Raw genomic sequence first — 72089 nt, forward strand, 5'->3', positions numbered from 1 at the left:
GACAAGGATTCCCTGTTCATATTAAAGATCTACCCCGACGGAGATGGGGAATCCCCATTAAAATCCCGCGAGATGGGGATGAAAATTGCTTTGTCCCCCTGCAAGCAGGGATAAGGATAGATACCCTCGTCTTCGATATGTTCTCACGGGGATCCTCGTGGATTCCGCAATTAACATTTATTTTTTATTATATAGTTACACTCTTATTTTTATTTGGACCGATTTCATGATTAATTACTTTTTCTGGTCTAAAATCATGTAACATGTTGGATTCGGACCGAATTGGTAAATTACCAAATATTCTGGCCCAAATATATAATTAATTACATTTATTAGCCCAAATTGTGTAATTAGAGTTATTAGGTAAGTGAATTTTATTTTTCCTTTCCACCATTCCACTCAAATGTAATCTTATTATTTATCGTTATACTATGTCAAATGCCAAGAAGATATAGAAAAAATAAAATAAATTTTTTATATATATTAAAAATACATAATGAAACAGGAAATGATGATTCCTGCGGGGACAAGGATTCCCGTAAGAAGGGATGGAGATAAAACTTTCCACGTTTAGGTTTCAGGGATGGGGAATTCCCGATAGCTCAGGGAGCGGAGATGGAGAATGTAATTCCCACCCTGTTTACATCCATATCTAGACTCCGATTTATATTATAAATCATAGAAAGTAAATCCTAAGTCAATTGCTAAATACCGCTCTTAAATTACCTATCACCGCCTCTTTTGGACTTTTTTACCCTTCTCATAATTTTGATCAAAAAATGAAAATTCTCTCTCCAAAATCATAACCCCGAACAACAATAATTAAAATTATGAAAATAATTGATGCGTGACAATCTGAACCCCGAAAATGGATGATTACGAATCGGAAACATTAAGATTTACATATTTTTTTCCATCAAAGAACTCATGAAAATAATATATATTTTTCATGACGATTTTGCATTTTTCGTCACAAAAAATAGGAGAATTTTTCATTTTTCGTCACGAAAAATTATACAATTTAGTATTTTTCGTCACTAAAATTTTTACGATTTTTTACATTTCAAAATTTGGCCTAAACGGATGCGGCATACCGCCCTCCGTTCCCGCCATGGGTCGGGCAGTATGCCGCATCCGTTTAGGCCAAATTTTGAATTTTCTTTCAAAATTTTTTTTCCCCAATTTTGAAATTTTTTTTATGCCAAGGGTAAAATTGTCCAATGGGAACGGTGATAAGTAATTTGGGGTTGGTAAAGAGCAAAACCCCTTTATAAACCATAATCCCTAAAATAATACTTTATTTAGTTTGATATCAAATTATTAATTCACATAATGGAAAATAATTTATAAAAAATGCATTTCTCTGTAAATTTTCCTAAGAAAATTTTGATTTAAAATTTTTGTAACTGGCGGGTTAGCCCATGAAAGGGCCTTATGATTTTCAGCCCACCATGACATGTGAGAATTGAAAAACGGCGTCGTTTTGATCGAGACATGCATTTAATTGCCAAGGCGGTGATTTCTCCGACTCTGGCGTACTGAACCCTTTATTCCACAACAAGGAAAATAGATTTCATCATTTCAACATAGCAACAAGGATAGATAGTTCAATATGCTCTTTCTGCATAGGGAATTACCCGGAAAGGTCAGTTTTCTGTTTCATTAACTGCACTTCGGTTGATATTCAGTTTGGTGTTTTAGGGTTTTAATAAGAGTGCTGCTGCATATTTATGTATCTGTGTGGATATTTTCTTTGAATTAGGGTTTTGGTTCAATTTTTTTTTTTTTTTAAATTTAGGGTTTTAAGAGCCTTCAATGGCACATCTATGCGGCGGTGCTGAGGCGCACGCCCGATCGAAGCAGTATGAGTACGGTGCCAACTCTAGTTTGGTCCTTACCACAGATTCTCGTCCACGTGACACCCATGAACCCACTGGTGAGCCTGAGTCTCTCTGGGGGAAGATTGATCCTAAAAGCTTTGGCGACCGTGCTTATAGAGGTAGACCTTCTGAGCTAGATGAGAAGATTAAGAAATCTAAGAAGAAGAAGGAGCGGGACCCTCATTCAGAGCCTGTCCTCAGTCGTCAAGCTAAGAGGCGCCGATTGCGGGATGGAAGTGTCCTTACTTCCACTGAAGAAGGCGTTTATCAGCCTAAAACCAAGGAAACTAGGGCTGCCTATGAGGCCATGCTCAGTGTTATTCAAGAACAGTTGGGTGGTCAACCTCTGAATATTGTTAGCGCTGCTGCAGATGAGATTTTGGCTGTCCTCAAGAAGGAGACTGTTAAGACACCTGACAAGAAGAAGGAGATTGAGAGGTTGTTAAATCCGATTCCTAGTAATGTGTTTGATCAACTTGTTCACATTGGCGTGCTCATTACTGATTACCAAGATGCAGGTGATGCTGCAGGTCCTGCTGGTGCTAATGGTGATGATGCCCTTGATGATGATGTGTGTGTGGCTGTTGAGTTTGATGAAGATAATGAGGATGAGGAAGATGACAGTGATCTTGATGCTGTCCCAGATGATGATGAAGAGGAGGAGGAGGATGTGGCAGAACCAAATCGTTCTGGGGCTATGCAGATGGGCAGTGGAATTGATGATGAAGATATGATGGAGGCTAACGAAGGCATGAGCCGTAATGTGCAGGACATTGATGCATATTGGCTACAGAGGAAGATCTCACAAGCCTATGAGCAACAAATTGATCCACAGCAGTGCCAAAAACTTGCAGAGGAGGGCTAAAAGTTCTTGCTGAGGATGACGTTAGGGATGTTGAAGGCAAGTTGCTGTATCATCTGGAATTTGAAAGGTTCAACCTCATCAAGTTTCTTTTGAGAAATAGGCTAAAGATTGTATGGTGTACCCGTTTGGCAAGGGCTAAAGACCAACAAGAGAGGAAAGAAAACGAGGAGGAAATGGTGAATTTGGGTCCAGATTTGGTGGCAATTTTAGAGCAGTTGCATGCTACAAGGGCTACTGCGAAAGAGAGACAAAAGAATTTGGAAAAGAGTATAAGAGAAGAGGCTTGCCGGCTCAAAGACGAGAGTGGTGGAGACAATCACAGGGATAGGAATGCACTTGTTGACAGAGATGCAGACAGTGGTTGGGTGACAGGCCAGCCCCAGTTGCTTGATCTAGAAAGCATTGCTTTTGATCAGGGTGGTCTTTTCATGGCAAATAAGAAGTGCGATCTTCCACTTGGTTCCTACAGGCATCAAAGCAAGGGTTATGAAGAAGTTCATGTGCCTGCCTTGAAGCCTAGACCGATTGCACCTGATGAGAAGCTTGTGAAGGTAGCTGACATGCCAGATTGGGCACACCCTGCTTTCAAAGGGATGCAACAGTTAAACAGAGTACAGAGTAGAGTCTATGAGACTGCCCTTTTTAAGGCAGATAATCTCCTTCTTTGTGCCCCCACTGGTGCAGGAAAAACTAATGTTGCCGTACTCACCATACTTCAGCAGATTGCACTGAACCGGAACTCAGATGGTTCATTCAATCATAACAACTATAAGATAGTCTATGTGGCACCTATGAAAGCTCTTGTGGCTGAAGTTGTTGGGAATTTGTCCAATCGTCTGCAAGAGTATGGTGTCAAGGTTAGAGAACTGAGTGGGGACCAGACATTGACTCGCCAACAAATTGAAGAAACTCAAATAATTGTGACTACTCCTGAGAAGTGGGATATTATTACCCGAAAGTCTGGGGATCGCACCTACACTCAGCTTGTCAAACTTCTTATCATAGATGAGATTCATCTTCTTCATGACAATAGAGGACCGGTCCTTGAGAGTATTGTGGCCAGAACTGTTAGGCAAATTGAAACTACAAAAGAACATATCCGTCTGGTGGGGTTATCTGCTACTCTTCCTAATTTTGAAGATGTGGCACTATTTCTAAGGGTTGATGTTGAGAAAGGTCTCTTCCATTTTGATAATAGTTACAGACCCGTTCCTCTATCTCAACAGTATATTGGAATCACTGTGAAGAAGCCACTGCAGAGGTTTCAGTTGATGAATGATATCTGCTATGAAAAGGTAATGGGAGTAGCAGGGAAGCATCAAATTCTTATTTTTGTCCACTCAAGAAAGGAAACAGCAAAGACTGCTCGAGCTATAAGGGATTCAGCACTTGCTAATTATACCCTCGGTAGATTCTTGAAAGAGGACAGTGCAAGTCGTGAGATTCTCCGGAGTCATACAGATATGGTCAAAAGCAATGACCTGAAAGATCTTCTGCCCTATGGGTTTGCTGTTCATCATGCTGGAATGACAAGGGTTGACCGTCAACTTGTCGAAGATCTGTTTGCCGATGGATATGTACAAGTGTTGGTTTCCACTGCAACTCTTGCCTGGGGTGTTAACTTACCTGCTCATACTGTGATTATAAAGGGGACTCAGATTTACAATCCAGAAAAAGGAGCATGGACTGAATTAAGTCCTTTGGATGTTATGCAAATGTTGGGTCGTGCAGGAAGACCTCAGTTTGATTCATATGGAGAAGGAATTATCATCACAGGCCACAGTGAACTTCAATACTATTTATCTTTAATGAATCAACAGCTTCCAATTGAAAGTCAGTTCATATCCAAACTGGCTGATCAATTGAATGCAGAAGTTGTTCTTGGAACTGTTCAAAATGCTAGAGAAGCCTGTAATTGGCTTGGCTATACTTACTTGTATGTTCGCATGCTGCGAAATCCAACACTTTATGGGTTAGCGCCGGATGTTCTCACCAGAGATATAACCTTGGAGGAGAGGAGGGCAGATTTGGTAAGCAGTGACCCTTGATAGCTCTATTTTTTTTTTTTTTTTTAATGTTCAATGGTTCTTTGATTCTTCTCATGACTTTTAAATCTTTTCTGTTGAATGCTATGTTTTCTTTATGAACTTCTGTTTGTTTATTCCTTTTCACATTTTCGGGGGATGGGAGTTAATTCATTATCTCAAACTCTTGAATCTTGGTTCTGCTGCATGAGACAAATCATTTTTCCATTTAAGAATGTTTTAAGGTGCCTAGTTTTTGCTTGGCCTTTACTGAATGTGCTCATGTTTTGTTTATGTCTCTTCAACTGGTTGATTGCCTGCATGCACATGATGCATTGTAGCACTTTCTAATCTCATAGTATTTTTTTGCACTTTGGGGAAATAAAGACAACAAATTCTTATTGTTTCTAAGTCCAATGATAAACTGGCATTCATCCGAATATAATGCTTCACCCTTGCTTGCTAGTTCTATGAGAATGTGAAAGTTAAATGCGTAGATCATGATGGTTATGTTATGCCACTGTACATTTCTTTGCTTGATCAAGTAGTTATGATCGAAGTTGAGTTGGTATGCCAAGTTTTTTATGCACCTTATTATTGCAATTTTTTCCCATCCATAGTCTATGTAACCAGAGTTTTTTAATTGATGAAGTTGGAATTTTTCCGTATTGGTTCGTTCACCTTCAGTGCCTTATCTTTCTCCTAAACCTAATGTTCTTGATAACTTATATAAGTATCTAATCTTAATCTTCTTGTGATTGCAGATTCATTCTGCAGCAACAATCTTGGATAAAAATAATCTGGTTAAGTATGACAGAAAAAGTGGATATTTCCAGGTCACTGACTTGGGTCGCATTGCTAGTTATTACTATATAACTCATGGAACAATATCCACATATAATGAGCATTTGAAGCCGACAATGGGTGATATAGAGCTGTGCCGTTTGTTTTCACTGAGTGAAGAATTTAAATACGTGACGGTGAGGCAAGATGAGAAGATGGAGCTAGCGAAGCTTTTGGACCGTGTTCCAATTCCAATCAAGGAAGGCCTAGAAGAGCCTAGTGCTAAGATTAATGTTTTACTTCAAGCCTATATTTCACAACTTAAGCTTGAGGGACTTTCCCTAACGTCAGATATGGTGTTCATAACTCAGGTTTGTTTCAATTAATTGTTCTTCTCTTTGTTTTTTCAGTTAATTGCTGCCAACTTTTTCTTTTTTGAACTTATTTTATAAATTTTCTTTTTTCAGAGTGCAGGCCGTCTTATGCGTGCTCTCTTTGAGATTGTGTTGAAAAGAGGGTGGGCACAGTTGGCTGAAAAGGCACTGAACTTGTGTAAGATGGTCAACAAGAGGATGTGGAGTGTCCAGACCCCTCTACGCCAGTTCAATGGGATCCCAAATGAAATTTTGGTGAAGTTGGAGAAGAAAGATTTGGCATGGGAAAGGTATTACGACCTTTCATCACAGGAGATTGGTGAACTCATTCGTTTTCCAAAGATGGGCAGAACGTTGCACAAGTTCATCCACCAGTTCCCGAAGCTAAACCTGGCTGCTCATGTGCAACCAATCACTCGTTCAGTGTTGAGGGTTGAACTTAATATAACACCAGACTTTCAATGGGAGGACAAGGTTCATGGATATGTGGAGCCATTTTGGGTGATCGTGGAGGACAATGATGGTGAATATATTCTCCATCATGAGTATTTTATGCTGAAGAAGCAGTACATTGATGAGGACCACACGTTGAATTTCACTGTACCAATCTATGAGCCCTTGCTGCCTCAGTATTTTATCCGTGTTGTTTCAGATAAATGGCTTGGGTCACAAACTGTTTTACCAGTCTCTTTTAGGCACCTCATCTTACCAGAGAAGTATCCTCCTCCAACGGAGTTGCTGGACTTGCAACCTTTGCCTGTGACTGCTCTGAGGAATCCGTCATACGAAGCTCTTTATCAAGATTTTAAGCATTTTAATCCTGTCCAAACACAAGTTTTTACTGTTCTGTATAATACTGATGACAATGTCTTGGTTGCTGCTCCAACCGGCAGTGGAAAAACCATATGTGCTGAGTTTGCTATATTGAGGAATCACCATAAGGGATCTGACAGTGTTGTGCGTGCTGTGTATATTGCACCTCTAGAAGCAATCGCCAAGGAGCGTTATCGTGATTGGGAGAGAAAATTTGGTCGAGGTTTAGGAATGCGGGTTGTTGAGTTAACTGGGGAAACAGCAACAGATTTAAAGTTGCTCGAGAAGGGTCACATAATTATCAGCACTCCTGAAAAATGGGATGCCTTGTCTCGCCGCTGGAAACAGCGGAAGTATGTGCAGCAGGTTAGTCTATTTATCGTCGATGAACTCCATTTGATTGGGGGTAAAGGTGGTCCTGTATTGGAAGTCATCGTTTCTAGGATGAGGTATATTGCCAGTCAGACTGAGAACAAGATTCGAATTGTGGCTTTATCTTCTTCCCTTGCTAATGCTAAAGATCTTGGAGAATGGATTGGAGCCTCTTCGCATGGCCTTTTTAATTTCCCTCCCGGTGTTCGTCCTGTCCCCTTGGAGATACACATTCAGGGAGTGGATATTGCTAATTTTGAAGCCAGAATGCAGGCCATGACAAAACCAACATACACTGCTATAGTCCAACACACCAAAAACGGGAAGCCTGCTATCGTTTTTGTTCCTACAAGAAAGCATGTGCGACTTACTGCTGTGGATTTGATGACATACTCAAGTATGGATGGCGGAGATAAACCCGTTTTCCTATTGCGGTCTCGAGAAGAACTGGAGCCTTTTGTTGCGAAAATTCAGGATGAAATGTTGAGAGCTACTTTAGTTGATGGTGTTGGTTACTTGCATGAGGGCTTGAGCAGTTTGGATCAAGAAGTTGTATCACAAGTTTTCGCGGCTGGGTGGATTCAGGTTTGTGTTATGAGCAGTTCAATGTGTTGGGGAGTACCGTTGTCAGCACATTTGGTGGTTGTGATGGGAACGCAATATTACGATGGGCGTGAAAACGCGCACACAGATTACCCTGTAACAGATCTCTTACAGATGATGGGTCATGCTAGTCGACCTCTTCTGGATAACTCTGGGAAGTGCGTCATCCTTTGCCATGCGCCTCACAAAGAATATTACAAGAAATTCTTATATGAAGCATTCCCCGTTGAAAGTCATTTGCACCATTTCCTGCATGACAATTTCAATGCAGAAATTGTTGCTGGTGTCATTGAGAACAAACAGGATGCGGTGGATTATCTTACATGGACTTTCATGTATAGGCGACTTACTCAAAACCCAAACTACTACAATCTCCAGGGAGTTAGTCATAGACATCTCTCCGATCACCTTTCGGAATTGGTGGAGAACACACTGAGTGAGCTAGAAGCAAGCAAATGTGTTTCTATCGAGGAAGACATGGACTTATCTCCGTTGAATCTTGGCATGATTGCGTCGTACTATTACATAAGTTATACTACAATTGAGCGTTTTAGTTCTTCTTTGACTCCCAAAACAAAGATGAAGGGTCTCTTGGAAATTCTGGCTTCAGCTTCAGAGTATGCACAGATACGGATAAGGCCGGGAGAGGAAGAGAAGCTTCGGCGGCTGATCAATCATCAGAGATTCTCATATGAAAGTCCGAGGCTCACTGATCTACATGTGAAGGCAAATGTTCTGCTTCAATCCCATTTCTCGAGGCAATCTGTCGGTGGTACCTTAGCATTGGACCAGCAGGAGGTGCTCCTTTCTGCCAGTAGGTTGCTTCAAGCTATGGTTGATGTTATTTCAAGCAATGGTTGGTTGAACCTCTTTCTAATTGCAATGGAAATCAGCCAAATGGTAACACAGGGAATGTGGGAGCGTGACTCCATACTTCTACAGCTGCCACACTTCACAAAGGAATTAGCCAGGAAATGCCAAGACAATCCCGGAAAAAGCATAGAAACAGTCTTCGATTTGCTAGAGATGGAAGATGACGAGAGGCGAGAGCTTCTCCAAATGTCTGATCCACAGTTGCTAGACATTGTGAGATTCTGCAACAGATTCCCAAACATAGATATGTCATATGAAGTGGTAGACAACGAGCATGTAAGGGTAGGAGAAGATATCACATTAGTAGTCACACTCGAACGGGATCTCGAAGGGAGAACAGAGGTGGGGCCAGTCGATGCTTCGAGGTACCCGAAGGCAAAAGAAGAAGGGTGGTGGCTAGTCGTTGGCGATATGAATAGCAATCAGTTACTTGCAATCAAGAGGGTTTCTCTGCAGAGGAAGTCAAAGGTTAAGCTGGAGTTTGCTGTGCCTTCCGACATCGGAAAGAAATCATATACTTTGTATTTCATGTGTGATTCTTATTTGGGGTGTGATCAGGAATACGGGTTTAGTGTCGATGTTAAAGCCGGTGGTCATGATGGTGACAGTGGTAGAGATTAGTCTTGGATTTTTGTTGGACTCTTTATTTTTGTTGCTGTATAGTTTAATGCTGGCTTATTTTGTAATTAGTATTTGAAATTATAATGTTTTATATATTGATAAAACACAGACTTCCAAATCAAATTGTGTTCGTGTAAAATGAATTTAAACATTAATTTAGTTCATAAAATTAGTAAAAAACGAAAAGTGTTTACCATATAATTTATGTTTTTAATTTAGCGAGCTGTATTTTAGGGGAACATGTAAATATATATTTTTAGATAAAATGTCTTTAGTTGGAATCAGAATTTAAAAAACCATGTATTTTTTCTATTTGCAAAATTTTAAATCACGTGCTTGTACTTGCAAATTGTACAAAATATATGTATCTTTTTATACTTCTCCCTTAATTTTACTTCTAATTATTCTAGTTTCATAGAGTGACAGGAATTAGTAGTATTGAGCTTTTCTTTCTGGTTTAGTAACTAGCGGCATTATTCGGTTTAAAACGCATTATTGAATCAATTCAATTTGATTTTTCGGTTCATCTTTTTTGCTGATTTTATTTATTTTCTAAACTAAATTCAGTTTATTCTGTTTAAAATCTTACCAAATATTTCAATTCGATTATATCTCAATTTTACATATTATTAGATGCAATTATGTCAATTATTTTAGTAATTTTGATATTCATTTTATTTTTAGTTCGATTCGATTTTGAATCAATGCACACTCCTATCTAAATAAGTGTCAACTCTGAAATATATATTTTTAAGTTTCTACCACATGTAATTAAAAATGAGAGTGTTTGTTTAGTCCATTTTCTCTTCTTGCTTACTTTTTCATAATTAAAAATAAGAGTTTTAGGTGATGGTCGAGATCTGAGATTTTGTTAGAGGTTTTATATTTTTCTTAGATGATTTGACATTTCAAAGCATTATCCAGAACAACAATCTACTTTTGTTCCAACTATACTTTACTCTGAAGTTTTAAGTGACTTGAATAATGAAGATCATATTGCGGTTGCTCTTCCGTGGATTTGAATTTTCAAGAAATATACGTTTCATTGTTTTTTTTTATGTTTTTATACTTTATGGGTTTTTCTTACTTTTTGTAGTCGTTTGCGTCCTATGTAAATTTTGTAAGGTTTCATTTCTCGTAGTTTTCTTGTATCTGTACTTTTTTCATCTAACGAATATATAAGATTTTTATAAAAAAAGCACTATACTTTACTCCTCTAAACTTTCAAATTTTTTCTTTATACTTTTATACAATTGCGGTCAATAACTCGTTCATGTCTAATTCCATTCAATAAACTATATTCTTTTTCAATTGCATTCAATAATCCATACTTGTATTTATTTCCATTCAGTAACTTCAAAATTTCAATTGCTCCCTGAATTTTTAAAAGTTGATAATTAATTTGTCTATTTGTCATTTTATTTTTGACACATGGCGAACACTTTGACAAATGTCAGAACATGTCTCCCATTTTTCATATCCTACAAATTTTATTGAGAAATGTGATATTATTAAATATAATTGGACAAAAATAGCGGTCATCTGAAACTTTTGAAAGTTAATGTTACGGTTGAAGCTTTGAGCTAATGGCAGGAACAACAAATGTATTACAAGTTCCCTAGGAAGAGTTGGTTTAATTTCACGTTTAAAATAGTACTAGCTTTTGGCCCGCGCATGCACGGATTCGTCTTTAAAGATGATACGGTAATAGTTGAATTGGCTAAACACTTGTTTCGGTTAAGGCCCGAATCTAACATTTGGGCCCAAGCCCATAAAAGAATACGTTCGATTATAGAACTGATGAATAAAGCTTCGGTTGGGAGCTGCCTCAAGAGACACATGGACCAATAATCACTCTGGATCCCAAAGGCATGCTCCCCCAACTCAGATTTGACACGGAACAGAAAGATAGGGTCCGAAGACCAATCAAATATTGTCACGTGTCTAAGTACACACTTTATTGCCTATAAATAGCTTGGGAATCAGAGTTAAAGGTACGTAATCACATACGCATTATCTCTAACTTAATTGCTTTCAAGTTACTTAAAACTTTCTCAAGTATTCTTCTGACTTAAACATCAGAGAGGGTTCGTCGAACCTCCGGCCTTTTTCTGACGATCGTTGCCCTTTCAGATCATCGGAGACAGAGCACATTTAAAAAAGAAAAATATAAAAAAATATGAATAAATCTTAAAATTTTATTGATAATTCATTAATTAAAAATATCAAAAAATATACATGTGATTTTTAAATTAACTTTATAATTTAACATAGGGTAATTAATTTATTAGTGTCACGACCCGAACCTGGCCATGACTGGCGCATAAATTAAGATTACCTTAACCTATGCTAGCCTCAAAAAAACAATACTTATCTGACTAGTAAAGCCTTCTAACATGATTAAACATCTTAAACTCTACAAAAATATATACCATAAAATATCCAAAAGTCTCCAAATACGTACAATAATAATATCTAGCTAACAATATCCTCCTTCAATATCGAACCCAAATGTCTGCGCAGCTAAAGAGATCTTAATCTGAAAAATATAAAATCAACGTGGTATGAGATTTCGGTCTAGGCGAGCGAAAATCTCAGTGAGTGATAATCATAGCACAACAGACGGGGAAACAGACAGATATGCAGATAAGTTTCAAATTTGTTTTCAGAATTTATCAAACATGATGGTGCAGAAAAATCAAATAATATTGCTATATTTACTCAAATCAAATAAATCGAATAATAATAATAATTTACAGAAATTCTCAAAACCACGGTACAGTAACATCAGAGTGATGATATTCCACATCACCAAAGGCCAGATAACAAACACAGATGGTAGCGCTACCAGATTCAGATGCAGAATGTCTTCACCGACCCTATGCATGATTCTAATACAACTGACACAAAGACAAACACGTACACAGATAAAACAATAACAAATAATGCAAGCCTAATATGAAGGTCGGTGAGACATGAAAACAGATACAGATAATACTGAGCACATGTACCGGTTTCAAAGTGTATAACTTATATCTCATAATATTTTTCAAATAACTTAAATATCCAGACGGCAGAATTCGAATAAAATTTCTTAAATATCCAGACAGCAGAATTCGAATAAAATTCCAGATTTTCAATACAAACAGTAACAGATAAAATCAATCGATCAACAGAATTAAGTATAATCTCAAAGAATTTTTACTTCCAAATAAGATAAATAATATCAGAAAAACTAATGTACCAAGGGCATGTTCCCAGAAGCCTATGCTCTAATGCAGAGAATATTTGACAAATAAATTTAAGCTCAAGAAAGTCTTTTATCATTTAAAAGAATAGAAACTATTTTGAACAAATAACATTTTTAGAAAAGTTCATCAGAACTGTCTTAAAGGAACGAAAATAGGAGATAAATTTAAAAATCGGATCGAACTATTTTTATCAAACTTTTTAATATTAATTGCTAAAGGACCGAAAGATATTTTGAACAAAAATACTTTTATCAATAGATTTCATGCTAGAGATTTCAAAATCAAACAAATAGTGTCATGAACCATAATTACCACTCACCTAGAACTCCGAATAACAGGCTTGATCCGAACCTTAGGTAATTATCGATCTTCTGAATCCATCCAAAGGGTATCAAATTCCTATTCCATAAACGAAGCGAACCAAATTACTCCAATTCTTTGCAACTAAACTAAATTGAACATTATAAATTTAAAGACTTTGGAAAGTGTCCTTAATCCTTAAACTTAAAATCGAATTAAGCTAATGGAGGTATGGAATTATAAAAGCAATTTAAAAGTTGTAAAATGATAATTGAAAATGGAAAATCAAAAATACCTTTTGGTGCTATATGAATTTTCAGGAAAAAGAAAAGGAGAGGGTGGCGGCACTGTTACTTAGGAATGAAAAGAAACAACTTCTTTGTATTTTAAATAGAAGTATAGTTATGCTATAAGTGGTTGACTAGGTTAACTTAATTTAAAAAAATAAATAATTAATAGTAACTTAAATTTAGGAGGAGATAAAACTATAAATAAAACCAAATTTCTATTTTCTTAAAATAATGTTTTTAATAATAAGAAAAAAAAACAAGCATTTGAAATGCCAATTCTCACGGTGGTAGAAATCCAATAAAACCAAAAGTTATTATAATATATATAAATAACAAAAGCTAAAATTACTTAATTGACTAATTCAATTTAGCATATAATTAAATTAACATTTGATTATTACATCCCTCATTTCTAAAAAAGAAAAAAAAAAACTTTGATCCTCAAATTAAAATACTTCAAAAAAACGGGATATTACAATTAGTCCTTATATTTTGACAAAACACACTGTTTAGTCCCTATATTTTTAAAAACACATGGTAAGGTCCCTAACCTTTTTCTCAGTGAACTGTTTAGTCCTTCCGTCTGTTTGTTAGATTTTTTACCGTTTATGACTTCAGAAATGACTAAATTACCCTTTACTATTTCCTTCAAACTTCAGAAGAGGAAATCCAATTTAGAAGAATAAGCTATTTGTATGGAGAACAAGAAAAAGAACAGACCCAATGATTACAAATTTGAACGATTAAGAATAAAATCAAAAAGAATAACACTCAAAGTTGATTTCAGATGCATTAGAGTTTAAAGGAAAAGAAGAACACAAATCCAAATTGACTAACAGAATCTTCATGAGAGTCTAACGGCAGGGACTAAATAGTTCATCGAGAAAAACATTAGGGACTAAACAGTTCACCGAGAAAAACGTTAGGGACTTTATCGTGTGTTTTTGAAAATACAGAGACTAAACAGTGTGTTTTGTCAAAATATAGGGACTAATAAATTAATTACCCTTTAACATATGTAGTACTGAACAACTAATTATATACTAATATATACTTCTAAAAATTGCTTTGAAACTTAAGCCTTCGTTTGGGAGTTTGGAGGTTAATGGAGGGGAGAGTTAAAGGAAGTAATGGAAAGGGAAGGGAAGCGATTGAAAGGAAAGTTAAAAGTTAACATTGTTTAGGAGTTTATAGAATGTAAATGAGGTTAAATGTTTAACTTCGTTTGAGAGTTTAAATATAGAGAGAAAGGAAAGTTAAATTTACTCTGCAGAGATAAAAAAAATAAAAAAACTTTACGTTACTTCCATTAACCTCCAATTTGGAGGTTAGAGTTTGGAGGTTATAGGGAGTAAACATTTAACTCCATTAACCTTCATTTACTCCAAAAAAAAAAAAACTCCCAAACAAGGTTAACTTAATATTTAACCTTCCATTACTCTCATGTACTTCCATTAACCTCCCATCCTAAACAAGGGCTAAGTACATTAATCTAATGAGAACAAACCATTTTTACGTAAAGCGAAGATCCTTTTATAGTTTTTTTTTAAGTAAGTATATATATATATATATTTTTTAAATGTAATATACTTGAAATGAATTAAAATCAGCTTCGAGTTTTTTTTTTTTTTGATAAAATATTGGGACGAAAGAGCAACTTGTCCCAGACATCCCGACTAGGTTGGCACCCCCGAACCAAGCACCCTAAAACCCGCTATATTAAAAAATGGAAAAATATAAGGTTTACAAGAGAGAAAAAGCAAAGAAAGAAAAAACACCAAATTATGAAGTCCTAAGATGACTAATATTATACAAATCATCCTGAATAAACGAGTGGCAGAAGCTAGGAGCAGACGGCCACCAGGTGATACATGAGGATGCAACCCCAGATTTTGTAAGGGCATCCGCCACACGATTTCCCTCCCTGTATATGTGCGTTATTTGAATGTCCATTAGTGAAGATATATTTAAGCATTCTAACCAATCTTGACGAACTGTCCAAGGAACTTGAAGAGATCTATGTTTAAGCAAATTCACCACATACATCGAGTCTGATTCTATCCAAAGCTACCTCCAATTGTTTTCCCAAGCTAAATTAATCGCAAACATTGTAGCCTTTAGCTCAGCGATGTATGCAAAGGTACGGGAGATAGGGAATGCAAAGCATCCTTTTGGAAATCCCCTTGAGTTGCGAAATATACCTCCTGCGCCTGCTTCCCCAGGCGCTCCAATCACCGAACCGTCCACATTCACTTTCACCCAACCGATCGGAGGGGCTACCCATCGAACCAGAACAATATTTGGCACCGGTGGAGGTCTCGCTGTAATCTGCAGATTTGAAAGAATGCTGGTGTCTCGGGGTGATGTACAATTCTGCTGCGTTTCTTGAATCAGACGATGGAGCAGGCCAATGGAATTTTGGATTGAAGGGAGCATTGAGTTAAAGATCGCATCATTTCTGACATACCATATCAACCAAACACACGAAACAACAGCAACACGCCAGAGGAGAGTAACCTACGAGCTGAATCTGATATTCATCAACGAGGCCAGAAAATCGTTCAAGTGCAAATCTGTAGGAAGTGAACAACCGAATAGCAGCTGCAACTCCTGCTAAAGACAACCTGCAAAAGAACAACTGATGAAAATATGGTCAGTAGTTTCTGTATTTGTGCAGCAAAGAGCACAACGGAGGGTGAGAGAAATTCCATAATGCTACAACAAATTTTGTGTTGGCAAGCGACCATACAACGACCTCCACACGATTAATGATCTTGAGGGCGGGATGCGAGGATCCCACATGAATTTGGACTAGCTGATCGAGCCAGGGTTGGGAAAGAGGGTGGAATAGAATTCTTTCACATTAAATTTGCCCTTCACCGCAGGCTTCCACACGTAAAAATCTGATTCGTCAGAACCTTTCGTAATCATGCGAATATTATTCTGAACAGCGATAGGGAGATTATCAATGTTTTGCCATTCCAAATTAACAAGGAATTCCTCAACGTTGTTAAACAGGTTCCGCTGAATTTTCAAGTCCATATTCAGCTGCTCAGCGACCGTCGGTTGCAACCATGTGTCCGTCCAGAAATTCAATGAAGAATTCTGACCGATCCACCAATGCGTTTGCTCCCGGATTTTTGCATAACTCAATTTACAAGAGGACCAGATTGAAGACGGGGCGATACAAGCCTTCGGCAACCCTGAAACCGTAAAGAACCTTGCCTTCAATAAATCAATTGCCATGCCCGTACCTTGAATCATCTCCCATCCCATTTTCCCCAAGAGGGCTTGGTTGAAAAATCTGAAATCCTTCACGCCTAGCCCCCCGTTTCAACACTTCTGCAATAAATATTCCAAGAAACAGTGACCAATTTCTGCTTATCAATGCTACCCATCCACAGAAAATTTCTGATACTTCTATTCAGCCTTTTTAACAGCCCCGCCGGCCACTTATAAATAAGAAAGGAATAAACCAGAGAGCCAGTGAGTGTCAGTCTCCCAGCGAGTGAAAGAGCGCTTCCTTTCCACTTGGTGAATTGTGAGAGGAATTTATCAGCCAGATTGCTCAGGTGACGGGCCTTTGGGACTCCTTTGAACAGAGGCACACCTAAGTAATTAAAGGGCAGGGCGTCTAATCTGATTCCAAAGCAACCAGTGAGCCTGTTACAGCTGTGTCTGCTCACCTGTGACCCGAAGTATATCGAAGATTTTCCCCAGCTAACCTCTTGTCCTAAGATCTCACCATATAAACAAAACAGTTCCTTGATTGTCCGCATGTTTCTCATAGAAGTCGTCCCGAAGATTAGCATGTCGTCTGCAAATAATAAATGTGATGGAAAAACCCTGCCTCCTGAATAATACATAGGTGTATAACAACCCTCAAGTTCGAATTTGGACAGCCATCTAGAGAAAAAATCTTCGACAATGTCAAAAAGAATTGGAGAGAGGGGATCCCCCTTCCCGACCCCTCTCGAGCAACCAAAATATCCTTTGGGAGAGCCCCCAATCATAACAGACAGCCTAACTGAAGCTAAGATGTTGAGAATCTAATCTCTGAAAGTAAAAGAGAAGCCGAACCTGTCTAAGATAGCTAAGAGAAAATTCCAGCCCAAGGTGTCGAAGGCCTTGCGAATGTCGATTTTCAAAGCTATATGACCACCGAAATGCTTCCGATCGAGTAGATTGACTCATTCGAAGGCAATTGCAATACACTGATGAATACTCCTGCCCTTGAGGAACCCAAATTGGTTGGCGGAGACGATTTTGGATGCAATTACCGCCAATCGATCAGCAATAATTTTATTTATAATTTTGAAACTAAAATTACTCATCACAATCGGGAGGAAATTTTCAATTCTATCAGCTTCATGGGATTTAGGGATTAGCGCCATGATGTTAGAGTTCAATCCCGGTAAGATGCAGCCATGTTCAAAGAAAGCCCAGACCATATTGTAGACATCCTTGCCTATAATGTCCTAGAATCTCTGATAAAATAACCCACCAAAACCATCTGGGCCCGAAGCACTGTCCTAATCCATACTGAAAACTGTTTTACATATATCCTCGGCCGTGGGCTTGGCAATTAGCGAGTCATTATCGTTATCAGTTACTATGCAAGGAATCACTTCATTCACCAAAGGATGATCACTAATGCCCCCAGAACTTCGAAAAAGCTCAGTGAAGTAATCAATTGCATGAGAGGAGATACGGTCCATGTCGAAAGATGGCTCATCATCGCTAATCCGTAATTTTTGAATCCCAGCCCAAGATTTACGAACCCTTGCCGACCTGTGGAAGAAGCTTGTGTTTTTGTCCCCTACCTGTAGCCACTTAATCTGACTCTTCTCTCTATACATCATCTCTTGACGTTGCAACTGGAGATCCAGATTTTCAATGGGTGTCGATTCCGCTCTGAATATCCCTGGTCCGCCATTTGATTCTGAATGTCATTGAGTTGAATTTCCGCCAGCCGTATGTTATTTTCCACCCTTCCGAACACATTTTTGTTCCATTCCCTGAGAATTGGCCTGAGTGATCTGAGCTTATGACAGAGAAGTTGAGCAGGTGGCAAAAAGACATGAGAGGCAGACTAATGACTCGAAATTAAACCTTTTAGTGATTCATGCGTTAACCACATAGAGTGGAATCTAAACCGCGCAATCCTGGGCGCCCCATTGGTGCAGTGTAACGGCATCGGTCAGTGATCCGAACGATATTTTCCCAGGGCCGTACAAGAAACTGAATCCCAAGCATTTAAGAAGTTCCCTGAAGCTAATGCTCTATCCAAGCGACACTGAACTTGAGCTGACCCTGACGACCGTTAGACCAAGTGAAATGCTGCCCCAAAGTATCAATGTCCATAAGTTCACAGTTATCAATGAAGTTCCTGAAATCACGACATGAACCGGCCGAAGGAGGGGAGCCGAGCTTTTCATGTGAACCCTTCACCGCATTAAAATCTCCAAAAACAAGCCACTTTTGCAAAGAAGCAGTAAACGTATCTAAATTTGCCCAGAGATTCCGTCTAACAAGCCACTCATGGTCCTTAACATAACTCATAACATATCCGATCGTACCCATACTTGGCACTCAGTTGCAAGCCCGTTAGGCGTAAGTCAAAGTATACTATGTATCATCTAGGATCCATAGTAATTTCGAGTGTAAGGATTCAGATATAAGCATTATATGAGATATACTTATGACCCACGATTATGTAGTTTTCTCATTGGCGAATCCATCTAGTACTCCATAACCTTTATGAGTATCTACGCCCTTGATTGATATCCTATGTCCATGATCGGTAAAACATCATCATCATCTTCCAAGGCACATACTAATCTTTAGTTCAGTGTCGTTCTCACGACAATAACAAAATATGGATATTTAGAATAGTGTTCTCATACGCTCAAGGTTTTACTGTCCAAATCATGAATCCGACAAATATGAGCAAATACATATTCTTGGATACTCTATTAAGTTGATTTGTGCAAGTCAATAAACTGAACATCTTATTGCCTTTTATTAATTGATAAAATATAAAAAAACAATGTCTCTAGACTAAGGCATGTGCTAACAATCCAAATGGTATTTTTTTTTTACATTGTGGATTGATTTCTATTCTTCTACCAATCGGCTAGGGATGCGGACATTATCAAGGCAGTTTTAGTTCTGTTCACAATTTGGAAACAAAGGGAACAATTTATTCTGGCCCAAGATTACCCAGTCTCTCCTCCACGATTGGAAAGCTTTCCAATCGAAACATCCTCAAAGGGTGGCAGTGACTAGAGCAGTTTGGGTTTAATGGAAGAAACCGAGAACATGATTTCTCAAGTGCAATGTTGATAACGATGTCTTCAATGCTGCAAATGTTTGAGGTATAGGGGTTATTGTTCGTAATGAGCAAGGAGCATTTATGGTTTGTAGAAGCAGCTTAATTCCAGGCATTTACGAAGCAAAAATTTATTGAAGTGCTTGGGGTGCATTCCAATCTACTTTGGATGATTTCCAAGAATGTGAAGCAAGTTCAGTTTGAGACTGATGACAAATTGGTTGTTGATGGCATTAATACACAATGTGTGAAAATAGTGGATATGGGATGCTTTTCTGGATCTAATACACTGTTGCCGATGTGGGAAATGATTGAATCAATCGATTCAACTTGTGCTAGATTGAAGAGGACACCACCCATTTGCAAATTTTCTTGAATGATCTTCCAGAGACTGATTGCAACTCACTTTTCACTTCTTTGGTACTTAATTTTAATGGGAAATTGGAAAAGAAGAAAGGTAGAAAGTTTGAAACATGTTTAGTATCTGCTATATCTGGTAGTTACTATGGAATGATGTTCTACGCATATCTACTAATCAGGTGTGGATTCACAAATTCTTTCTGTATGATATTAGGATTTTATGTTTTTGTTTTTTTTAAAATTAAATTATCTGTTATTATTTTAGCTTGGCAAGTTTTAATTTTAGCTTTAAGTTTTTTTATGGTTTCTTGTTAAAGTAGTTTTAGATTTGTTTTTTCGATATTTTTGTTGGACAAATTTGCGAATAAATGTTTTATTGGTTTTATTTTGACATGAATATCACATGGTTTGAATAAAGGGTAAATAATTATAAAGTCCTTATGTTTTTACTTAACATACTAGTAGATCCATCATATTATTATAAGGTCCTTAAGTTTTATTTTAATAAACTCTTTAGTCCTTCCATCTGTTTTTGTAGATGAAAGTCCAAATTACCCCTAGTTATTTACATAAAAAAAAACTTATCTTTTAATATCAAAATTTAGTTTTAACAAAGTTTATAAAGTATATATACACCAAAATTTATATAATTGTATATATTAATCATTAAAAAATATACTTTGATTCTCTTAAATTTTTATTTTTTTAATATAATGTCTTTAAACTAACATTAAGTATTAATATTTTTTTAAAAAATCATTATTTTTTTCATTTATAAATTTTATTAGAGATAAATAAAGATTACTTTTTACAAAATTTATATAGTTTTGCTCATATTTTGATAATTTTTGAAATATTTTTCTTTTATTTTTTAGTCAATAAATTTTAGGCTACTGAATTAAAGTTCTATAATTATATAAAATTCAATAAATTAATTACTCAATATTGTAGAGATTATGTAGGAAAAAAGGAGAAAAAACATAAAATAGGAAAAATAGATGTTTTATTAGAGTAAATGGTAATTTTGGTATTTTAAAATTTATTTGGTATAATTTGACCATTGACTCAAACATAAGGACTAAGGAATTGATGAACACAAAAACTGAATGACTATATAATTATTTCTAAAAACAGAGGGACTGACTAATGTATTAAGTAAAAACTCAGGGACCTTATAATTATTTACCCTTGAATAAATCAGCTTTGTTGTGGATTTAAGGGGTTTTATTTACATTTTTTTTTGCATTTTTGGGGTTTCAAGGTTTGTGGTTTTAAAGTTTTGTTTATTTTTTCATATTCCTAATTTTAATTTGAGTTAACAAATAATTTTTTTATGAATTTCAAGTTTTTATGGTTTTTCAGGGTTTGTAGTTTTAAATTTTTGTTTGTTTTTTCAGATTCTCAATTTTAATTTGAGTTAACAAATGATTGGAAGTTTTGGAATTTTCAACATTAGAATGTCTCTTTTGGATTTACATCATTAATATAATAAAGGATATTCATTTGTTAGATTGTATTTTGAGATAGTTGGAGACTAACGTCATAATGGATTTACTGTAAATGTATTTACATACTGAAACATTATTCTTTGCATGTCTGAACAGCCACCTAAATTCCACATGAAGTAATTATTTATCAGCCACTTTCTTTTATCATTACCTCATCAATAAATGCAACTTCCACTTTTTACCTCATCAATAAATGAAACTTCAACTTTTTAGCAATTTTTAAGGTTAGATTGTACTTATCTATCTTTTTAATGTCTACCGAGATTTAATGCTACCCCTTTATTAGCCACCTTTTACTACCTATAAATGTCAATTGCTTTTACTTCTACACCACTTTTCCTTATTTGTACATGGGGGTAAAGAAATGCAAATTAACTTTTACAAACCACTTTCCCCTCTTGGTACATTTAAAGACTAGTCTCCAATAACTTACAAGATACTTTACACTGTGTTCTCCCTAAAAGGTTAGATTGCAGTTCTTTTTCAGTTTATTTTTTAAAATGGTTCTATCTTTTTTCACTTTCTTCTACCTTTAGTCATGTTCTTTATCTTTTTTTAAGTTCATTGTTCATGTTTTCCTCAAAGGCTGTCCCCTTTTAAACATTTTTAATACATGTTTACGATTTATAATTGCCTTTTTTCTTCATGTTTTCCCTCACAGACTGTCCTTCTCTGAACAATTGTTTTATGCATCTTTGGTACTAAAAGTTGCTTTTTTTTATTACGGTATGCTTTCCTTTCTTTTTTTAGGTTAATAACCAATGTTTTTCATAATGTTGAACTTTTTAAAATATTTCGTTTTATGCATCTTTGGGACAAACAATTGGTTTTTTTTTGTCTTCTTCTCTAAACAATTGTTTTATGGATCTTTAGTACTAAAAGTTGCTTTTTTTTATTACTGTATGATTTCCTTTCTTTTCTTAGGTTAATAACTCATGTTTTTCATAATGCTGGACTTTTTAAAATATTTCGTTTATGCATCTTTGGGACAAACAATTGATTTTTTTTATCTTCTTTTCTTTTCGTGATGCTGTCATTTTTTTGTTGATGCATTTTTTGGACTAATGGTTGATTTTTTTGTTACCTTTTTTCCTATATTATACATGATGTTGTTTTAAATTAAAATTTCTGATTTTGTTTTTCTTGCAGGAAAATGTTTACGATTATGCTACCTTTTGCTGACATGCTTCTAGAGTTTCTGTTCCCTATTGGTTTGCCGCCTCTGCGGTGCACTGAAACTTCTGATCCTGTAGCAAATGAGTTTATCTGCACACTTACACTAGCATTGACTACATTTAACTCAAACGGAAGTGGTGATGTATGGAGGTTCACTATTATGTGTTCAACTAACGCTGCAACAAACACATGGCTGCATTGGATATGATCCGTCATCTTATTGCAGTTAATAATTTAACGATTGTAGATGTGAACTACCCTGAGTTATGCCAATATAAATTTTGGCAAGCTAATGCTCTACCGACACCACTACTGGCTGATCTAGAACCTTCGGAGGAACCCTTTGATGTCTAAGCTATGTTTTGTTTTGATCCAATTCCCGAACCTGCAGTTGCTTCTACCTCGGGCATTATCCCCTTAGAAGACGATCCGCATATGGTGCAAATGGCCCAAACAATTGCCCTTTCTAAGATGTACATGCTTGGTGGGCCATCCAATCTCAGGCAGCAAAGTCCGTTGACATTCCTCAACATTGACAGTGGTTTGGATCCTTTACTCATTTTAGAAGGTCATGCAGATACACCTCTCTCGGGTGTAGGGCGCATGCTTTTCCACGAGTAAGGGACATGTGAAGCTGAAAAAAGGAAATATGCTTTCTGATAGTGGAGAAACAGCAAAAATGAAGTCACATATTTCATGTCTAAAGCATAAATTACTTAAAATCTAGTTCAGCAAGACTAAATTGGTTAGGATTTCGAATACCTTCAGCAATGCTTACAAACGAATATCTATAGAAGATGTATTACTACGCTGATACATTGTCAATTAATTTACAATTGTTCTTTTTCATTTTTCTGCTTTTGTTTCGCTAATACATGTCTCATTTTCTCCGTAGGAAACCCCGTAATAGAAAGCGTCCACTGATCCGTGCATGTGACCAGTGACTTCGGTATGGACTAGACAACTACTTCCTTTTATTCTAATTTTGTACTTCCTATATTTGTTCTAGGTTTGTGCACATATTGACCATGTTCCCGTGCAATTATTGTTAGAATTTTTTTTTTAATTTTTTTTTCGTTTTCCTATAAATATATGGCATTCTCACAAATTCTTATAGAAAATACTTCTTTTCTTTGTTTTTTTTTCTACATTAACCAAACATAAACCCCTTACCACCTTCTTTTACCATTTCTATATCCATTTAATCAAAATGATTGTGTGTTGTAATTTATCTCATATCTAATTGTAAGTTTCTATTAATTCTCTACTAGATTCATACTTATGTAATATATTTTTTTATGTACATTTAAATTTGTATTTTTGCTAATTTGCTTCATCGTGTGTTTTCAGCTTCTATTCTATCAGGATCACGATTGTACGATAAGGTATAATTTTGTTTAAATCTTGCTTTTATTAACATAATAAAATTTTCATGAAACATCAAATGAAAAATATAAATTGTTTCTTCTAATTTATTAAATTTGAATCCTTCCTAACTAGGTAATTACAATTTCTAAATAACATTTACAGATGGTTCTTATAAAGATACATCTCCATGTTTTGTTACGTGAATTTTTTCCCACATGGAATTGCCTCCTTATAAGGAGAAAATGAGCCGTTGTAGACACCGAGTCGGAGGACATGTGACGAAAACCCATAATAAACGGCTAAAGCGGTTGATTCCATTAGTTTAAAAATAAAAATCACGAGAAGGCCCTGGAGGTCGGGTGTCGGTTAGCAGGCAGCTAACAGCGCCCCCTGGCAGGTGAGCGTCCCACGAACGCCAGGCACGACGCTCGACGCGTCAAACGCTCGTCCAGCGTGCGTTTGACGCACGCCCGACGCTCGTTGAGCGACCACCCAACTCCCATTGGGCGAACGCCTAACGAACGTTGGGCGTGCGCCCAACCAGCAGTTGGGCGTTCGCCAACAGAGGTTGGGCATCGCCCAACCTCGGGATTCGTGCCTATAAAAGGCACGGATCCCCATGCATTTGGGAGAGGGTTTTTTGGGAGCTTCTCTTTCTAAAAAAAATTATTTTTAGAGAGAGAAAGTAAATTTTTTTGGAAAAACATTTTTTTCCTAAAAAATTGAAAATTTCCAAAAGTTAAATATTTTACAAAAAACACCGAAAAATCACAACTCGTGGAATCAACCGACTTCGACTGTCGATACCGATCTTGAGGTATTATCTGAGGACTAGACTCGTTTAATTTATTCATTTCGTTTATTTATTTTATTTATAGTTTTGTTCATTTATTTATTTTATTTATAATTTTGTTCATTTATTTATTTTATTTATTTTATCACATTTATTTATTTTTCCGTATTTATTTAATTTCCGTCTCGTATTAAATAAACGTTTTGGTTTTAAATAAAAAAACTCATTTTAAAGTCCCAACACGAACCGTGACCCAATTTAAGGGTAGTTCGGGACTAAAACGTTGTAAATATAGAATTTAAAAGTGTTTTTTTCTAATTAACGTTTTAAAGTAAAACATCGTTTTGGGAGGCACCGCTATAGACTATGACCCGATTTGGGTAATTCGGGGACCAAAATGATGGAATAGAGTAGATCTAAAGCTTTTTAATAAATCTGAAAAGTTTGGGGCTGTTTCTGATATTCTGTCTTTTCTATCATTAAAAGGAGTTTAGCGACGGATTTTCCGTCGGTAAAGCTGCTGGAACTTAAAAAAATGTCTTTTTTGACATTTATTCTTGTATATATATATGTACAATTATGTAATATGTTTATTAAAACTATTTTTAAAGTATATAACTAGTAATTACTTATTATGTATTTACTTATTTTAAATATTTGGGGATCATTTACATTAATTTAGTTGTGTAAAACTATATGTATATGTTTCCTTTAAATTCATTTAAACTAGATTAAATAGGCAAAACTATTTTGGGGGTTATTTTCTAGGAATCTTTTATGAGAAAGGCTATTTTGGGGTTAAATGCTATTTTCTTATTTATGAACCTTATTCATTATTGTTTTTGTTTTTAATTAGGATAATAAGTATACTATACTTGGTACTGTTTTCCATTTTCTTGGGTACATATCAATAACTATAGTGTATATTATGTTTTACCTTATTTTTAATCTATAGGTGTAATCACCATTTTTACTAAAAATGTATATATATATGTACATGTATTTATTCTCCTTTTGGGACTTTCTATATGTATATATTTCAAATGTATTTGGTTGGGTGAATTTGGACTTAACTTGTTAATTGTTGTAATTATGTGCTAGTAAGGATTAATTGAGTGGAAAAAAGAGAAAATAAACCACACAAAGTGATTTCAATTTGCTTATTTATTTAAAGGTTTATAGAGATTCCTAATGTAAATAAAAGGGTTTTTAGTTCGTTATCATTTTCAAACGACTTCCTAAAATATCACGTTTTGAAACCTTAATCCGCTCCAACGACGGATTAAGCGAACCTTGTAATTAAAAGCGTTTTCCGGCAAATAATAGAGTTTTGAATCGTTTTTCTATCTAAACGGTTTTGTACAAAAATAAATGGACTTGTATGCTTAATCACGTTTTTGGTTAAAATTTCTTGTTTCACGTTTTCCAAACACTCGAACCGTTCCAACGGCGATTCGAGTGAAAAACATGTAAATTAACGGGGTTTTGAAACGTATCTAAATCGTTCCAATGGCGATTAAGGTACGAACCATGTAAATAAACCTTCTTTCGGGGAGTGAGATTAATTTAGATTTAATGTATAACTTAAAGCATAATTCACGTTGTAAATAAACTAATTCTTCCTTATATCTCCCCTTTCTTCTACATATTTTAATTCATGTAAATGGGTGATTCTTTACTAAAATGGCTTTCGATAATATGCTCAAAACGGTTTTCAAAACGAGAAAGAAAAGGTTTCAAATGAATTTTAAACTTAAAGAAATATACGATTAGTCCGTTAGCGCCTAACATGCTAAGCAGGAGGCCGGTGGTTCAGAACCGGGCGATGTCGGGGTGCCTAGTAGCCTTTCTCCGGAAAGGAGCTAGCCTTCTCGGCTCGTACCCAAATTTCCCGAACCCTCACCGGTCTCCCGTAAGGGATCGGTGTTCATTTCCCATTCGTGGGTGGCGACTCTTCCATACTCCGAGCTCCGGCCCTGCCGAGCAGCTTGATTCCGCGATTGGTTGCTTTCGGCGCCAATCACAACATCTGTCGTCAACGATGTCCACCCCCCGGGTCTTCGGGGCGAGGCTGCGGCACCTACAACCGTGAAACCAATATCGGTTACTATTGCTGCTGTATTATGATTCCTTCTTCAAAAAATTACTATTCTAATAATGCGTCTGTAGATATTTAACAGATGTAGCTCACCCGTTTCTGTCGATGCTAGAAACTCAGTTGTTCAATGTGCATTTGAATATTTGATGCCTTTATGCAATATTAAATTTAATGACTTCAACTCTAAAGAAACATAGAAATTGAAGAAAAGAAATTTAATGCTAGCGTCCAAGTGATAGGGGCTAAGTCAATAGTTGTGCTTGGTCGTAAATACACAACGTTAAAACATTTTGTACGAACGTGTTTTACAAGTCCTCCGTTCTATAAGTACACTATTTGGTGGTTTTGATTTGGATGAGTTTTTTACTGATCTATAAATTTGTATCCCGTAATTTTTTTTAAAAGTCTATTGTCACATGTATTGTGTTTTTTTTTTTGAAATAATACTGTCAATTCATTTAGTACACAGTTGCAACTGTGCATTTTATTTATTTTTTATATATTTGATTGAATCTCCTTTTAAAGAAAAAAACGAGTCTTTAATTTTGACTTATACACAAGGAAATAACTAAAACTGATGTGTTATTCTATTAGTATTTTATCACAACATTTAGTATATAAACTAGATTTAGTCCCGTGCAATGCACAGAGTTCTTTTTTCCAGGAATTCAATATATAAATTGCAAATAACAATAAAAATTCTATTTATAAGTTAAATGTTAATTGAAATATATGAAATTAAATTGATACTTTTGAAAATTTCTTGAAAAACTAATTATATATATATATATATATATATTCTCATCACATATACAATTGAAGCCTTCCAATACAACATAATAGGCTGATAAGTACTACATATAGAGGTTGTCTTTGTCAACAAATAGCTAAAACCAAATTAACAAAAATAGTCACTCCGTCCCCATTCTAACAGTGTTTAAAAGGGAATTATTAACGGAGTTCAGTCTTCTTCTTTTGCCAAAGCTTGTCTAAGGGCACTATTAGCATCACCCTGCAACATCACATTCACAAAGATTGACTTGATCAATACCATATGTTAATCAAATTTCATTTCAAAGGACATTCATATTTAGAATCATTAGCATGACGGATGTGAACATGGGTGATAATTTCTGACAGGATAACACGATTTAAAGAGACAATGTGGCATACACGACATGATTGTAATTTTTCTTTTCTCTATATCATACATAATCATATGAAACATATAGATAACATAGCACAATTATGACACTATAACCCGAATTGCCACCTCTAGATGTGAATGCATTATAAGCTGAAGCTTTACATTCATATCTACTGCATCACCAAACATAACACTTAAGAAAGGAATGAGGTAGTTTAACAAACTACTATTATAGCCGAGCCTGTCATCATACCAACACAGTACCTCTACATAATTGACTTCAAAAAGATTCATATAAGTTCATTAAAAAAGATTCATATAAGAATTACATAAATCACAAGGATAATAATTCAGATTGACACCAATGCTATCATGTAGCACCAAAGTTGAAGCTTCATTTTTTTTATTTCTCCTTTAACAGGATGATTGATTTCTTCTATCCCAAACCTATTTATTATTTGAGCTGAAGTACAAATACAACTTTTTTTTACAAATTTCTTTCACTTGACAGTGATAATTCCTCATAGATAATTGTTAATATGTTAACAAATTTGAACTTACAAAACATCAAAATACTCCATGACTTCAATTGCTGAACAAGATTCATCATAATGAAGAAGTCTTCATTTTTTCTTTCCAAAATCATTAAATTTAAAAAGCACTATGAATACTTAATTTCATGGAAAAAAAGAGAGGAAAGAAAAAATCAAGAAAGGGAACAAACCTTAGAGCTTCTTCATTTTTTAGTCTACACTTCAATGAAGACATTCATTGAAAAAATGATTCAAAAGCACATAGCAGAGATAAACAAAGGATCCGAAATTTCAGAAATGAGTTTCATTTTATTGAGTTGATGGATCCTAAAATAGCATAGAGCAGAGATACATTAGTGAACAATGTAAACTTTAGTTCATATTATATGTATAACATCTTTAAAATCTCAAGGTATTCTGACTGTAAAGAGAACTTTGGTTAATTGATGAGAAATAATATTAAATTTAGCTTGCTATTTATGTTTTCATTTAACAAAAAAACAAAAACAAAATGCATACGCTATCGTTGCTCTGCCCTTTGGATGCTCAAACATGTTGAAGGAGCCTACGTTGAAATTTGGCTTAACCAAAATGATTAGCATTTGAACAAATTGAATCAGCAGAGACCTCCATTGATTCAAACTCACTCGAACAAAGTGCCACATCACTTACATTGTAAGGTTAACTATCTGGTAGAGAACCAACATTTCACAATTAGTCCTTCCCTCGGCTAACACAACATAAATAATCAAAGTAATAAATTAAAAGAAAAATAAGAATCAAACATCTGTAACTAAGAACATTTCTATCATATCAAACTTCACAAATTAATTTTCACCTTATCAAAGGCCAACAGAGAAAAGTTCCTAATTTAGCTAAATCTGTCTTTGTAAATTTAGCAATTAAACAGATGTAAACATCCACTTGTTTCTGATAATTGACTCCCATACTCCTAAATATTACAACACCACTCAGTTGAATGTTGGAAGGAAGTAAAGTACCACTGCTATTTATATTCCACCAAAACCGAATGCAACTTGTAAATTAAGAGAAAGGAGAACATTTATTATATTTATAATATTGAGGGCCTAAAACTAATTAATGGTAGTTGAGAGAATATAAACCCATGGCATGTAACATAGAATAGTGCATAATTCTAAGAATGCCACTTGATGATAGTATTTTGTTGGAGAGGAATTATTATTTGTTGTTGGGAATGAAACAAAAAGAGATACTAATAATTATAAGTAGCAATATTAATTATCAAGTAGGATTATTGCTTCTGAGTTTTGGCTTTTGTGTATTCAATTGTTTTCATTTTAATTGGTGAAATGGTGATTCATGCATATGGGCTGTTGATTTGTTCGAATGTAACAATCGATTAAGATATATGAACGGTTGATCATTGAGAATATATATGCATTAGCATACTAAAAAATTAGCTTTTGGATAGGAAGGACACTTGAAAGAGCTACTGAGCATATTTGAACAACAGAAAAATAGCTACGACAAACAACTCAACTAATCAGAGCAGCTCTAATGATCAAACTGATCCTAGCTAATCACATATCTAAGCTTCTAAGCCATCAATGGAGTTGCGAAATTGCAAATCAGATTAAGGGAGTGCAAGTGGCTGAACAAATCTGATGCAGGAAATGTAGTTAAAATATGTTAGTTGTGTTGCCGAGTTGTAGATTAGTTACAACTTACAAAAAATAAGTTCATAAGTAAGGACATTTTCGTAATATTTGCTGTTTCAGAATTGAAATTTTTCTCCACCATTGTTGCATGCATCTGATGCCATGGACAATTGCAAAAAGAGGTGTATTCGAAATCGCCAGAATTGAAACAATAATAAAGAAAAAGAATCGGTGCAAAAAGTTAAGTGAGAATTCATTACACAAATAAAAAGGCTATAAATTAATCACTTCCAACTCCAAATGACTTGATATTACTAAATACATACATCAATAGTCCCAACCGTGAAATAAGAGAATAAGTAGAAAACTAATCAGAAAATCCAGTAGAAAAGAAAACCTAATCAGAAAATCCAATAGAAAAGAGAAGGTTAATAAATTTACCCATATTTCCTAGCGTTTGCAGGCTGCCTTCCAATTTACCCGCATTTCCCAGCGTTTGTAGGCTGCCTTCCAAGCTCATACCTTCAAGAGACAGAAGAAAAAAATTCACATACAAAGAACTAAAATTTGGAGGGCAGATTATAAATTGCCCAAACTTTAAACTATAACAGCTCTACATTCAAACTAAAAGTTAGGTTTATAAGCTTCTCTCTGCTCCCAAGCTCTGCACAGAAAACAGCTTGTGTTTTCAGTGAGGAAGAAATGACGAGGGTTTTTGGGTTATACAGGAAGTTGGAAGTGATTAGTTTTCAATCAAAGAGTTGGGTTTAGTTAGGAATGAAATAGTTTTTATTAGATAAAACCTTTGTTACGATATACTGAGCTTTTGAAAATATTCCTGATTGCCAAAAAACAGGGTAAGGGGTGAGAGATTTAGGGTGTCTTTTATCTTACTCAAATGTCGTGATAGATGTGAAGATCGAATCCATTAAGAAGTGAACCACTTGACAGATAGTCCCAAAATGTTCTAGGAGAGAAAAAGACGCGACAAGGGAGAGAAACAGATGCATATCAGATTGAATTTTTTAATAACTTAAAAATGGATTAAGGAGAAAATTACACATCAACAGATGTCTCTGTAGTGTGCCGCATCACATAGTAGGTGCTCTATTTTGATGACACGTAATACTTTTGTTCCACCTTTTATAAATATAATAGATAACACATGTATATGGAATTAAGAGAATGTATTCTCTGAGTTTTATATTCCTATGACTATAATCAACATCAAATACCTTCTTCAAATGCCCATATACCTAAAACATTAAAAATGCTTAAATCCCAATGATCATCAAACAACTAAGGCTTGAATTTAAACTTTAATTTTAGAATTCTTTAATGTTTACTTATACACAAGGAAATAACTAAACATGATGTGTTATTCTATTAGTATCTTATTATACCATCATTACAAGAAAAATGATTTTTAACGAGAAAAAGTTAACGAGAATAATAAAATATTCTTATTAAAAGCACAATCACAATAATTATAATGAGAATAAATTATATATTTTAGTAATACTCACAAAACAATTTATTTGTTTAATTTTATTTTATTTTATTCTCATTAATATTTATTTTTTTTACCAATTATTAGATTTAATTACTTATTATTCTCATTATATTGTATTTTATCTTAATGTTAATAAGAAATATTATCCTCACTAATACTTTCTAATAATTTTCCCCAAAATATTACCGTCAAACCCTTCCCCCCAAATATTTCTAATTCGACAAAAAAAAATTTGGAGTTTACCGCCCCCTTTCCTCAACCCTTATTACGGCCCCTAATTTACAGACCTACCATTTCTTTCCTTCAAGCACAGATATCATCAATCCTTATTCCTTCAACCCTTGTGAAAGCATATGTTTTACCCAGAATGTGTGATGGTAGGCACTTTCATTTGCTTTGATGGTGGAGGCTTTTTCCCCGCCCTAATGGACAGCAATCTCTTCCAGCATTGATTGGTCGACTGTGATCAAATTTTCTGCTATCGTTACATGTATTTTCTTGATCTAGTGTAAATCATTCTGAACCAAGATGTTTAAGCCCTATCTAAATCTCTTTAATCTATTTCTTCAATTTATATTCTTTAGGTGTTACTGCAAGTGGTTGATCGCGTTCCAGATCTGATTTTCTCCATGCTATTTTTATCTGCTGATCGCTTTCCAACAGACCTAATTTGTTGAAGTTAAGGAGTGAGTGCATGTTTTTTTCCATGGTTAATCTATTTCGTGTCTGAAATTAGCCAGATATAGCAACTTGGTCCAAGTTATACATTTTACTTAATTATTTAATGATGTTGATTGCTGTAAAAGAGTTGTTGCTATGATGTTCAAACCATTGGTTGCTCAAGGTTCTGAATTTTTCAGATAGTATTATTGTGCAAGATGTGTTTATGCTGGAAAGTAAGTGGTGCTATTTATATATGAATAATTTCTGGTGGGTAAATCAATTTGTTGCATATTTTTGTTTGGCTAGATATCTTACATATTCAGGCTGATATATACTTGAAAACCCAAATTTAAGATGAAGAACCATGTGTGATAAGTAAAGGTTAGTTGCATATACGAACAAATATATCTTAACTTTCATGTGAGGAAGCACCTTGAGTTCATTTGGATTGCTGGGTCCAAATCTGTGTCATGTTGCAGTGTCTAAATCCTACTCGACCACCTATGTTATCTTAGTTTGAAACATGCCTCAGCTTAATTAAATGACTTAATTGTTGCTGCTCTGTTTTATGTTGTTTCAAATTGTGTCAAAATGATTTTCCTAAACTCTATATGTTTTATGTATGTACTTGTTCTCACATTGATCTATATGTTAGTTGAATAAGGTAAGTTTCTAAGAGATGTTACAGCTTAGGATGATCTCTTTCATGTTACACATTTGTGGCTTTCTATCGACTAGTTTTCGTCCTATATCTGAAAAATGGACTCTTGTGCTAGAAAGTTCAGCACATCTCTTAAATGAAACTTTTGAAGGAAAAATGGTTGTCTCACAATAATCAAAAATCACAAAGATTACCAAAAAGGTTAGGAATACCAGTCCAGAACTGGTTACCAATTTTGTAAATAGAACAAGAATACCAGTCCAGAACCGGTTTTGTTTACAGAACATGACCACTTCTGTAGCATAATTGGTAACTAGTTATGGACTAGTATTGGATCTGAGTATTGCTCATCATGCTTCAATTTGGATTATTTGGATGTCATTAAGTTCTTATACTCACCTGCTTAAGAGCATGATACTATTTTTTGCTTCCATTATTGGCACATTCAAATAGCTATAATGGTTCTAACTTTTATAGCTATAAGTAATATGTATCTCCAAAAGTATTAGTGCTTAAAAGTTCCAATTCGTGGTAAGAATAAACCATTGTATAACCACTTTTAGTACTTTGGAAATTTAATTAACTGAGAATGTTATTTTATCCCTCATTGAACTCCTATGATTTTCTTGTTTAATAGTTATATTTTGTTTGAGATTTTTTTTAATTGAGCTCTTGTTCATAATTTCTCCAGTAAACGACCCTGATTCAAAATGTGTACCAGTTTCAACTTTGATGTGAGCTCCTTGTCTAGTTGGGTCAGTTTATTTACAAGGAGCATGGCGAAATTCAATACTAAAAGGTCATGTATTTTGAAGGTGTTCCTGCACTAATTCACCAAACTGGAGTATCATTGGATGCAATCTTGGACCTTGCATCAATTTTTAAAATTGGCAGGTATGTCAATTCAGTTAGTTATATTAAATTAATGAGAAAGTTGATCTTTGTTCTTAATTCTAAAATACTTCCATACATGTACATATAGAACCATAGCTTCAATATTCTTGGCATAAGGCTTGTTTCCCATTACTTTGCCGTTTTTCTTTTTGTAGTCTAATATTTTCACTACTTAACTATATCAAAGCTCAACTAGGTTCATTGCTGATGAGCGAAGAGACCGCTAACTACAAGGATCTCTTCGCTGCTACTCAGGGACAAGTGTACCCCATCGTATCAAGTAATAAATCTGGTTAAGTCCAAATATAGAATCCATGGGATTTATACCCACAAGTATTAAACTACTCGGTTCTATACGTTATCTAAGCGGTGAATACTTTAGATTTGAGTTTGGGTGATAACTATAACTACTCCTAAACTATGGGTGAAACAGATGTGTACAGTTCAAACTCTAATGAAGTGATATGGGTAATGATAAGTTACAATACACGACAAACAATATTTCGGAATATATACAAGTAACAATTTACTCTTGCAAAGACGATTATCTATAAACCGAACAACTCCGTGAGGTTCTTAGATCGTGATTCCCTCTTAAGGCGACTCTAATTCTTAGGTTCAGAAAATAGGGCCCGTAAGTTCCGTGGCTTGTCAATTCCTACGGTTTCTGGTTTGTCACTTCCGGTAAGGCAACTCTCCACACTTAATCTTTTGCTAGTCCCGAGCAAAATTTCACTGAATTTATTCTTTAACTAATCTCTTTATGAAAATAAAACATATATCTCTGTATTTACTTTTTAAATTAGTTAAGCCGAAAAGATTAACTTCGCATGGCAAATTTATACGCAAAATATCAAACTAACTTAGTATAAAGGCGATATATCATTCGTCTTATATCTTTATTTTAAAACTGAAGTATTCGGGACGAAATAAGCACGCATGTTATTGAGTCTTTCGCCTCAAGGCATTTCAAAGCACAAAATTTCCTTTCCCAAACCTAAACTAATATATGGGATATATTAAATGAATAAGTACTTGGGTTAATTATTTGCTAGTTACGCCTGAGATAAGGGTGGTCTTGATCGTAACCTTATACCCTTTTTATTTGCTTTGTGTTCGCTTAAGAGGTACCGACCATACCATGGGTGGACGCAATCGTTACTTTAAACTTAAACATGCTTATTATTTTGCTTTTAAACGTTCCTTTCATACCTCGATTGTGATAAGGTTGGTCTCAATCGTGGCCAAAAGTAAACGGTACTTAATTTTCTTCCCTTTCATACCTCGATTGTGATAAGGTTGGTCTCAATCGTGGCCAAAAGTTAAGAATCCAACTAATTGATTAATTAATATGAATTATAAAATTTAAATTGTAAATTGGGAAAAAGAAAGATAACACATTCATCCTATATTGACTTAAAATTCAACATGTATTATGGCTAAAGTTCCTTAAAAACTTCAATTGGTGTTAATGTAAGACGAAATCAAACCGAGCTAAAATTGTTAGTTCAATTTAATGCCTATAAACCTAATTGAAAATTTAAAAATAAGATTTATTGTATCATGAATTTATGATATAAAATAGAGATAAAATAAAGAATTTTATTAACTTAAATACATTCACTCGAGACGTTTTTACTTAAAATCGTATCGGAGATTTGTGAAATTTTTTTTAAAAATTATTACCCGTATAGAAATATCATTTCTAACGATAATGATAACCTAAAAATAATCATAAGTTAAAATACTTTAAACATATAAAAATGTAACGTTATGAAAAATAATGTTAAATAAATTGTGTTGCAATATATGTTGCATTTGCATAAAACAAGTGTTGCATTTGAAAATGTTGCTTGAAAATTATTTATTCTTATTCGTTGCATTTATTCGTATGTGTAATAAAATGATATATGCAATATCTCCTCCCACACTTAATTTGGACCATGTCCTCATTGGTGCAAAAATGATAAAACACGAAAAATTGTACGAAATAAAGCATACGAAAAGAAAATATATAAATATGAAATGGATTGTATCCAACATAAATAGAAATTAAAATTGTACCAAACTTAATCAAAAATAACATAAAAGATAAATGAGTTGAGAAAAGATAAGATAAAATCTATTCTTATGAAGGTGAACCCGGTGGAGACAGTGTGGTCACGACGTTGTGACGATGGAAAAATGATAATAACCGGCATCATGTATTAGCATCCACCTCGGTAATCCTCGAATGCATCTTTAGATTGGTCTCAACAATATCAGCTAACTGCAAATCCATTGACGGTTGTGTGCATTCATTGAGTTCAAAATTTGTTGCAATTTAACTTGATTATCAAGATTGTGCTCATCACCAACATGCCCTTGTGCATGTGTTTGGGCATCAACATGCTCCTCCTTCACACTTTTTAATACATATCGGCATCCCCAACAAAATATCTGCTCAGCACCATTACCATGTGAACGTGAAGTACCAACATTGAACTTGCAAAACTAGCCATCACTGGCTAACCATGAAATGAATGTGTAAAATTGCGGCATAATCCAACATCGGAAAATTATTAGGAGTAAGTGATTGAAAACTGCTCCACAATACTCGTAGCATCCAAAACAAAACCCGTAATCAAAGTACGCATAGTAACGTGCTTATTGGTTGAAATAGAAACATGGTTAAAATTGTCAAAAAGTAATCCACTGCTATCTACCACGAAAACCAACGATCTTTAATAAGCGTGCTAGTAGCATTCTTGGGATGAAATCCATCCAAACTAGGCAAATTATGTCCAAACCGAATTGCTTTGAAAATTGATGGCTTAACAATAAACTATTTTGTATGATATCCAAACTAAAAACGCATCTCGACATCCCCAACTTCATAAATTGGAACCTAATTCTGAAATATAATCCTCTCATTCCTTTGTAGCATGGGAAAGAGTAATCTTCTTATGTCTAGGCATTTGGAGGGTTAGGCTATGAAGGTTGTGGTTGGGAAAGAAGTATATTGGGTAGGCAAAAATTTGGTAAAAGTAAAGGTGATATGGTGTGGAATTAATTGTACTAGGAAGAGTTTGGATTGTGTAATTGGGAAAAATAGGAGGTGATATAAGGTTTGTGTAAGGGATAGGTATATATAGGTAAGAATATAGGTGTTTAGGAGTTTAGTGTAGGAGTAGGAAAAAGTTGCAAAATTGGATAAATTTGTGCCTACAGGTCGCGTATCGCGACTAAAAACCCCGTTTTGATAAAATTCCTGTGCAAATATGACCTATAAATGAAAACATGTATACCGGAAACTTAAAAACACAAAATAAAACATTAAAATGCAAGGAAAACCAAAGGTTTAGCCTTGATAAATTTTGAGTAATGAAACATTTAAAGCCTTAAAGGAATAAGCAGTGAATGGAAACATTAATTCACATAAGTTTAAAGGAATAAGCAGTGGATGGAAATTAATCTTCTAAGAGATAATGAACGTAAGTCCATGTAGGTTTTTATTCATGCTTAAAACTTAAACATGAACCTTATTCAAATTAAAGTAGTATTCAAATAAAGAAACATTTAACCTTAAACATTAACCTTATTCTAATTGATACAGATTTATATGAAAAATTGTATGTTTTATTTTAATAAGTTCATACTGATATATGCAAAAATCAACACGATATAAGTTCATAATTTCATAATTAAAATTAAACTCAATGATTGCATGAAAATGAAAATTTATTATCATGTTCAATAGTTAATAATGATTATAACTTATTAGCATTTAAGATATATATGTACAGATTCATTTGCTAATAGTGTATAAATTTTAACAGACATAAACCAGAACATAAGATTAAAGTATGAAATGAATTTGAATTCTTATTGCAGGAACACATATTTACATAAATCAACAAGAACATATATACAAGGAAAATAAAAAACAAACCTATATACAGAAACAAACAAATAGATTAAAAGTAAGCAAAACAAATTATTAATCACTTATTCATATTAAATCTGAAACATTGAAACTTATGCAGATTAATGAAATGATATACAGAGTCATTTTAACATCATATACACATTCATGTTTGAAGGTTATACTGTTCCACATGAACATATATATAGATTCATTCAAATAAGTTGCATGGTTAACATATACTAATAAAAAATAACCAAAGAATCAAAGTTGATATGTCATCAAAATTTACAAACATATGTATAGAACAAAACTTAGAATTATCATATAAAATGAATGTTCATGAACTTGTTCAATAGTTATTAATGATTATAATTAATGAACATGTAATATATATGAAAAGTCAGATGTTCAGAAACATTTCTGAAATGGATACAGATTCAAAATAATTACAGATTTATTGTAAAAGTTATACTGTTTCATTTAAACTTAGATTTGGATGTATTCGTATAACTTGTATGGTTAACGTATTTTAAGCAAAAAGAATCAAGAATCAAACTTGATAGTTTTATTAAAATGAGAAGACATATATACAAGTTACAGAAAGAACAGACACAAAACAAACCTATATACAAACTATATATAACAAATAGGTTTATAATATCTTCGTTCTTCATCATGTGTGTAAATGGGAAACGGTGCACCGTAGCATTCTGATAAATCAGGACGCTTGTTGTGTGCAGCAGTAATCTTCTTGGAAGATTTATGCTTGGAAGTAATGGTTTTGAGAAAAGGAAAAAGTCTCTGGAACTTTTTTTTTTGAAAGGTTTGAGAAGAATATCAGATTTTGTCTGAAAGAGATGAAAAGTATGGAAATCTGATCTTCTCTAATTATTTATAATGATGTTAGGATGAATTAATGTGTCTGTTGGTGGCGAAAAGGTGCAAATTCACACCATTTGAACATGAAGAATCTTAATTTTTGTGAAATATTCAGCAATGGTGCATGAACTGAAGAAGAAAGAAGAGATATAGGTCCGATATATGCTCGTCTCGCGACCGTGAATGGCGATTCTCGGTCGCGACAAGTCATTTTCAGAGAGAAAATCTCTCTGAAAATTTCTTGATTTCGCTGAAGTTACCGAGAATTATTAATTCTCGGTCGAGAATTTCGATTCTCGGTAAGTTTAGAATTTTTTTTTTCCTTTCCCTTGAAATTTTGGAATCCTGAATTCTCAACTGAGAATTCATATTCTCGGTAAGTTCAGAAATTTTACCTCCCTTCCTGAGACAAACTGAGATTGCTGATTCTCAACTGAGAATCCGGAAATCTCAACTGAGATTCTTGGGATTCATATATACATATTGGTTTCCTGAAAACTAATTAAAAGCAGGTCTGAAATAAATTCTTATTGATTTTAAACTTGATATACATATCTAAAAACTAAAAACTAAATAGAAATAAAATCATAAAAATAAACAAATGTAAATTAAATTTAAAAACAAGTAAAAATGAAAATAAAACAACAAACAAGATTAAAGATAAACAACATAAGGTTTGAAAACGAAGTAATTAATTTTTATTGAATACGTCCACGAATTCAATTTTCTCGAATTGGAGCGTCTTCGTACTAAAAAAAAAAAATTTATCAACTAAATATGGACTTGTCCATTTTAACTTACCTGGGAATAATTTCAAGCGGGAATAAAAGAAAGTAGAACTATACCCCCAACTTTGAAATTATCATTATATTATTTCTCTTTTTTTAGCATTTTTTTAAGCGCTTTTTTTTTTGCGTTTTCTCAATTTAAGGATCTAATGATTTCGGTTGAATGCCCGAACTTCTGGTTCTGGCCTTAAACAAAAACTACGTACATTAACTGAAACTTTCAAAACTATATTAAAAGTATACAATTTCTTCCTGACGGATAAGATAATTTCATCGACTGTATTCCTCATTTCCGTTTTTTGATATATCTGTTTGAGAAGAGTTGATCGGTTATTTCTTGGAGAGATAAATGTAAGTGTTTAAGGAAGTGATATGAATAAAGAAAAAGAAATTATTTGGTTTTAATGTAGGGTTTGTATAAATTTGTTCACAAAGAGAAATGATGTTTTTGGCGAAGGGTTAAGTGTATAGAAAATAGGTAAAGGTGTTTGAGAAAAAGGTAAATTTCTTAAAATTTGTTCACGTCTGACATCCTGTTTCATAAAAAGGTAAATTTGTTCACGTCTGACATCCTGTTTCATAAAATTTTCTTTTCCTTCTGATGTATCTGCTAGCCAAATTTCTTTTCTGTAGACTCCTTCTGTAAATTTCATTGATAATCAAATCTCCAGGTTATCTTTGAAAAAACTTGAATTTTTTATCTGCAAACATCTAATTGCAAACGTTAAATAACAACGAGGATTTAGTCCTAGTGACCATCCTCAATAAATAATAAAAACTAGAAAATAAATAAATACATAAATATATTATAAACCAAGGTTCGAAATAAAACACGAAAAATATAAATTTTTGTTAAAAATTAGGCGTTCCCCGGCAACGACGCCAAAAACTTGTTGAGCGATTTCCGCAAGTGCACGGTATACGCTTGTAGTAATAAAAGATATCGATCCCACAGGGAACGTTTTTTAACAAAAACTTATTTTGAATCAATTAGATTTACTTTTAAGGTTTATAATATGTAAAATCGTTTAATTGGATTTGGTTTTGAAATTGCTAGAATAAGAATTAGATTAGAGTATGACAAATGTTAGAAAATACTTCTGATTTAGGGATAAATTTACAAAACAGAAACGTTTAGTTCTTTAGAAAAGTAAACAAATGTATTCGTTTGCATTAAGCAAAGAAAACAACTTTAAACTTTGTATAAATTATAATGATGAAATAAACGTCGATTCCTCTAATTTTAGGGCTTTGAACTGCAGTCAATCCTCCTACGGTCGGGTTAGATCGCTACCTTAACCAAATTGATACTCTACTGGTGATATCAATTTGCCTAAGTGTTCAACAAAGTTTCCTTGTAAAGATTTTGAATTTAACTACGTTTTAATGAAAACACCAGAACTCACTTCGGATCATTTACCAAAGTGCTACATAAAAATCTATCGAATAGAATGAACTTTATTAGATGAAATATAAATTTGATACAAGTTTACAGAGAACAAGAAGCATGGAAACTTTCGACGACTTGCAAGTGAACGGGTTGTCAATCCTTTCCTTGGGTTTCGTTAGAGTTTGTCAGGCTCAGGGGCGGATCCTCTACTAAATCTTCTCGCTGTAACTTCGTAATAGAGATACGATCGGCTACTACCAAAATGTAAACTAATATGAACAAATCTAAACTCTACTGTGTTTGTAATTATTTAATAAACAATGTGTGTACATCATATTGCTTTTTACAGAATCGAGCTTCTAATCTCTGACTAATTTCTGAGTCAGAGTTTCTGCATAACTCATGCACTAATCTTAAAATCTAACTCTCTCATTATTATTTCAACTCTCAATCAACTCTTTATTTATAGATGTTGAAGAGTCGTGATTGAAGTGTCGTGTCCGTTGTGAAGGGTCGTATCCTCTGCGAAGAGACGTTTCTATCCACCCGAACGAACACGTTTTTTGGAATTTAAACATGTGTATGTTGTGCTGCAAAAGCTGCTGATCTTACCGAGAATGGAAATTCTCGGCTGAGAATGAGGAACTGATTTTTGGTCTTTGGAACATAAAGGAGAGATGCTAGGATTTAGCATGTCACGACCGAGAATTTAGGATTCTCGGTCGCGGCCCACAATTCTCTACCGAGAATTTGGAATATTCTCCCATTTCTGACTTCGTTCTTGTCTTCCTTGTATCGGTGTGCTGATTTCTTCGTCTTTTGGCTCCTAACTTAGGGTTTTTCCTTCGTTTTTGACCTCTTTTCGTTCCTATTTGGATTTTACCAAATATTTAGGTACCTTGTATGAAAGAAACATATTCGAAAGTAAAAGTACTCTAAAATAGATATAAACAACATGAATTCATAGCAAAGCTGATGTAAATATTAATGATATTTTATGTATATTTTGGGCTTAACAGCAACACCTATGTGAATCCTAGTGGATTTCGAAGTTCATAATAAATATCAACACATATGATGAAATTGAAATTATAAATCATATATTATAACTGTGGAATGCATAAATGCGGAATACAACCAAGTCTAGCACATAGGAAGAGTACAAGCTAATTAACAAGTAAAAAGGGAAGAAGAATCAGCCTTTAGGAGGAAGGAGTTGCAGCTGCAGCAGAAGGGTACCAAGCGGAGTACCAAGAGCCGGGGGTGCAGGCTCAATTCCAAGCTATGAACATGATGATGGCAGAGATGTGGGATCTCAACCTCCGAACCTACAACATTGTTCAGTAGATGGACCAACGGTTCACCAATTTTGAGCAGAATATGGATCAGAGGCTCACCGGTCTCGAGTACATAGTGGCAGACTACTACAAGCGCTATAGCATGGCATGGCCATATCCCCTGGCCGATCAGTAAGTTGTCTTCTCCACCCTAACTTTTTGCACATGTGTTTTATGGTTTTAGATGCAATGTTGGAACTTATTGCATATTTTAAGTGTGAGAAGGATGGGTAGACAAACTTACAAAAATTTGTATAAATTTTAAATTTTTGTTACGTCGTGTCCAGTTTAGTTCAGCATTTTCGGGTTTTGTTTATGCTTTATTTATGTTTTTGCATGTTTAGGACCTAAAATCGTAAACCTCCTTCGAATCTAAACTTCGTTATTTGTTTCTAAGGGCTGGGGACCGAATCTAAAATTGCATGACAACTAGTTTAGGTGTAGGACACAATCCTTGTATCTATAAAAGCATGAGCTAAAGTTTGCATTTAGACCCTACTTTTGAAGAAATGCTAAAATCAGTACTTAGGTAGATAACTTAAGAATTGAAGGCATGCGATATTGAACTCGAGTTTGGGGAGAACTAGTAAGCACAAGTTTGAAACCCAAGAACTGTGAGTTGAATTTGAGCCCAAGAGCGAACATCAAAAAGCTCTTTTTCTTGACATTTTTGTGTGAATGCTTTGACTTGTGGAAAGATTACAGATTTTGCACCTAATACTGAGTTGAACCTACATGCAATGATTTGAGATGTTAAACGATGAATCAGCCTCATTAGAACTAACCTTTTTCTTTACCTTGTTTTTTCTTTTTCATCCACTCTAGGAAGCCCATTTGAGCCTATATTTTGTACCTTATAGATTTTCTTTCGTTCTAACCCAATTTTTGCAAACTATCACTTAGTTTGTTACCTAACCCGAGTTTTTGCAAAGCTCACATTGAGTCTTTGTAGCGCTTTCTCTTTGTTTATGGCTATGTCGGGATTCAAATCATTGGTGCCTCAAAGATCACTATAAAAAAACCAATCCATCACGTGAATCAAACAAGACAAACAAGCAGATCTTCATCAAGACAAACTATTGAGTGAATACAAATTAGAAGCGATGTCAAAAAGAAAAAGCAAGTCCTTACACCAACTCCAATCATTGTGTAAAAGTCTAGAGTGTATTCAAAATGATATGATAAAGTGATGCACGAGATTCAAAATAAGGAATAAAGCTTTATTATGCTTATTGTTTGTAATAACCTTAATTTTGGGTATGTATATATAAAATAATAGTATTATGAGTAAAATAAAATTAGATTTCAAAAAAATTATTAATTGGATATAATATATTATTATTTAAAATTTTATCTTATTTCTAAACTTTAACCACTACTTTTGAAAACCTAGCCTGTATCAAAAAGAAAAAAAAAACTGTTTCCTCTTTCTCTTTCAAGAAAGCTGCCGCCACTCTCTTGTTCCCCTTTACGTTTTTTTTGAAGGAAAAACTAAAACCTCAAGTTCTGCTGCATTTTTTTTTGACCTTCTATGTGCTAAGCCAAGGCTATCAAAATCTATATAGGTAAGTCTAATTATTCTCTACAATATTATATGTATTCAAGGTTGTCTTTTTCTTTGTAAATTGTTCCTCAAATCCCATCTTTTCAGAGACATGTCTTTTCTAAAAACTCTTAAGATTTTGAAAACTGTACCCAAATTGATTTTTTTTTTATTTCTTTTCTTCTTTATGGAACTATTAAATTTACTAGCTTCAACCCTATCTTTTCCCGTAGACCCACCTTCTCTAGGTTTGTGCTTAGTAATTCATTATGTTATTTTAAAAAAAAAAATATAAAATTGTAAATGTCTTTGAACCCATCCATTTTTTATTTATTATATATAGTAGTTTGGTTCATGTAATTGTTTGTTTTGCTGGGTTTGGTTACTTCCCTGCACAATTTCTTTTTTTATAAATTAATCTTAAATTAGGGGAGTTGGTATTGTTTGTATCAATTATCCTATTACCTACAAATGATTAACTTCCTTTTTAAAGCCTTCCATATTTTACAAATGCTATGCCTTACATATTTAAATGAGTGATTATTCCATTGGTAATTTTTCTTCCAAATTAATTCCGATCAAATTGGTTTCTCAACATATAATATTTTATAGTCTTTAGTCAAGTTTCCAGATTACTTGAATTTTTTTGTAGAATTTGAAATGTCTATTATTCATCCCCTAAAGCGATAATTGTCCCCGTTAGTTTAGACATGATTAAGATTAGTTTACTCATTCTCAATTGTTACTGAACCAATAGGAAATTCTGATATTCCTCCCGTTGATTGAGAGACGAGTTGTCGGGGTTGGATTTCTGCTTAAGTTCCAGGTGAGTGGTAATTACAGTACATGACACGATTTGATTGAGATATCAGAATGGAAACCGTTTATCAAAAATTGGCATTTGATCGTATGTTTTCCTTTATAAAAGCGTGTATTTGAACCTTTATGTTTACTAAATATCCTTAGTATTAGAGCGTATATTCTGGGAACATGCCTTTATAGTTGATTTGTTTTACTCTCAGTTCCAAAGAAGTTATTAAAATTTGATTTGATATGATCTGTACTTTCTGATACGCGATTCATCGCAGTTATTACTTTTATTTTTGAAACCTGATAATTTCTTCAATCAGTTATGATTTTCTGATTTATATAGGTATACTATATGTTTTCAAACTGGTACAAGTGCTCAGTATATCTGTATCTGTTATCTGGCCTCTCACCGATCTTCATAACATTAGGATTTTGAATTTGTCTTCGAGTCATGATGTCAGTTGTCAGTTTTGTCGTCAGTCGTGTCAACATTAGAATCATGCATAAGATCGGTGAAGGCAATTATCTGTTATCTGTATCTGTTATTGGTAGCGCTTACCATTTATCTGGCCCTGGTGGTGTGCAGTATCACCACTCTGTTACACTGTACCATGTGTTTTAAAGCTTTTGTCTTATTTTCTGATTATACTAATATTTGATATTTTGAAAGGTTTCAGTGTTATGTTTGACAATTGATTGTCAGCATTTTGGAATTGATTATCTTATATTGCCCATTTAGTTTAACTGATTTTGAAATACTATATTTTGAACTATATTTGTCATGATTTAGAAGTGTCAACTTGCCTGCCTGTTCCCTTTCTGTTGTGTGCTGTAGCTACTACTCACTGAGGTTTTCGCTCGTATAGACGAAAATCTCATACCACGTTGAATCTTTTTTTTTTCAGATTAAGGTCCATGTTCGTGAGGTAACCCTTGGATTGATGTTGAAGGAGATTGCCTAATAAATTAGCTTTATATTATCTTTAGAGAATTTTGATTTTTGAGGTTTAGACTTGCACATTTGATTCTTTTAAGGTTTATTCATGTAATTGAGACGAGTTTGATATTCTGTTAGTAAATTTTGGAATTTCTATTAGTTCAGAATTTAGGCTAGCATAGATTAAAGTTAATTTAATTTATGCGCCGGTCATGGCCTGGTTTGGGTCGTGACAAAGGTGGTATCAGAGCAAGGTTTGGGTTCTTATAAACTTACTGTATAGGATTCACGTGTTCTGTTCGTACCCCTTATCTTGCATATCTATCTGGGTCTTCCTATTTACTCATTTTCAATACCTCATTTGCTAAAGTGTCTAACTCTGCTGCATGGATAGGTAATCATGCCTCCTAAAGGAAGAAAAAGAGGCAAGAATACGGTTAATGTTAGTACTAGGAGTAGGGTGACCGTTGAGAATTCATCTCAGCTTGATGGGGGAGCTTCACACCCTATTGGAGGAGCAGCTCCAGCATCTGAACCAATATTGCAACCAGCTGGAGGGTCATCTGAGCCCACTCATAGAGCTTCAACCTCTCAGCCTGCTCAAATATCTAACACTGATTTAGCTGCTGGATTGCAAGGAGTCTTTCAAGCAGTTGAAAGGCTAACAAATGTGGTAGGTGAGAACATACAACCAAGAACTACAAGATCTGCTATGCCTAATGATAGAGCACAATTACAGGATCTCAGTGACTTCTTGAGGTTACTACCTCCAAAGTTTTCGGGTGAGGATTCAGTAACCGATCCTATGGATTTTCTAGATGCTATGGACAGATGTTATGAGGTTTTGGGATGCACCAGTGTTAGGATGGTATTGTTAGCAGGGAATCAGTTACAAGGAGTGGCACGTAGCTGGTATCTTTCCAAAAGAGGGAATGGACTTGATAATGATTTCCTTTGGCCACAGTTCCGTGATTCCTTCTTAGAGAGGTTCCTTCCTCCTAGTGTTAAGGAAGCTAAAGCTTTAGAGTTTGAAGTGCTGAAGCAGGCTGGTATGTCTGTGAGTGAATATGAAATGAAATTCACTCGACTTGCTCGTTTTGGAGAGCATCTTATTCCAACTGAGGAGAGGAAGGCAAGGAGGTTTGAAAGGGGACTTCGAGACAGACTGTTAGATCGAATTGCTCCTCTACGATTGTCTAGCTTTGAGGAGGTGGTGGATCGGTCCAGGCAGATGGAGATGTTTGATGATCAGCGTAGGGCTCGTGATCAGAATAAACGTGCTCGATATGACAACCAGAGTGGTCAGCATAGTAGGGGAAGTAACTATTCAGTATCTCATGGGTCTCATTCCTTACCTGGTCAAGGAGGGCAATACTCCAAGAATAATCAGAGACATGGTCAGAGAGCTCAGTCCACTGGTACTCAGAATAGTCAAAGTTCCTCTAGATCATCATTCCCTACTTGTCAGCTTTGCGGTAAATTCCATGGTAACTCTCCATGCCATCGAGCAACTGGGGCTTGTTTTGGTTGTGGTCAGGTGGGACATAGAAGAAAGGATTGCCCAAGCAGTAACACAACACTAGCTGTGAGTCAGGACACAGGTTCTGCTCCTTTTGTTACTCAGCCATCTTCTCAGTATGGTGGTAGAGGCCAGAGTTCAGGAGGTCGAGGTCAGGGTGGTCGAGGTCCCAATCCAGCTCCTAATCATGCAACAACAGGTCGAGGTCAGTCTAGAGCCTTTGCTCTGACACAGCAGGATGCTCAGGCATCTAATGCAGTGGTGACAGGTACCATTTCTGTATGTTCATTTGATGCTAGAGTTTTGATTGATCCTGGTGCTACACATTCCTTTGTTTCTCCTTGTTTTTCTATGAAATTTGGTGTACCACCCACTATGTTAGATTGTCCGTTATCTGTGGCAACACCTATAGGAGATGTCCTTGACATAAATCTAGCTTTTAAGAATTGCTTAGTAAAAGTAGGGGAAAGGGAACTCTTAGCTGATCTTGTATTACTTGAAATGTTAGATTTTGATGTGCTTTTGGGAATGGATTGGTTAGCCTCATATCATGCCTCTTTAAACTGTTATAGCAAGTTAGTAACTTTCAAAATTCCTGGGGAGATAGAATTTCAATTTCAAGGAGATCGTAGCATGGTTCCTCATAGTCTTATTTCTGCTATTGCTGCAAAAAGATTGTTGTATAAGAACTGTGAAGGGTTTTTAGCTTATGTTAAGGATACTCAAGTAGAGGGTGTCGAGTTGGAGAATGTTGATGTGGTGAATGAGTTTGCTGATGTCTTTCCTGAAGATTTGGCAGGTTTGCCACCTGAAAGAGTAATCGATTTCTGTGTTGACTTAGCACCCGAAACAAGACCCATATCTATGCCTCCTTACCGAATGGCTCCTACTGAACTCAAGGAGTTAAAGGAACAACTGCAAGACTTGCTTGACAAAGGGTTCATTCGCCCTAGTGTCTCTCCTTGGGGTGCTCCTGTGTTGTTTGTGAAGAAGAAGGATGGATCAATGAGATTGTGCATTGATTATCGACAGTTGAACAAGGTCACAATACGTAACAAATACCCTCTTCCTCGAATTGATGATCTATTTGATCAGCTCCAGGGTGCAAAGTACTTTTCTAAGATCGATCTGAGGTCCGGTTATCATCAGTTGAGGGTTAAAAATGTCGACATACCTAAGACAGCTTTCAGGACTAGGTATGGTCACTATGAATTTCTGGTGATGCCTTTTGGTCTCACTAATGCTCCTGCAGCTTTTATGGATCTAATGAATAGGGTGTTTAAGCCCTTCCTTGATCGTTTTGTGATAGTGTTCATAGATGACATTCTGGTGTATTCTAAAAGTAAAGAAGAACATGAGCAGCATTTGAGGCTTGTTCTTCAGACCCTAAAAGAGAACCAGTTGTATGCTAAGTTCTCAAAATGTGAATTCTGGTTGGATAGTGTCGCATTCTTAGGGCACGTAGTATCCAAAGATGGGGTGAGCGTTGATCCGAAGAAGGTTGATGTCGTTCTTCATTGGCCAAGGCCTAGTTCAGTGTCGGAGATTCGAAGTTTTCTTGGGTTAGCGGGTTATTATCGACGTTTTGTGCAAGACTTTTCTCGAATAGCTTCTCCTTTAACCAAGTTAACCCAGAAGAATGTGAAGTTTCAGTGGTCAGAAGCGTGTGAGAAAAGCTTTGAAGAATTGAAAGTTCGTTTGACTTCAGCACCAGTGTTAGCTCTTCCATCTGGATCGGGGGGCTACACAGTGTTTTGTGATGCTTCAAGGGTTGGTCTGGGTTGTGTATTGATGCAACATGGTCATGTGATTGCGTATGCTTCTCGCCAATTAAAGCAACATGAACAAAATTATCCAACTCATGATTTGGAAATGGCAGCAGTGATCTTTGCCCTGAAGATATGGAGACATTACTTGTATGGGGAGACATGTGAAATTTTCACTGACCATAAAAGTCTCAAATACATCTTTGATCAGCGTGATTTAAATTTGAGGCAGAGAAGATGAGTGGAGTTTCTCAAGGATTATGATTGCACAATTCAGTACCATCCAGGAAAAGCAAATGTTGTAGCAGATGCTTTAAGTAGGAAATCTCTGGGTAGCTTAGCTCATCTTTCCGTAGTGAGGAGACCTTTGATTGGTGATATTCATGAATTGATTGATCAAGGAGTAGAATTTGAGGCAACATCTGAAGCGTTGGTAGCTCATTTTCGTGTTAGACCTATTCTATTAGATAGAATCAAAGCAGCGCAACAAGAAGATCCTCAATTGTGTAAAGTTAAGGATGATGTTTGTCAGGGTAAGGTTCAAGACTTCATGATTGGTGATGATGGAGTTCTTCGTTATGGGACTAGACTGTGTGTTCCTAGTGTTGATGATTTAAAAAGGGAAATTTTGGAGGAAGCACACTGTTCGGCTTATACAGTTCATCCTGGTTCCACTAAGATGTATAGAGATTTAAGAGAGTTATACTGGTGGAGTGGAATAAAAAGAGATGTTGCAGACTTTGTTGCTAGATGCCTTACTTGCCAGCAAGTCAAGGCAGAACATCAGAAACCGTCTGGGTTGCTCCAACCATTACCTATTCCTGAGTGGAAGTGGGAGAACATTGCTATGGACTTCGTGGTAGGATTGCCTCGTACTAGGGGAGGGTATGATTCCATTTGGGTGATAGTCGACCGTTTAACTAAGTCTGCTCATTTTCTTCATGTGAAGATAACTTATGATTTTTCTAAGCTTGCTCAATTATACATTGATGAGATTGTTAGACTTCATGGAGTTCCAGTCTCTATCGTGTCAGATCGTGGTGCTCAATTTACTTCTCGATTTTGGAAGAAATTTCAAGAAGCGTTAGGTACAAGACTCCAATTTAGCACAGCGTTTCATCCTCAGACCGACGGTCAGTCAGAGAGGACTATTCAGACTTTAGAGGATATGCTTCGAGCTTGTATCTTTGATTTTGGCCAAAATTGGGATCATCATTTGCCTTTGGTAGAGTTTGCTTATAACAATAGCTATCAAGCTAGCATTGAGATGGCACCTTACGAAGCCTTGTATGGTCGTAAGTGTCGGTCGCCAATTTGTTGGGATGAGGTTGGAGAAAGGAGACTCACTAGACCTGAATTGATACAATTGACTTCAGATAAAGTTCGTGTTATCCGTGATAGACTCTTAACAGCTCAGAGTAGGCAAAAGAGTTATGTTGATCCGAGGCGCAAGAATGTGGAATTTCAGGTCGGTGATCATGTATTTCTGAAGGTCTCTCCGATGAAAGGAATCATGCGTTTTGGCAAGAAAGGAAAATTGAGTCCGCGTTATGTAGGCCCGTTTGAGATTATTGAAAGGATTGGTGCAGTTGCATACCGTTTAGCTCTTCCACCTGATTTCTCTAAGGTTCACCCGGTATTTCATATATCGATGCTTAGGAAATATATTCCAGATACTTCCCATGTTTTGAAACATCAAACTATACAAGTTAGAGATGATCTATCATATGAGGAGCAGTCTATAAAGATATTAGACAATCAAGTTCGGAAGCTGCGTTCAAAAGAAATTCCTTTAGTTAAAGTTCTTTGGCAAAACCATTCTAGTAGTGAAGCCACTTGGGAGCCTGAATCTGCAATGCGAATTAGATACCCTCATTTATTCGATGCGTCAGGTTAGTCTCTTTATAATTTAAATTCAGGGACCAAATTTTCTTTAGGGGGGAAGAATGTAATAACCTTAATTTTGGGTATGTATATATAAAATAATAGTATTATGAGTAAAATAAAATTAGATTTCAAAAAAATTATTAATTGGATATAATATATTATTATTTAAAATTTTATCTTATTCCTAAACTTTAACCACTACTTTTGAAAACCTAGCCTGTATCAAAAAGAAAAAAAAAAACTGTTTCCTCTTTCTCTTTCAAGAAAGCTGCCGCCACTCTCTTGTTCCCCTTTACGTTTTTTTTGAAGGAAAAACTAAAACCTCAAGTTCTGCTGCATTTTTTTTGGACCTTCTATGTGCTAAGCCAAGGCTATCAAAATCTATATAGGTAAGTCTAATTATTCTCTACAATATTATATGTATTCAAGGTTGTCTTTTTCTTTGTAAATTGTTCCTCAAATCCCATCTTTTCAGAGACATGTCTTTTCTAAAAACTCTTAAGATTTTGAAAACTGTACCCAAATTGATTTTTTTTTTATTTCTTTTCTTCTTTATGGAACTATTAAATTTACTAGCTTCAACCCTATCTTTTCCCGTAGACCCACCTTCTCTAGGTTTGTGCTTAGTAATTCATTATGTTATTTTAAAAAAAAAAATATATAATTGTAAATGTCTTTGAACCCATCCATTTTTTATTTATTATATATAGTAGTTTGGTTCATGTAATTGTTTGTTTTGCTGGGTTTGGTTACTTCCCTGCACAATTTCTTTTTTTATAAATTAATCTTAAATTAGGGGAGTTGGTATTGTTTGTATCAATTATCCTATTACCTACAAATGATTAACTTCCTTTTTAAAGCCTTCCATATTTTACAAATGCTATGCCTTACATATTTAAATGAGTGATTATTCCATTGGTAATTTTTCTTCCAAATTAATTCCGATCAAATTGGTTTCTCAACATATAATATTTTATAGTCTTTAGTCAAGTTTCCAGATTACTTGAATTTTTTTGTAGAATTTGAAATGTCTATTATTCATCCCCTAAAGCGATAATTGTCCCCGTTAGTTTAGACATGATTAAGATTAGTTTACTCATTCTCAATTGTTACTGAACCAATAGGAAATTCTGATATTCCTCCCGTTGATTGAGAGACGAGTTGTCGGGGTTGGATTTCTGCTTAAGTTCCAGGTGAGTGGTAATTACAGTACATGACACGATTTGATTGAGATATCAGAATGGAAACCGTTTATCAAAAATTGGCATTTGATCGTATGTTTTCCTTTATAAAAGCGTGTATTTGAACCTTTATGTTTACTAAATATCCTTAGTATTAGAGCGTATATTCTGGGAACATGCCTTTATAGTTGATTTGTTTTACTCTCAGTTCCAAAGAAGTTATTAAAATTTGATTTGATATGATCTGTACTTTCTGATACGCGATTCATCGCAGTTATTACTTTTATTTTTGAAACCTGATAAGTTCTTCAATCAGTTATGATTTTCTGATTTATATAGGTATACTATATGTTTTCAAACTGGTACAAGTGCTCAGTATATCTGTATCTGTTATCTGGCCTCTCACCGATCTTCATAACATTAGGATTTTGAATTTGTCTTCGAGTCATGATGTCAGTTGTCAGTTTTGTCGTCAGTCGTGTCAACATTAGAATCATGCATAAGATCGGTGAAGGCAATTATCTGTTATCTGTATCTGTTATTGGTAGCGCTTACCATTTATCTGGCCCTGGTGGTGTGCAGTATCACCACTCTGTTACACTGTACCATGTGTTTTAAAGCTTTTGTCTTATTTTCTGATTATACTAATATTTGATATTTTGAAAGGTTTCAGTGTTATGTTTGACAATTGATTGTCAGCATTTTGGAATTGATTATCTTATATTGCCCATTTAGTTTAACTGATTTTGAAATACTATATTTTGAACTATATTTGTCATGATTTAGAAGTGTCAACTTGCCTGCCTGTTCCCTTTCTGTTGTGTGCTGTAGCTACTACTCACTGAGGTTTTCGCTCGTATAGACGAAAATCTCATACCACGTTGAATCTTTTTTTTTTCAGATTAAGGTCCATGTTCGTGAGGTAACCCTTGGATTGATGTTGAAGGAGATTGCCTAATAAATTAGCTTTATATTATCTTTAGAGAATTTTGATTTTTGAGGTTTAGACTTGCACATTTGATTCTTTTAAGGTTTATTCATGTAATTGAGACGAGTTTGATATTCTGTTAGTAAATTTTGGAATTTCTATTAGTTCAGAATTTAGGCTAGCATAGATTAAAGTTAATTTAATTTATGCGCCGGTCATGGCCTGGTTTGGGTCGTGACATTGTTGAAAGTAATATAAACTGGTTATTATGTTTTGTTTTCTTAAGAGGGAGTTTCAAATTGAGGAAAATGAAGAATATAAAAAAAAGTGTTACAGAAGTGTTGTAGGGCATGGACGGGATTTAAATCAAGATTGGTGAGTGGCTGGATCAAATGTTCAAGGCCAATGCCCGAAAATAAACGAATGCCTTATGAAGAATATAATTTTATTTCTAAAGAGGTGTCAGATGAATTTGTGAAGATACATAGTACGGAAGAAGCTAAGGTACATATATGATTACGATTATAATTTTAAGTTATAATTGTATTTATTTATTGTTATTAATCAATTTTTTATTTTTCAATTAGGAAAAAAGAGAGAAAGCGAGACGTAGTCAGTCTTTCAATAAATATCCTCATCATTTGGGGCAAAAATCGTATGGTGAAATGGTGCCGGTTTGGCGTGAACAAGGGTTGTTGGCCCCACTCTCTATCTCATCTATGAGTTCCTCCGATTCAACAGTTTATAATGTGTCAGATAGGACTCTTGCATGGATTCTTGCAAGATAAAAAAGAGACGAGAAAGGAAATCTGTATGTGCCTAATAAGGAAACATGAGAAGTAAAAAATAAAGTTGTAAGTATATAAATACATGTTTAAATATGTCAATTTTTTTGATTGATGTATAGGTTAGTAAATTAGTTGTAAATCTGTTTACTAACTTCAGTTGGAAATTAATTTCATGTAGGATGAATGGAAACAGAAACAAGTTGAAGGGGAATTTGTGCCTAGTAGGTTAGATGATCACCTAAATCGTGCTCTAGATAAGAAAGACCGTCATGGTTAGGTACTAGGATATGGTGGTGGTGTACCCGTTTCACTTGTGTTTGGGCCGAATACTCAATGTAAGCGAGTTAAAGAAGTCGAAGTAGAGGAAATAGAGAGAAGAGTGAGCCAATGGATGAGAAATGAGATGAAAGATGAGATGAGATCGGAGATGGATGTTTTGTTTAACGAGAAGTTGTTGTTATTTGCTAGACAAACAGGTATAAATCTAGCAAATCAAATGATGGAGGTAGAAACATATAGCCCAATCGCTCCACAAGTTCCTAGTAGTTGTCATTCAGGGGGTGTTAGTTCTTTGGCAATCCAAGAGGTATTGTATTTATAAACTTTAAGTTGATCATTACTTTTTCAATTTGATGTTATATAATTTTTTTAAAAATCTAATATTTTTCAAGATAAATGACAAGGAACCTCATTCATGTTGGCTAGCATTGTTCATGAACGATCCAATGGAGAGAGTTATTATTGCAGATGGTATGTGTTACCTATAGATGAGTATTATTCACCACAAGTCCATCCCTCCCGAAAATGTGAGAGTGAGCGTTGATTGTGTTGTAGAGCAATATAAAGATGTTCCCGTTCCCGTTCCAATTGAGTGGATTAAGAAACTTCATCAAGCTCATGGTACTTTTGTACAATGGCCAAAAGAAATGGTTGATCTTTCAACTAATGAGGTAACTTGTCAATACAATTCTTATAGTGTGTAATTATATCATCTACAATGTTTGTTAATATATATTTCTACTTAAATTGTTATTAGGAAACAATACCAAAAGATAAGTGTGCTATAAGGAATAAGGTTGTAGATTGTGCTAAAAGTAAAAATGTTGAAAGTGGGCATGGCACAAAGGGACCATCTACAAAACCGAAAAAAGCCTTTGTTTATGATAATGAGTTTCAACATTTGAGTCAGAAGTGTAAGAGTATGTACTCTTCGTTGTCTGTTTTTGTTGAATGTCAAATCATTTCAATGCCGTTTGATAAGAATATTTTTCTATATGACACTAACAATATTCCTATCATGAGGGAGGATATCATGGAACTTCTCAAAGGAGATTGTCTCAATGTTCCAATGTTGCAAATTTTTATAATGTAAGATATATAATACTTGCATTTGCCTAAAGTTTTAATTTAATATTTTTTTGAAATCTAACTGTTACTACACTATATGTAAGGCTCTCTGTGATGAAAATGCCGACAATTTAAGTTTTCAAAATTCCTTCGGATTCATGTGTCCGAATAGGATTTCAGCATGTATGCAAACAAATAAGTTTGATGATAGTACGACATACATGATAAAAAGCGATGCAATAACACAACTTCAAACAATTCATCTTCTGCCCGTACCACGAAGGGTATAAATATTTTATTTATGTTTTATTTGAGTTGTATTAGTTGATTATAATATTTGATCGTACTTGTAGGAATCATTGGCTTCTTTTAGTCCTTTGCAATAGCAAAAGTGAGGTTTATGTATTTGATTCTAAGCGGCCACCTCCGACAAAAAAGCGGTCTCTAATGATTAGGTTGACACTCTCCAATGCTTTCCGAATCTACAAGTCATTAGGAGCCGGAAGTACATTGACATGGAATGACGCAGATGTATGTATAATTTTCCTTATAAGTGATATTTAGCATATGCGTGCATCATGCGATATTTATTTATTTTTACAATTGAAATACATGTAGTGTGCTCAACAAAAAGCGTCAGCTGAGTGCGGATACTATGTCATGTGGTACATTCTAGAAATAGTTAATTCTTACCATAATAGTGAGAAACTAACTAAGGTATCTGTTGATGTTAGTTGTCATTTCTAATTTATCAAAATACTTTTAATTGTGTATGCTAAACAATCTTGAGTATTTACGCTTCACGTTTTGCTTTTGTTAAGGTTCTTAAAAGAAGCACACCTTATTCCGAGGATGAGATAAATGTCGTTAGAGATATTTGGGCGACGTATTTTATAACCAATGCGCCAATTTAAGATTCCGTGAGGTTATAGACTTTATTTTTCATAATTCAGTGAGATATTATATATTGTTGCTTCCATTTATTCTGTTTTATTTAGGAATGACTTTGCTTATAATATTAATTGTTCTTGTTTCATAATTTTTAATTGACAGGTCGTAGGATTTTGCTGCAATTTGAAAGGTTGATTGTACATTCTGTGTTTTGTATAAATGTTTTTAGGATTCATGTTAAAGCTAGAATGAAGTCATTCTCCTTTTTGTAAATATAACAAACTTCGTAGGATTTTGCTGCACTAGAATGAAGTGCTTTTGTTTTTTTGTACCAAAAACTTGGAAACAAATGGTATAGTTTTATCCGTGTAACCTTTTTGTTCTTATGAAACTATTAATTTGTTACAAGGTAATGAAATGATGCAATATTGATCTAATATATTTTTTCATCAAATTGAACAAATCTGAATACAGGATACTGAAATTAAATTCTGAAAAAATAAATAAATTCATTTGTGCAAATAAATTCATTATTTGCATCGGCCCTTGAAAGGACTGATGCAAATAAAGAATCATTTGCATCGGCCGTTGTAAGGGGCCGATGCAAATGATTGTAACATTTAACGTGGCTGACACAACATTTGCATTGGCCCTTACAAAGGATCGATGCAAAAGATGTGCCCATTTGTGTCAACCTCTTTAAGGGGCCGACGCAAATGATCACCTCATTTGCATCGGCCAGCGGCCGATGCAATTGCATTTGCATCGAGGGCTTTTGCATCACGCTTCGGCCGATGCAAATGGCCCTTTTTCCACCAGTGAAGGTATGCTCTTCAATTCAATTTTGCCTAAATTTGACTCACGATATTTCAAATAACCATTATTGTCTTGATTAATGTTAGTCTATTATCTTTTCTTATTTTAACTTGCAATTTCCTGACATTCTCAAGAAATTTTTTGTATATGAATAAAGAATAATAATCCAAGTCAAAGATGTGTTTAATATAGTAAAGATATATTTTAGTTTCATATTTGTTCCAAGCATAAAGTTATGTGCAATTCAATTCAATTTTAAGGATATATGCGGTAGCAGAAAATTAATTTGTCCATTAGTTTTCAAGTGTTGGTAAATGGTGATGTTCAATGGAATTGTATCAATGGCCTGATTTTTTAGGCAAGATAAGGACTAGGGTCTGCTTGTTTTTTTCCAATGGAAATGTGGCCATGCTTACATGTAAACATTTTGACTTGAGGAGATTTGAAAATCTGGCTCGTAATTTCTCTTTCTCTGTTTTTTTTTTTTGCTTCTTTTTTTGCTTTGATTATTTGGCAAACTTCTCTTTTTCACCATAGCAATATCCAACAACTATTCTATTGATTTATGTGTAGTTACCATCTTCAGATTATTCATTTGCTGTCATGACTGAAGCTACTGTTTGGAGGTGCCTTACTGAGTTGGCTTTATTATACCGCCAAAGGATTAACAATCGTGCTCTTCTAAAAATGGGGAAGGGATGTAAGTTCTTGCAGGCTCTTGAACTAGTACATTGTTCAAGTATTGGCGATGATGCTATTTGCCGCAGAGCTAAAGGCCTTATGAATCTAAGCAAACAACAAATATCAGGATTAACTAAAGCATATATACGCTTTGATATATCATTGTGTCACATATATAACTTGTATTAAGTATGACAGATTAAATATGTATACTTAGAATTTCTATAGCAACTAATAGTCTGCTATATATTTGATTCTAAACTTGCTAAAGTGGTTCAATTTTCACCAAATTCATTTCACATATATTTGTTCTGATCCATGGATGTGCAGCTCGTTTTCAACCAGCATTCGTCTACTCTAAAATAGTTTATGGATGTGCTTCATGGCATACACTTTGACACTTACACAATATTGATAAATTACAGAACACTGAGAACAGTCTCAAGGAGAGAAATGCATGACAATTGTTTTGCTCTTGCCTTTTGTTTGAATTCCTTCACATCCTTAGATGCACTTTGCTTGGTACTCATGCATTCCATTCCAAAAAGATTTATTATTGGATAACTTTGTGTTAAACGTTATGACATGTTTTAATGAATGTCAAATTTTAGTCAGATCAGGGGTACAACAAGGGGCACATTAAATTATGAGTTGATGTGCGCTTTGCAAAGGAAGATATACAACATGTATGAATGCTCTTATTTATTTGAATATCATGTTGCTAAAGAGTTTTCCATTATTATTTTCATGTTTTTACTGTTAAGGTGTGTCTAATTTTTTTATGTGTATTTGAAACTGTTAACCAATTGTAGCATTTAACATATTTCATTCAAGCGGAAGAAGATAGCTCAAACAGAAAACCTTTGCTGATGTTGTTGAAGCACTGATCAATTCTATGAGTTTATAACAAATGTATATGTAATTAAGAGAATCAATTCTATGAGTTTTATACTTCTAATACTATAATCAACCTCAAATACCTTCTTCAAATGCCATTGCACCTAAAAAAATAAAAAAAATGCTTAATAGAAAATATATTGTAACTGAATTGAATTTAGTATTTGATATTCAACTATTTTCTTGCATCGAATGAGATTAAATATTAGATAGAAGCATCAACAGGGTTTTAAATGTAACTTTAAACATTTCGAAGTTAAATGTTAATTCTTAAGCATAGTGACCTTCTTGCCAACTGCCAAGCTAATGCATAATTACATGACCACTACCTCTTTTCAACTCAAGTAGTCAGAATCTCTTAAATTTATGGGCAAATAAGCATATATGATGATTCAGAAAGAATTAAAAATGTATCATTTCGAGAAAATAGACTAACATTTCAATACCCAAATGCATGTATTACAACAAGATGCTACATTCCCTTTCCAACACCATGTTCTAGACTTTTGCAGTATTACAACACAAAATGGTATAAATAATCACAAAAAGACTGAATTTTTTATTTGTAATAAGAAAATAATAATAATAAAAATTGTATTGAAAATGTAGTTTTCAAAATATTTCTTAATAAATATAAAAAAATCTTAACAATACTAATACTAACTGAATCATTCATATATTTGAGTACATATAATGAAAAAAACTGTGCATTCATATACTAACTCGAGAATAGAGGTTGTCGATACATGCGGTTTTCTGTTTGGGCAATTGGATATTTATCACACAATTTTTCATTTTTTATTTCTCAGAATTTATCCAAAATAATGGATATTTCCAAAATATATCAATTCTTTTAAAAAAAAAAAAGTTGTGCGCAATGCACTTACATTAAAGAGAAAGAAAAACTCACACCCATGTGATTTGAACCCATGACCTCTACCGTCATAGATAAACTCTCAACCAACAGGCTAAGAGATTCACCACATAAGAAATCCCAAAATATATTAAATATTAATTCTTATTTATCTTTATTTTTACTAATTATTATTTGTTATTACATATACATATAAATATATCTATCAATATTATTATGTTAATTTGACTAGTATGTTTTCTATAGATTTAATTATTTAATTAGAATTAATATACAAGATTTAAAAATATGATTTACTTCGTGAAAAAAAATTAGTTAATCATGCAATCCGTGCATTGCACGAATGTTCTTGCTAATTTGATCAATTTTTAGGAAATTTACATAAAAATTGAGATTGAAAAAATAATAACTATGTTAAGTACTAATTTAAATAATGTCAAATTAAATAAATAATTATTTTTCATATATTTTAAGAACTAGGTTTTATGAAATAGAGGTCTAACAAATATTTTTAGGGTTTATAATCTATGAATTGAGGTTTAAAATTTATAAATTAAAGTATAAAATCATACATAAATAGAAAATAGTGATATATTGAGCATTTTTGGTCGTAAAACGCTCTTAATTTTTTTTGGCTTAATATATCATTTGCCCCCTGAACTTATCTAAAAAACTTGATTGGTCACCTAAACTTTTAAAGTATCCCGATAACCCCTTCAACTTGCATAAAATGTTTAGATAGCCTCCTGAACTTGCGTAAAATGTAATCAATTGATCACCCGGTTGCAAAAAAGTAAGTTAAATGCGGAAGATGTATTCCACGAATCTTAGAATGTTATTACATAATTAAAAAAATAGATTAAAAAAGAAGTTATTACTTGCTTAACTATAAAACTTGTTTTCTCTAATATTAGAACCGCATACCCCGATCTTGGTTGTTTTACTTTTTTTAAGACACGTGCAATAATTCTTGGGTCAAATACATGAATATCATAATTAAGTACAAAATTACAACTAAGTCATATAACTAAACTTAATTCTTAATATGTCATTATTTTCTATATATTATGATTTTACATCTCAATTTAAAAATTCTAAATTCCAATTCATAAATCCTAAACCTTAAATAATATATTCTAGATCCTTAATTTATAAACTCTAGTTATTAAAATCGATTAAAAATAGTGATTTTATTAGTTTGACATAATTCAAAATTATGATTTGACATAGTTGTAAATAGTTTTTAAAAGATGAAATTTCTGCGTAATTTTCCCATAATTCTTTCGCATTTAACTTTTTTTTTACAACAAAGTGATCAATTAATTATATTTTATGTAAATTTAGGGGGCTAACTGAATATTTTATGCAAGTTAATGGAGCTATCAAAATATTTAAAAGTTGAAAGGTCAATCAAAGGGAAATGTATTAATTTTTTTTTTTTTTACATGCGGTTAGCCCATGAAAGGGCCTTATGATTTTAGGCCCATCATGACGTGTGCGAATAGAAAACGGCGTCGTTTGACCCAGACATGCATTTAATTGCCAAGGCGGTCATTTCTCCGACTCTGGCGATTGGCGGTACTGAACCCTTTTGTTCGACGACTAGGAAAATAGATTTCATTTCAACATAGCAACAAGGATAGTTCAATACACTCTTTGTGCATACGGAATTATCCGGAAAGGTCAGTTCTCTGTTTCATTTACGGCATTTCGATTGATATTCAGTTTGCTGTTTTAGGGTTTTAATAAGAGTGCTGCTTCATATTTATGTATCTGTGCGGATATTTTATTTGAATTAGGGTTTTAAGGGTTTTTGTTCATTTTTTTGAATTTAGGGTTTTAAGAGCCTTCAATGGCACATCTAGGCGGCGGTGCTGAGGCGCACGCGCGATTCAAGCAGTATGAATACCGTGCCAACTCTAGTTTGGTCCTTACCACTGATTCTCGTCCACGTGACACCCATGAACCTACTGGTGAGCCTGAGTCTCTCTGGGGGAAGATTGATCCGAAAAGCTTTGGCGACCGTGCTTATAGAGGTAGACCTCCTGAGCTAGATGAGAAGATTAAGAAATCTAAGAAGAAGAAGGAGCGGGACCCTCATTCAGAGCCTGTCCTCAGTCGTCAAGCTAAGAGGCGCAGATTGCGGGATGAAAGTGTCCTTACTTCTACTGAAGAAGGCGTTTATCAGCCTAAAACAAAGGAAACTAGGGCTGCCTATGAGGCCATGCTCAGTGTTATTCAACAACAGTTGGGTGGTCAACCTCTGAATATAGTTAGTGCTGCTGCAGATGAGATTTTGGCTGTCCTCAAGAATGAGACTGTTAAGACACCTGACAAGAAGAAGGAGATTGAGAAGTTGTTAAATCCGATTCCTAGTAATGTGTTTGATCAACTTGTTCACATTGGCGTGCTCATTACTGATTACCAAGATGGAGGTGATGCTGCAGGTCCTGCTGCTGCTAATGGTGATGATGCCCTTGACGATGATGTGGGTGTGGCTGTTGAGTTTGATGAAGATAATGAAGATGAGGAAGATGACAGTGATCTTGATGCTGTCCGAGATGATGAAGAGGAAGAGGAGGAGGATGTGGCAGAACCAAATCGTTCTGGGGCTATGCAAATGGGGGGTGGAATGGATGATGAAGACATGATGGAGGCTAATGAAGGCATGAGCCTTAATGTGCAGGACATTGATGCTTATTGGCTACAAAGGAAGATCTCACAAGCCTATGAGCAACAAATTGATCCACAGCAGTGCCAAAAACTTGCAGAGGAGGTGCTAAAAGTTCTTGCAGAGGATGACGTTAGGGATGTTGAAGGCAAGTTGCTGTATCATCTCGAATTTGAAAGGTTCAACCTCATTAAGTTTCTTTTGAGAAATAGGCTAAAGATTGTATGGTGTACCCGTTTGGCAAGGGCTAAAGACCAACAAGAGAGGAAAGAAATTGAGGAGGAAATGGTGAATTTGGGCCCAGAGTTGGTGTCAATTTTAGAGCAGTTGCATGCTACAAGGGCTACTGCCAAAGAGAGACAAAAGAATTTGGAAAAGAGTATAAGAGAAGAGGCTCGCCGGCTGAAGGACGAGAGTGGTGGAGACAATCACAGGGATAGGAATGCACTTGTTGACAGAGACGCAGACAGTGGATGGGTGACAGGCCAGCCCCAGTTGCTTGATCTAGAAAGCATTGCTTTTGATCAGGGTGGTCTTTTCATGGCAAATAAGAAGTGTGATCTTCCACTTGGTTCCTACAGGCATCAAAGCAAGGGTTATGAAGAAGTTCATGTGCCTGCCTTGAAGCCTAGACCGATAGCACCTGATGAGAAGCTTGTGAAGGTAGCTGACATGCCAGATTGGGCACACCCTGCTTTCAAAGGGATGCAACAGTTGAACAGAGTACAGAGTAGAGTCTACGAGACTGCCCTTTTTAAGGCAGATAATCTCCTTCTTTGTGCCCCCACTGGTGCAGGAAAAACTAATGTTGCAGTACTCACCATACTTCAGCAGATTGCGCTGAACCGGAACTCAGATGGTTCATTCAATCATAACAGCTATAAGATAGTCTATGTGGCACCTATGAAAGCTCTTGTGGCTGAAGTTGTTGGGAATTTGTCCAATCGTCTGCAAGAGTATGGGGTCAAGGTTAGAGAACTGAGTGGGGACCAGACATTGACTCGCCAACAAATTGAAGAAACTCAAATAATTGTGACTACTCCTGAGAAGTGGGATATTATTACCCGAAAGTCTGGGGATCGCACCTACACTCAGCTTGTCAAACTTCTTATCATAGATGAGATTCATCTTCTTCATGACAATAGAGGACCTGTCCTTGAGAGTATTGTGGCCAGAACTGTTAGGCAAATTGAAACTACAAAAGAACATATCCGCCTGGTGGGGTTATCTGCTACTCTTCCTAATTTTGAAGATGTGGCACTATTTCTAAGGGTTGATGTTGAGAAAGGTCTCTTCCATTTTGATAATAGTTACAGACCCGTTCCTCTATCTCAACAGTATATTGGAATCACTGTGAAGAAGCCACTGCAGAGGTTTCAGTTGATGAATGATATCTGCTATGAAAAGGTAATGGGAGTAGCAGGGAAGCATCAAATTCTTATTTTTGTCCACTCAAGAAAGGAAACAGCAAAGACTGCTCGAGCTATAAGGGATTCAGCAATTGCTAATGATACTGTCAGTAGATTCTTGAAAGAGGACAGTGCAAGTCGTGAGATTCTCCAGAGTCATACAGATATGGTCAAAAGCAATGACCTGAAAGATCTTCTTCCCTATGGGTTTGCTGTTCATCATGCTGGAATGACAAGGGTTGACCGTCAACTTGTCGAAGATCTGTTTGCCGATGGACATGTACAAGTGTTGGTTTCCACTGCAACTCTTGCCTGGGGTGTTAACTTACCTGCTCATACTGTGATTATAAAGGGGACTCAGATTTACAATCCAGAAAAAGGAGCATGGACTGAATTAAGTCCTTTGGATGTTATGCAAATGTTGGGTCGTGCAGGAAGACCTCAGTTTGATTCATATGGAGAAGGAATTATCATCACAGGCCACAGTGAACTTCAATACTATTTATCTTTAATGAATCAACAACTTCCAATTGAAAGTCAGTTCATATCCAAACTGGCTGATCAGTTGAATGCAGAAGTTGTTCTTGGAACTGTTCAAAATGCTAGAGAAGCCTGTAATTGGCTTGGCTATACTTACTTGTATGTTCGCATGCTGCGAAATCCAACGCTTTATGGGTTAGCTCCGGATGTTCTCACTAGAGATATAACCTTGGAGGAGAGGAGGGCAGATTTGGTAAGCAATGTCCCCTGATAGCTCTTTTTTTTGGTTTAATGGTTCTTTGTTCTATTCATGACTTTTAAGTCTTTCTGCATGAATGCTATGTTTTCTTTGTAAACCTCTGTTTGTTTTTTACTTTTCATGTTTTCGGGGAATAGGAGTTAATTCATTATCTCAAACTCTTGAATCTTTTGTTCTGCTGCATGAAACAAATTGTTTTTCCCAGAAAGAAGGATTTAAGGTGCCTATTTTTTGCTTGGCCTTTAATGAATGTGCTTACGCCTTGTTTATGTTCTGACTGGTTAATTGCTTGAGTGCCATGATGCATTATAGCACTTGGTAATCCCACACACTCCTTTTCTGCACTCTGGGGGATAAAAAGACAAAACAAATCCTTTTTTTCCCAAGTGGAATGATAGACTGGCATTTATCTGTATATGATGCTCCCCCCTTGCTAGTTAGTTCTATGAGCATGCTGAAGTTAAATGCATAGATCAGGATGATTATGCCACTTTTAATTTGCTTTGCTTTGATCAAGTATCTAATTGAGAAATTGAGTTGGTATGTGAAGTTATTTTGCACCCATTGTTGCACATTTCCCATCCATAGACTATGTAAGCAGAGTTTATAATTGGCGAAGTGGGAATTTTGACTTTGTATTGCTTCATTCACGTTCAGTGCCTTATTTTTTCCCTAAACATGCTCTTCTTAAGTTATAGCGTATCTAATCTTATTCTTCTTTTGTTTTCAGATTCATTCTGCTGCAACAATCTTGGATAAAAATAATCTGGTCAAGTATGACAGAAAAAGTGGATATTTCCAGGTCACCGACTTGGGTCGCATTGCTAGTTATTACTATATAACTCATGGAACAATATCCACATATAATGAGCATTTGAAGCCGACAATGGGTGATATAGAGCTGTGCCGTTTGTTTTCACTGAGTGAAGAATTTAAATACGTGACGGTGAGGCAAGATGAGAAGATGGAGCTAGCGAAGCTTTTGGATCGTGTTCCAATTCCAATCAAGGAAAGCCTAGAAGAGCCCAGTGCTAAGATTAATGTTTTACTTCAAGCCTATATTTCACAACTTAAGCTTGAGGGACTTTCTCTCACGTCAGATATGGTGTTCATAACTCAGGTTCGTTTCAATTAATTGTTCTTCTCTTTGTATTTTCAGTTAATTGCTGCCAATGTTTTTGTTTTGAACTTATTTTATAAAATTTTCTTTTTTCAGAGCGCAGGTCGTCTTATGCGAGCTCTCTTTGAGATTGTGTTGAAAAGAGGGTGGGCACAGTTAGCTGAGAAGGCACTGAACTTGTGTAAGATGGTCAACAAGAGGATGTGGAGTGTCCAGACCCCTCTACGCCAGTTCAATGGGATCCCAAATGAAATTTTGATGAAGTTGGAGAAGAAGGATCTGGCATGGGAAAGGTATTACGACCTTTCATCACAGGAGATTGGTGAACTCATTCGTTTTCCAAAGATGGGCAGAACGTTGCACAAGTTCATCCACCAGTTCCCAAAGCTAAACCTGGCTGCACATGTGCAACCAATCACTCGTTCAGTCTTGAGGGTTGAACTCAATATAACACCAGACTTTCAGTGGGAGGACAAGGTTCATGGATATGTGGAGCCATTTTGGGTGATCGTGGAGGACAATGATGGTGAATATATTCTCCATCATGAGTATTTTATGCTGAAGAAGCAGTACGTTGATGAGGACCACACGTTGAATTTCACTGTACCAATCTATGAGCCCTTGCCGCCTCAGTATTTTATCCGTGTTGTTTCAGATAAATGGCTTGGGTCACAAACTGTTTTGCCAGTCTCTTTTAGGCACCTCATCTTACCAGAGAAGTATCCTCCTCCAACAGAGTTGCTGGACTTGCAACCTTTGCCTGTGACTGCTCTGAGGAATCCATCATATGAAGCTCTTTATCAAGATTTTAAGCATTTTAATCCTGTCCAAACACAAGTTTTTACTGTTCTGTATAATACTGATGACAATGTATTGGTTGCTGCTCCAACCGGCAGTGGGAAAACCATATGTGCCGAGTTTGCTATATTAAGGAATCACCATAAGGGATCTGACAGTGTTGTGCGTGCTGTGTATATTGCTCCTCTAGAAGCGATTGCCAAGGAGCGTTATCGTGATTGGGAGAGAAAATTTGGTCGAGGTTTAGGAATGCGGGTTGTTGAGTTAACTGGGGAAACAGCAACAGATTTAAAGTTGCTCGAGAAGGGTCACATAATTATCAGCACTCCTGAAAAATGGGATGCCTTGTCTCGTCGCTGGAAACAGCGGAAGTATGTGCAGCAGGTTAGTCTATTTATAGTCGATGAACTCCACTTGATTGGAGGTGAAGGTGGTCCTGTATTGGAAGTCATCGTTTCTAGGATGAGGTATATTGCAAGCCAGACTGAGAACAAGATTCGAATTGTGGCTTTATCTTCTTCCCTTGCTAATGCTAAAGATCTTGGAGAATGGATTGGAGCCTCTTCGCATGGCCTTTTTAATTTCCCTCCCGGTGTTCGTCCTGTTCCCTTGGAGATACACATTCAGGGAGTTGATATTGCTAATTTTGAAGCCAGAATGCAGGCCATGACAAAACCAACATACACTGCTATAGTCCAACACACCAAAAACGGGAAGCCTGCTATCGTTTTTGTTCCTACAAGAAAGCATGTGCGACTTACTGCTGTGGACTTGATGACATACTCAAGTATGGATGGCGGAGATAAACCCGTTTTCCTATTGCGTTCTCGAGAAGAACTGGAGCCTTTTGTTGCGAAAATTCAGGATGAAATGTTGAGAGCTACTTTAGTTGATGGTGTTGGTTACTTGCATGAGGGCTTGAGTAGTTTGGATCAAGAAGTTGTATCACAACTTTTCGAGGCTGGGTGGATTCAGGTTTGTGTTATGAGCAGTTCAATGTGTTGGGGAGTACCGTTGTCAGCACATTTGGTGGTTGTGATGGGAACGCAATATTATGATGGGCGTGAAAACGCGCACACAGATTACCCTGTAACAGATCTCTTACAGATGATGGGTCATGCTAGTCGACCTCTTCTTGATAACTCTGGGAAGTGTGTCATCCTTTGCCACGCGCCTCGGAAAGAATATTACAAGAAATTCTTATATGAAGCATTCCCTGTTGAAAGTCATTTGCACCATTTCCTCCATGACAATTTCAATGCAGAAATTGTTGCTGGCGTGGTCGAGAACAAGCAGGATGCGGTGGATTATCTTACATGGACTTTCATGTATAGGCGGCTTACTCAAAATCCAAACTACTACAATCTCCAGGGAGTTAGTCATAGACATCTCTCCGATCACCTTTCGGAGCTGGTGGAGAACACACTGAGTGAGCTAGAAGCAAGCAAATGTGTTTCTATCGAGGAAGACATGGACTTATCTCCATTGAATCTTGGCATGATTGCGTCGTACTATTACATAAGTTATACGACAATTGAGCGTTTTAGTTCTTCTTTGACTCCCAAAACAAAGATGAAGGGTCTCTTGGAAATTCTGGCTTCAGCTTCAGAGTATGCACAGATTCCGATACGGCCTGGAGAGGAAGAGAAGCTTCGTCGGCTCATCAATCACCAGAGATTCTCATATGAAAATCCCAGGCTCACCGATCCACATGTGAAGGCAAATGTTCTGCTTCAATCCCATTTCTCGAGGCAATCTGTCGGTGGGACCTTAGCATTGGACCAGCGGGAGGTGCTCCTTTCGGCCAGTAGGTTGCTTCAAGCAATGGTTGATGTTATTTCAAGCAATGGTTGGTTGAACCTCGCTCTAATTGCAATGGAAATCAGCCAAATGGTAACACAGGGAATGTGGGAGCGCGACTCCATACTTCTACAACTTCCTCACTTCACAAAGGAATTAGCCAGAAAATGCCAAGACAATCCCGGAAAAAGTATAGAGACAGTCTTCGATTTGCTAGAGATGGAAGACGACGAAAGGCGAGAGCTTTTGCAGATGTCCGATCCCCAGTTGCTAGACATTGTGAGATTCTGCAACAGATTCCCAAACATAGATATGTCATACGAAGTGGTAGACAACGAGCATGTAAGGGTGGGAGAAGATATCACCTTGGTAGTCTCACTCGAACGTGATCTCGAGGGGAGAACAGAGGTGGGGCCAGTCGACGCCTCAAGGTACCCGAAGGCAAAAGAAGAAGGATGGTGGCTTGTCGTTGGTGATACAAAGAGCAATCAGTTACTTGCAATCAAGAGGGTTTCTCTGCAGAGGAAGGCAAAGGTGAAGCTGGAGTTTGCTGCGCCTTCCGACGTCGGAAAGAAGTCGTATACTTTGTATTTCATGTGTGATTCTTACTTGGGGTGTGATCAGGAATACGGGTTTAGTGTCGATGTTAAAGCCGGTGGTAACGATGATGACAATTAGACCTGGATTTTTGTTGGACTCTTATTTTTGTTGCTGTATTTGCTTTACATGGTGATGTATCTTGAGATTTAACTCGTTTTTGAGAGTTAATTGCTATAGATGCAGATGACCAAAACTACTACTGGCAAGCCAAATGTTATTTTTATTATCTCGGATTTTTCTTCAGAATAATAATTTAACATGTCTTGAATTGCCAATTTATATGGTGAACTTCTGGGATTTCACGCAGTTTATGTTGTATTAGTAGTGGCTTATTTTGTAATTAATTAAGGTAAATTAAACAAAAAAACAAGTATTTATATATAGTTCTATCTGTAAATAGATGTATGTGGTTTATAAGTATACTGTTAGGTATTGGTTTGGGAAATAGATGTATGTGGTTTATAAGTATACTGTTAGGTATTGGTTTGGGAATTAGAGGATGTGGTTTGGGGATGTAGAATGTTCACATGCATCTTAATGACCAAATTCATTTGGTCAATTCACCGTTAGATCTAGGCTTATTAAATCTAAACTGTAGGATGCTTTAAATTTTCACCTTTAATAAGTCTAGATCTAACGGTGAAAACTAAATGAATTTGGTCATTAATGTGAACATTCTGCCTATGGAGTTACTATAAATATAGTAGGGAGAGTAAGAAAGGGCATGAAAAGATTATGTTACTAAGCACTGTTTATGTGTTTGGCTTTGTTATTTGAGCAGAGAGGAAGAAGCATTCGGTCTGTGGGAGCTTGAGGTCACTCTTTGTTCATTTATTTTTGGCTTAATATATCATTTGCTCCTGAACGCCTCTTTAACTTTCAAAGTGTTTCGATAACCCCTGAATTTACATAAAATGTTTAGTTAACCTCGTGAACTTGCAAAAAAGTAAGTTAAATACGGAAGATGTATTATACAAGTCTTAAAAAAAATGTAAAACGACCAAAATCAGGATATGCGGTTCTAATATTAGAGAAGACAAGTTGCAGCAAATTTCTGCACCTTCGAAATGCCAGCCGAATACTAAGGGTAGGTGGATATTTATTTATGTGGATACGGGTCAAGATTTTAGGCCCGGTGGAAAAAGAGGATTCTGCTCTACTTGAATCTTACTTCTGCACAGGCACAGGCGTGGCAAATTCTTCTTTAACTAATAGCTCATACACAACTATTTGTTAGCATCACCCATCAAATTCGGAATTGTCAATTTGGGGAGTTCTTATTTTAAGTATTGGGTCTTTCACATCACTCGGAGGACTTCTAATTCACATTTGGACACGTGTATTGTGACCCCACATAATAATTAAAATAATGGGACCTCTTATAATATGTGTGAGTCCATATTACACGTGTTAAAATATGTATGGAAGAACAAGATGCTTCTAATAATTTGCTCAATTTCGGAGAAATAAGCCTAAATTCTTTATGGTCCCAAATTAGGTAATTCTATATCGTGAAATCAATTGGGTATTTTTCCTTATGTCTATTTTAGATGCACAGAATTACAAAAATGAGAGCAATCTGGAAAATTTCAAGTTCACTTAGCTTGGTTTCAAAGGTAGGCAGCAGTATAACAGTCGCAACCATTATTTAGAAGAAAGGGTGAGTATGTTAGATGATCTATGTTGCATAGAAAAGGCAACCGCGCAATTTTTGAAAAACATAGAAAACGGAAACCTATAAATATTAAAAATATATGGCTATATTTATAAATATTAAAAACATAATAATACATTAAAAAAACAAGATTGAAGAACAAGAGGAAGAAAGTCCAAGTTCAATCGAGATTCAAGAGATAAAGATTATAGAAGAAAGAAATATGAGTAAGTTCTTTAAATTGAAGGATACGAAAAAGGAATTGTCTCTCAAATATGAAGTTCCAATTTTCCTAATATTAGATTGAATAGGAATTGCAAAATAGAAAGTTGAATTTCTAAAATTTTAATCGAAATAGGTTGGGAAAATTTTAGATTGGATTTCTAAATAGAAAGTTGAATTTCTAATATTAGATTGGATTCTCATCTTACTATAAGCCCCAGTCACCTTAGGACCGCTCCTTGCTAAGGCCTTCTACCCCGATATCATATACTCTAGATCGAGTCGTTACAGGCCCATGAGCTTCCACCTGTGGGGATTCGGTTGTGATACCAATTGTAACATTCTAGCCCAAATCCTACACCTTGGACCTCACAGCTTTAAAATACATCCACATGTATTGGATTCTCTTCTTACTAATAAGCCACATTCACTCTCTTTACATTTCCAATGTGGGATTCATTTCATTTCTGGCCCCATTACCATCTTTTAGAGTCACTTCTTGCTCAGACTTTCTACCCCAACGTCACCCACTCCGAATCAGATCGTTACAAAAGCAATAAAAGCTACACACCAGAAATTTAATGAACCACTTTTTCCTTTAAGAGATTTGAGATAATGAATGAAGATGATGGTGATACAATAGAAATTGCAACAAACCCAGATGCTCATAACACAGCAGGAATGCAAAAAGGGAAGTTTATCTTTCCGTGGGAGCTTAAGGTCATTCTTAGCTCATTTTATCTTTCATTTTATTTTATTTTATTTATTTTTTTTTTTTTTTGTCAATTTTAGCTAAGTATCAATATAATTTTCTATTTCTCTATTTAATTTTTGGAATTTAAAAATAATTTTTTGGATTAGTTTAAACAAAAATCATTGTGGTTTCACGAATTCGTAGATTAGTACCTGTAGTTTTTTCGTTCCAAAAATAACCATTCGTCCAAAAAATAACTATATGATTTGCTCCGTTAACAAAATCAAACCAAAATACCTCAACACTGTCAAAATTTCTGACGTAACAAGAGTAATTTAGTTAAAAATTTGACTTTGAAAAGGTCAGAATTCATTAAAAAAAATGTTGAGATTTATAGAAAGCCTTTGGAGCAAAAAGAAACTATAGGTACTAATATGTGAATTCTTGAAACATATTGTTTTTTTTTAAATTAATCCTAATTTTTTTCAAATATATTTACAAACTTTTAAATCGCTGTAATTTGCAAACTGCTAACTACATTTTTATAGTCCCTCAATTTTATCACTCATTATAATTTTAGGTGTATTTTGGGGTTCGGTTCAGTTTGTTTTGACAAAAAAAAACGTAATATTTTTTCCAACTCTTTCAAGTTGTGCCAATACTGCAACTAACTCTCCGAACTTAGACTTGTGACAACTAACCTCCCAACTTACTTAGTTGGAACACATAAGTCCTCAAATTGCTCAATTGGAACAAGTAACTCATCAAGTTTTTTTTTTTAATTTGCGCACAATGCGCTTATATTAAAGAAGAAAGAAAAATCCCCACCAGACCCGGATGTGATTCGAACCCATAATCTCCCAATGCATAGGTAAGCTCCTAACCACTAGGCTAAGAGCGTCACCACAAATGAACTCATCAAGTTACTTATTCAAAATATCGGTTGCTACATCTAATTAATCTACTGATACATTAAGTAAATGGCAAAAAAAAAAAAACTCCTGAAATAACCTATTTAAGGGTTATTTGTTTCAAATAAACAAATGAAGGGGGTTATTTGTTACAAGTCTAAATTTGGAAGATCAGTTGCAGGATTGAGATAACTTGAAGGGACTTGAAATGTATTAAGCCAATTATATTTATATTAAGATCTCTCAACTTCAAAACAATGTATTACAAACTTAGCTTCAAACAAAATTGAAGGAGCCGTCTAATCAAACTGAAATCTTAATAGGGTGTTTGTTAGAGGGATAAAAATATTGACATGAGTTATCTTATGTTTGTTTTAAAGATAGAGAAGATAAAAGAGGGATATGAATCTTATCCCTCAAATCTTATATCTAAGAGGGTGGTGCTATAAAAAAGTGGGATAAACTTATGCAATTTTAATAGGATGAAAAAATTTATCGTATCTCTCAAATTAATGTTATATAATTTAAATAAAATTAAAATAGTAAAATGTATTATTTTATCCATATTTTA

The 72089-nt window shown here is 35.1% G+C and overlaps 1 protein-coding gene, 2 long non-coding RNA genes and 1 pseudogene across 4 annotated transcripts; 3 read left to right on the forward strand and 1 right to left on the reverse strand.

Annotated features, from left to right (window-relative positions):
• Nucleotides 1-1538: 1538 nt before the first annotated feature.
• On the forward strand, nucleotides 1539-9331 carry LOC136235639 (DExH-box ATP-dependent RNA helicase DExH12-like; annotated as a pseudogene).
• An 18156-nt stretch (nucleotides 9332-27487) lies between these two features.
• Nucleotides 27488-30888, reverse strand: LOC136200743 (uncharacterized). 2 transcript variants are annotated; one of them, XR_010673475.1, is made up of 3 exons: nucleotides 30445-30888; nucleotides 28883-29052; nucleotides 27488-28690 (listed from the first exon to the last, which is right to left on the reverse strand). It is a non-coding gene; the product is annotated as an uncharacterized lncRNA (long non-coding RNA). The 2 variants fall into 2 exon arrangements; XR_010673474.1 differs by having other exon boundaries at nucleotides 27488-27695; nucleotides 28555-29052.
• Nucleotides 30889-31766: 878 nt separating this feature from the next.
• Nucleotides 31767-55992, forward strand: LOC136235805 (uncharacterized). Its single transcript, XR_010691936.1, has 11 exons — nucleotides 31767-32006; nucleotides 32101-32202; nucleotides 33532-33734; nucleotides 52893-53110; nucleotides 53194-53460; nucleotides 53573-53980; nucleotides 54066-54344; nucleotides 55095-55272; nucleotides 55360-55458; nucleotides 55563-55666; nucleotides 55795-55992. It is a non-coding gene; the product is annotated as an uncharacterized lncRNA (long non-coding RNA).
• A 4455-nt stretch (nucleotides 55993-60447) lies between these two features.
• Nucleotides 60448-68316, forward strand: LOC136235178 (DExH-box ATP-dependent RNA helicase DExH12-like). The gene is made up of 4 exons (XM_066024729.1): nucleotides 60448-60582; nucleotides 60736-63713; nucleotides 64450-64839; nucleotides 64936-68316. Exons 2-4 carry the CDS (start codon nucleotides 60753-60755, stop codon nucleotides 68113-68115), a joined length of 6531 nt encoding a protein of 2176 aa, XP_065880801.1. The 5' UTR covers nucleotides 60448-60582; nucleotides 60736-60752; the 3' UTR covers nucleotides 68116-68316.
• Nucleotides 68317-72089: the final 3773 nt, after the last annotated feature.

Source organism: Euphorbia lathyris, chromosome 7, assembly GCF_963576675.1.
Source record: "Euphorbia lathyris chromosome 7, ddEupLath1.1, whole genome shotgun sequence".
NCBI lineage: Eukaryota > Viridiplantae > Streptophyta > Magnoliopsida > Malpighiales > Euphorbiaceae > Euphorbia > Euphorbia lathyris.

Bases quoted from the DNA above. Each gene is read 5' to 3' on its own strand.
- LOC136235178 (XM_066024729.1), top strand. From the start codon at position 60,753: ATGGCACATCTAGGCGGCGGTGCTGAGGCGCACGCGCGATTCAAGCAG. The intron at 63,714-64,449 runs GTAAGCAATGTC...TTTTGTTTTCAG, and splicing joins AGGAGAGGAGGGCAGATTTG to ATTCATTCTGCTGCAACAAT. The intron at 64,840-64,935 runs GTTCGTTTCAAT...TTCTTTTTTCAG, and splicing joins ATATGGTGTTCATAACTCAG to AGCGCAGGTCGTCTTATGCG.